We start from the raw sequence: 72,089 nt of genomic DNA, 5'->3' as shown, positions 1-72,089 counted from the left end.
GTCATTTTTCAAAATCAAACATCGTTCAGACTCAGATCATGAATGAAACGGAAATAGTGCAGGTTATTTATTCTTTCTGTGTGGCCCGGTACCAAATGACCCACGGACCAGTACCGGTCCGCGGCCCGGGGGTTGGGGGCCGCTGCTATAGAGTCACAAAGTACAACTGTGGAACCAGGAAATTCATTATAGTTTAACAGGAAGTCTGTTTTGCTGAAGTTATAAACTGTTCACTGATGGAGACTTGAGTGTAAAACTGTTCACGACACCTGCAGTCCTAAAGTTATCATGGGGATTGGAGTCCGAAACCATTGGAGCAAAACTGTTTCTATTAAGTTTCCAAATCCATCTTCTAAGTGTATCTTTAGACTGTCCATATGGGGGCCGTCCTCCACAGGAGCGATGTGATGTGAACCTCAGCCAGAAGTAGGGCATCAGGATGGATCAGGGGCTGTACATACAGATGTGTAAGGCAGGACTTTCTCAGTGAGTCTTGATCAGCATGTATTTGAAAATGAGCACAGTTTCACAAACTCCCACACAAGGGCGGGGCTGAGCGAGGTGGGCTGCCACCTCTGATTAGAGGGCGTGAGCATTCTTTTTTCTTTTTTTTGAGATATAAATTTCATGGGGGGGGCACGGTGGTGTAGTGGTTATCACTGTCGCCTCACAGCAAGAAGGTCCGGGTTCGAGCCCCGTGGCCGGCGAGGGCCTTTCTGTGTGGAGTTTGCATGTTCTCCCCGTGTCCGCGTGGGTTTCCTCCGGGTGCTCCGGTTTCCCCCACAGTCCAAAGACATGCAGGTTAGGTTAACTGGTGACTCTAAATTGAGCGTAGGTGTGAATGTGAGTGTGAATGGTTGTCTGTGTCTATTGCCGCTTTTCCACTACAAACGCGGCTGAGTCGGACTGAGCCGTGCCGTGCTGAGTCGGGCTGAGCGGGGCTGTTGGAGTTGCATTTCGACTACAACCGCGCTGAACTGTGCTGGCTGGAAGTGGGTGGACACATTGGGTGGAGTTAGCGAAAGTGGGTGGATGTTAGGTGATGTCGTTAAGCAGCGCAAACAGTGACATCAGTGATCTTTTAAGCGGTAGTCTCACGACCCGAATAGTAAACAATAAACACGGAGGACATGGAGTCGTTAGTGTTGCTGGTCTTGGTGCTGTGGCTTGTTGTCACCGACAACGCCAACAGATACTGGCAAGAGCGTATAGATGAGGCGAGGCGCATAAGGCTTCAGAAATTCTTGTAATTCGTAATTCTTCTTCTTCCGGGTTTACGGTGTTTACAGATCCCAGCGCGCTCGCGGGGCGTGTGTGGGCATGTGAGGACACTCCTCCTCACCAATCAGTGCACAGGGGAGTGTCTGCTCACGCCCCCAGCCTCACTCGGCTCGCTTTGGCTCACTTCAGCCCCACTCCAAAACCGTGCGAGTTTTAGGGGCTAAGCAGGGCTGAAGCGAGCTGAAAAAGGGTAGTGGAAAAGGGCCATATGTGTCAGCCCTGTGATGACCTGGCGACTTGTCCAGGGTGAACCCCGCCTTTCGCCCGTAGTCAGCTGGGATAGGATCCAGCTCGCCTGCGACCCTGTAGAACAGGATAAAGCGGCTACAGATAATGGATGGATGGTTCTTTTGTCAATATTAACACCAGCATTGATGCATTTCATCACAGTAGTCACACCATTTAATTTACAGCTCAAACAACACATTTTAGTCTGCAGTACCTCTTTAACACCTCTCTCTCTCTCTCTCTCTCTCTCACACACACACACACACACACACACAGATCAGTATTTAAATAATGTTTAATAATGGTGAGAATGAGGTGAGGTGCAGCTCTACATTGTTCTACTGGGATGTGACATTGGGGTGCAGTGGGTGGAGCTAAACACCTCCTCAATTCTAATTTACCCCCTTCAGCCCTCCCATATTTGCACTCTCAGAACCACACCCTTAATACGTATCTGTGTGTATGTGTGTTTGTTTGTTGCTATACACTAATTCTCTTCATCCATTCTCACATCAACAGCCTCATCTATTAATTTCACAGTTCACACACTTAATCGAGTGTCTCTAACACACACACACACACACACACACACACACACACACACACAGAGTGAACTGTGGAATTAATTGTGTACAGTCAGTGTGAGTTTTACACACTCTTATAAAGATCCATCCATCCATTATCTGTAGCCGCTTTATCCTGTTCTACAGGGTCGCAGGCGAGCTGGATCCTATCCCAGCTGACTACGGGCGAAAGGCGGGGTTCACCCTGGACAAGTCGCCAGGTCATCACAGGGCTGACACATAGACACAGACAACCATTCACACTCACATTCACACCTACGCTCAATTTAGAGTCACCAGTTAACCTAACCTGCATGTCTTTGGACTGTGGGGGAAACCGGAGCACCCGGAGGAAACCCACGCGGACACGGGGAGAACATGCAAACTCCGCACAGAAAGGCCCTCGCCGGCCACGGGGCTCAAACCCAGGACCTTCTTGCTGTGAGGCGACAGTGCTAACCACTACACCACCGTGCCACCCACTCTTATAAATAATAAAATAAAAATTAAAGTGAATCGGTGATTCCGTAGAGACACACTCCAGTGTCCAGCTGATGTAAAAAACAGAGTAACATGGCAACTTAAAATAATTTTATTCTTATTTAGAGTCAGTGTAAATGTACTTGTTTGTATTGGACATGATGTATGACTTTACAGCTGCCAGTAAAAATGCAGTGTTCAATAACACACTCAGTGATAAAGAGTGTGTTTCATGGAGCAGATCAGTTCAGTAATGAAATGTGCATCACTTTAACACAACAGTATTTTCCCTCTGGCTCCAGCCAGAAGACAATAACATTAATTATCAGCAATACACGTGTCTATGACAACAACACCAAAACATCAATTCTAATTTAAAAAAAAAAGTGTGTGTGTGTGTGAGAGAGAGAGAGAGAGAGAGAGAGAGAGAGAGAGAGAGATGAATAATGAGTGCACAGTGTTACTGAAAAATTCTTCCATTTCAAGCTTTCATAAAAAGATCCACTGCACCCTCTCATGGCAAACCCCAGCACCTGCCTGAGAATTCACATAGAACGGACATCTCGGACGCAGGAGCAGGACACTCACAGCACGGACATCAAACCGACATTCACGTCAGCTACTGCACAGAGATTCATTCATTCATTAACTTCCTTCTACTTGATTCTGACAAGACAGAAGGGCTTGTCCTCGGACCTCATGCAGCTCGGACCATAAATCAAAGCTCGCACTTCGTCCCAACCTTCACAACTCAGTATTTGTGGGAACTGAATGACTGTGGTTTCTTCACTTAGCCACAGATTAGAACTCGGTGTGTCCAAAGAAAGCACTTCTCTACTGGTGCATCATTCTGTTGTGACAGCAATCACAGTTTAAAAGAAGCAACGAAACCCTCGAAATTTCTGTGTGAAGTCTTTCTTTATTCATGGGCTGGTTTGAGTTTTTCTGTAACTGCTGATCTCCTGAGATTTGCACACACAGCGGTCCTGAGAGTTCACTCAGTATGGTGCAATGAAGAAGAAACTTCCAGTGAGCATCAATTCTGTGGACAGAAATGTGTTGTTGTTGTTGTTGTTGTTGTTGAGATAGATCAACAGAAAATGGACAGACTCATCTGAGCTGACACAAAGGTTACAGAAACTCAGATCACCACTCTGTGGAGCTGTGGTGAGCAGAAAAGCTTCTCAAACGCACAACATGTCGAACCTTGAGGTGGATGGGCTACAAGAGCAGAAGACCACATCGGGTTCCACTTCTGTCAGCCAAGAACAGAAAGCTGAGGCTGCAGTGGACACAGACTCCCCAAAACTGGAAAAACAAGGTCTGGTCTGAAGAATCTCCAGTTCTGCTGAGGAACACAGATGGAGATTCAGAATTTAGCACTGACAGCATGAATCCATGAACCAAACCTGCCTTGTGTCAACTATATTACACTTTATAGAAATATATTATACTAAAATATACTTTAAGTGAAAGTTATGTGTAATTTCTAAAGTGTACTAATTTTTAAGGTACTTATAATACAAAGTACTAATTAAGCATATATTAGTACATGTAAAGTCATATACTTAAAGTATACAAAATATACTTTAAGTTGTTCCACTTTAGCACATAAAAGTACATTAAATACACTTCAAGTTGCACTTTTCTACAATTTAATTACAATTAAAATATATTTAGTACAAAATTAGTTGTTCCAAAATAGCATGCTTCAAGTTAACTAATCATAAACACACTTGAAGTATATTGATGATTAGTGTGGCTTCAAGTACACAAAAGTATGATAAATTTTAGTACACTTAGCACATTTATTTTTCACCAGGGAGGGAAAGGAAAATCTAAGAAGAAGATGCTGCAGGATATGGATATAGTGCATTCACCAGTGGATTCGGGTGAGGAAGACGGTAAAACTCGGCTCGACTCAAGTCCATCATTTGACTGTAATTTTACCATAGCTACCGAGCCAGATACTCCTGTGAAACTCGCGAGTAAGAAAAGTAAGCGTGAGGAAACAGGGATGCTGGCTATGACTAACACTGAAAGTAATATGGACATTTTAGCTGCTATCCGTGAACTATCTGTTAAGCACTATGCAACGTTTCAAAAGATTTCCACAATTGAGAAAACGACTCATGCTATCTCGAGAGAAATAGAGAGCCTCTCTGTTACGGTGAAACAACTTGTGGTAGATGTGGGAGAAAATAAGAAAGAACTGCATGGAATGGACAAAGAGGTTCAAGCTTTGAAAATGGAAAATCGCAGCCTAAAAACTGCACTGGATGAATCCCGCCGCCGTTATGGCTGGAAATGGGTTTTGAAACTTCATGGTCTAAAGGAGTCTGACGGGGAGAACGTGAGAAGGAGAGTTACAGACATCCTTCAGCAGGTGGCACCCGACGTGTGTGACCATTTGCAAGCAGGAGTCGACATTGTCCACCGTTTCGGACCCAAGCAAGAAGGGAAGAATCGATCCATAATCATCCTCTTCGCAGTCTGACGAGTTCGAGACGCAGTCTGGAATGCTGCGAGGAAATCCAAGTGTCTTCAATCTAAACAGCTCTCTATCACGGAGCCCCTTTCTGCAGAGGACAGAGCAGCGAGGGAGAAACTTTGGCCCTTAGTTAAGAAGGCTCGTGAAGAGGGCAAGAAAGCATCTTTCAAGAGCTCATATGCCCTCATCGATGGGAAGAAGTACAACTTCTCAGATGTCTAATAAGAAAAACTAAAGCTGTTTTTACTTGGAAATCTGGGTCTTGTTTCTTTCTATGCAGCCCAGCTGTGATTTTTTTTTCCCTCTCTCATAAAAAATCAGTAGGCTCCTAAGCTGGCTCATAAAAATCTATAGCCTATATTTTTTTTCCCTTTTTCAGATTTATATATATATATATATATATTCTCATTTAACTACACTGACTGGCTGAATAAAAGAGATTTAAAGGGGAATACTCATATTCAACTCTGACAATATCATCACTGGACACTTTATTGAACTCTTTTTTTTGTGGATAAATCTCTTCACTCAAACTCAATGGGTCGCTCAGCTCACATTTGACCCTTTTGAAAACCTTTTTCATATGTCTTTTTCCATTGAACTCTAAAGGAAATTTTATAAGTAGGCTACACAGCAAGTGTTTAAAGACAAGAGAATTTTCATTTGGCTTTTTATTTAATTTTATAAGGGTAACTTGGGTGGCACGGTGGTGTAGTGGTTAGCGCTGTTGCCTCACAGCAAGAAGGTCCGGGTTCGAGCCCCGGGGCCGGCGAGGGCCTTTCTGTGCGGAGTTTGCATGTTCTCCCCGTGTCCGCGTGGGTTTCCTCCGGGTGCTCCGGTTTCCCCCACAGTCCAAAGACATGCAGGTTAGGTTAACTGGTGACTCTAAATTGAGCGTAGGTGTGAATGTGAGTGTGAATGGTTGTCTGTGTCTATGTGTCAGCCCTGTGATGACCTGGCGACTTGTCCAGGGTGAACCCCGCCTTTCGCCCGTAGTCAGCTGGGATAGGCTCCAGCTCGCCTGCGACCCTGTAGAACAGGATAAAGCAGCTACAGATAATGAGATGAATGAGATATATGGCTATAATTCACATTCATCCACCAAAACGCTATTCAATCAAATATTGTGAAATTGGAAAATATGTTGACTCTTATATTATCTTTGGAGGTGACTTTAATGAATGTGTTGACCCTAGTGTAGATAGATTCCCCCCAAAATCGAGTCAAGTTCTTCTTGTAAATAATTTGATTTTATCTTTATGTTCTGGTCTCTCCTTAGTAGACACTTGGCGATTCTTTAATCCTGATTTATTGGACTTCACCTGGTCAAACAAAAACTCAACACTTTAAATCAAGAATTGATCTTTTTTTAGTTTCCCAATCAGCCATAAACTTTGTTAAGAACATCTCACATTCTTTTGCACCATTGTCTGATCATAAATTGATAACAATTAAACTAGGAGGCCAACGGGATAATACACAATTACGAGGCTATTGGAAAATAAATAATAACTTCTTAAAAGATTAAACATTTAACAATAGTATTAAAGACCTAATATCTGATATATTCTCTGACCTGAGTGAGGGGTGTAAACAAAAATGGGATTTTTTTAAGTACAAGGCAAGGCACATTGCTATCAAGAGATCTAAAATGATCAAAGCCTCTAAACATCAATTTGAGGCAGACTTACTCAATAGGATAGATGAACTGTCTATAGAAAATATTACAGAAGAAGAAAAGATAGAAAAGGAAAAACTTGGCTTGCAACTTGACAATATATAGATTTGGCGAAGGGGGCCTTTATCAGGTCAAGGGCCAAATGGCTTGAGGAGGGCGAGAAGAACTCTAGTTATTTTTTTCTCTAGAGAAAAGAAATGGACAAAGAAAAGCCTTAACCTCTCTTAATATAAATGGTGCCATATCTAATGATCCTTCTTCAATCTCAAACTTTGTTGAAACTTTTTATAAAGATCTGTATTCTTTCACATTTAACTGTAGCAGATTCATTGAAAAAATAAGAAACAATATCCCAACTATCAATAATGCTTACAAAGCAGTTTGTGAAGCAAATATAACTGTTGCTGAAGTAAGTAAAGCCCTCAATTCTATGAAAAAAGGAAAGTCTCCTGATATTGATGGGCTTTCAACTGAATTCTTTCAGCATTTTTGGGAATATATTCAGGGTCCTTTGCTTTGTATGTAAAATGAATGTCTGGAACAAAGAGAGATGACAACTACTATGAAACAAGGAATAATTTCACTTATCCCTAAACCGGGCAAAGATTTGCTACATATTGACAATTGGCATCCAATCTCATCATTAATGGTTGACTATAAAATACTAGCTTTACTTTACACAAACAAACTTAAAACAGGTCTCTATGATATCATATCAGAAACACAATCTGGTTTTATGAAAAACCGACATATAGCAAATAATGTAAGACTGGTGCTTGATCTGCTAGACTACGCCGATGCAGTGCCATCACAAGCTCTTGTCCTTGCATTTCTTTTGGAAACTCTCAGGTTATTTGGTTTTATTAATATTATTGAGATGCTTCATAGAGATATAAATAGCTCCATAATAGTTAACCAAAATACAACTAATAGGTTTGAGATCAAACGTGGAATTAGGCAGGGATGCCCAATTTCTCCCTTCTTATTTCTGTTGGTCATGGAACTATTGTCATTGAGTGAAGTTAGTGATCTTGACTTAAAAGGAATAAATATTTTTGAGAGAGAAATAAAAATTTCACAACTGGCAGATGACACTATATTGTTTTTACAGAATAAAAATCAGCTGTCTGGTGCCTTAACATTGGTTGAGCAGTTTTCCAAGGCCTCAGGTCTCAAGTTGAATGTTTCTAAATGTGAAATCTTACCTTTATATATGTGTGATGATATAGTCATAAACAATATCCCAGTGAAACACACTGTTAAATACAACCCCAATTTCAAAAAAGTTGGGACAAAGTACAAATTGTAAATAAAAACGGAATGCAATAATTTACAAATCTCAAAAACTGATATTGTATTCACAATAGAACATAGACAACATATCAAATGTCGAAAGTGAGACATTTTGAAATTTCATGCCAAATATTGGCTCATTTGAAATTTCATGACAGCAACACATCTCAAAAAAGTTGGGACAGGGGCAATAAGAGGCTGGAAAAGTTAAAGGTACAAAAAAGGAACAGCTGGAGGACCAAATTGCAACTCATTAGGTCAATTGGCAATAGGTCATTAACATGACTGGGTATAAAAATACTGGGTGCCCGTGATCTTCGGGCCCTTAGACGGCACTGCATCACATACAGGCATGCTTCTGTATTGGAAATCACAAAATGGGCTCAGGAATATTTCCAGAGAACATTATCTGTGAACACAATTCACCGTGCCATCCACCGTTGCCAGCTAAAACTCTATAGTTCAAAGAAGAAGCCGTATCTAAACATGATCCAGAAGCGCAGACGTCTTCTCTGGGCCAAGGCTCATTTAAAATGGACTGTGGCAAAGTGGAAAACTGTTCTGTGGTCAGACGAATCAAAATTTGAAGTTCTTTATGGAAATCAGGGACGCCGTGTCATTCGGACTAAAGAGGAGAAGGACGACCCGAGTTGTTATCAGCGCTCAGTTCAGAAGCCTGCATTTCTGATGGTATGGGGTTGCATTAGTGCATGTGGCATGGGCAGCTTACACATCTGGAAAGACACCATCAATGCTGAAAGGTATATCCAGGTTCTAGAGCAACATATGCTCCCATCCAGACGACATCTCTTTCAGGGAAGACCTTGCATTTTCCAACATGACAATGCCAAACCACATACTGCATCAATTACAGCATCATGGCTGCGTAGAAGAAGGGTCCGGGTACTGAACTGGCCAGCCTGCAGTCCAGATCTTTCACCCATAGAAAACATTTGGCGCATCATAAAACGGAAGATACGACAAAAAAGACCTAAGACAGTTGAGCAACTAGAATCCTACATTAGACAAGAATGGGTTAACATTCCTCTCCCTAAACTTGAGCAACTTGTCTCCTCAGTCCCCAGACGTTTACAGACTGTTGTAAAGAGAAAAGGGGATGTCTCACAGTGGGAAACATGGCCTTGTCCCAACTTTTTTGAGATGTGTTGTTGTCATGAAATTTAAAATCACCTAATTTTTCTCTTTAAATGATACATTTTCTCAGTTTAAACATTTGATGCCATCTATGTTCTATTCTGGGCGGCACGGTGGTGTAGTGGTTAGCGCTGTCGCCTCACAGCAAGAAGGTCCGGGTTCGAGCCCCGGGGCCGGCGAGGGCCTTTCTGTGCGGAGTTTGCATGTTCTCCCCGTGTCCGCGTGGGTTTCCTCTGGGTGCTCCGGTTTCCCCCACAGTCCAAAGACATGCAGGTTAGGTTAACTGGTGACTCTAAATTGAGCGTAGGTGTGAATGTGAGTGTGAATGGTTGTCTGTGTCTATGTGTCAGCCCTGTGATGACCTGGCGACTTGTCCAGGGTGAACCCCGCCTTTCGCCCGTAGTCAGCTGGGATAGGATCCAGCTTGCCTGCGACCCTGTAGAACAGGATAAAGCGGCTACAGATAATGAGATGAGATGTTCTATTCTGAATAAAATATGGAATTTTGAAAGTCCACATCATTGCATTCCATTTTTATTTACAATTTGTACTTTGTCCCAACTTTTTTGGAATCGGGGTTGTACTTAGGAATTCATATAACTAAGAATATAATAGATAGGCAACAATTAAACTTTACATCTAAAATGGTCAAATCAAAAAGTATCTTTAACTCTTGGTTACAGAGAGACCTGAGTATATTTGGCAGAATTCTCTTAACTAAGGCAGATGGACTGTCACATTTTGTGTATCCTGCCCTCTCATTATTTATTAATGATAAAACTGAAAGAAATTAATAAGATTTTTTCTTGACTTTATCTGGAAAAATAAACCTCATAAACTTAAGAAAGAGGTACTGTGAGATTGCAAAGCCCAGGGAGGTTTAGATTTTTTGGATTTCACAGATACTGTTAATTCATTTAGAGTTGGTTGGATCAGGAGATGTCTCTTAAACTCCAACTCTTTATGCTTTTTTATTCCAAGTTATATATTTAACCAAATTGGTGGTCTTTCTTTTGCTTTAAAGTGTAATTCTCTTCCCTCCAAACTATCCATCAAGCTGTCTAAATTTCACCAGCAATGTCTTTTGGCCTGGAAACTGTGTTACATCCGCAACTTTTCACCTCATAATTAAAAATAAATCTATATTTTTCTCTAGATGGTATGATCATGGTATCTGCAATGTTATCTCTTTATTTGACGGATCTGGTGCAGTATTGACTTATGGACAATTTCTGTCACGTCATAACCTCCCAGTCCCGTTTAGGGAATTTAACTCACTTACTAAAGCTATCCCAAAAGGATTAATCCAACTGATAAAAAGTCATCTATCTTTTGGAGAAGATAATATAATACAACATAAGCTAATTTTAAATGGGATTGATATAATAGACAGAAAGTTTAGTAATAAGCAGACGAAAACACAGACCCTCTATCACCATTAAGGGCGGATCTCCAGAGAAAAGAAAGGACAACTGGCTAACCCACTTCCGTAATCTTCTAGGGCATCCTGTAAACATTCCTGACACTCAAAATCTCCCGCGAATACAAGTTGCTGATAACTTGGACATCTCAACTGAGCCTTTCACGATGGCTGAGCTGCTTGCCGTGGTTGAGACGACTAAAATGAACAAGTCCCCTGGCCTTGATAATATCCCAGCAGTATTATGGAAGGACCCAGTATTCCACAGCTTACGCCTGGATATCTGTAATAACACCTTCACAGATCTGACGCCACCCTCAAAATGGTTAGAATCCGGCATTATTCCTGTTCCAAAGAAGCGAGGTCTCACAAACCCGTTCTTCTATAGAGGCATCTCGCTAATACCAACAGCAGCAAAAATGTACAACAAACTCATTCCGAACCGACTTATACCACCGGTGGACTCGCTCCTTCGCGTGAATCAGAATGGCTTCAGAAGAGGAAGATCTACCATCACCCAGATTCTGACACTCAGAAGAATAATTGAGGAGATGAACAGGTACAACATGGATGTCATCTTCTGTTTTGTAGATTTCAAGAAAGCTTTCGACTCCATCTGCAGAGAGACCATGTTTGAAATACGTACTTCCCCTCTATGGAATACCTGACCACATCGTGAAGGCGATCCGGGCACTCTACACCAACACCAAAGCCGCTGTTATTACACCTGATGGAGTGACTGAATTCTTTGATATCCATGCTGGAGTGCTACAAGGTGATACACTGGCTCCGTTCCTCTTCATTATTGTGCTTGATTATATCCTCCGGATATCCTTAGACATGCACCCTGAGAAAGGCCTTCAGCTACAAACAAGAAAAAGCCGCAGACACCCTGCCGAATACCTTACTGATCTCGACTATGCAGATGACCTCGCCATTATTTCGGAACATGTTAGAGATGCAGAGTCCCTTCTCCAAGCCCTTGAGACTTCAGCCTCCCTAGTAGGTCTCTATTGTAACGAAGCCAAGACGGAATACATCTCTACTACCGCAGGTACCACAAGCATTTCCTGTCTCTCTGGTAAAGAACTAAAGTGCGTGGATGATTTTAAGTACCTTGGCTCCCACATAATGGACTCATATAAGGATTTCAAGACCTGGAAGGCACTTGCCTGGAAGGCGTGCAACTCCTTTGACAAGATTTGGCGCTTGAAACTGGATAACAACCTGAAACTATGCCTCTTTAAATCTGTTGTGGAGCCCATTCTACTCTACGGAGCTGAGACCTGGACCCTAACAGTGCAACAACAGCAGCGTTTGGATGGCAATTATACCAACCTACTATGCCGTATCCAGAATATACACTGGTCATCGCATTCCACACTACAGGAGATCTACAAGGTTAGGAAAAGGAGACTCTAGTTTGTTGGGCACTGTTTCCGCGCCAAGGAAGAGGCGATTTCCCGCCTGCTGCTATGGAGCCCAAGTCGGCTTCCTGTGAGGTTGTGCAAGCTGACCTACCCTGCAACCATCTCTAGGGACACTGGAATCCCACTCCAGGATCTTCCATCGGCAATGGGCAACCGGGAAGTGTGACGGACTGTCGTACAAGGCATCTCAGCCAAGGCTGCAGGATGATGAGGATGATGATGAGTAATAAGCATGTTTGCAAGGTCCTTCAGGTTAAAAATAGAATTACACCAAGGGGGAAATTCTATTGGCAATCTGTGGTTCAGGGCATTAACTGGCAAAAAGCTTGGCTTTTACCTAGTAAATACTGTATCACAAATAAAATTAAGGCAGTTCACTTCAGAATTCGTCATAAGGTATATCCAGTAAATGCCAGCATAGCTAAATATACAGATATAAGCGCTATTTGTTAATTTTGTGGTGATGAGGATGAAACACTGCAACACCTCTTTTTTGACTGTCAGGAGAGCACATTATTTATCAATAACTTAAACAGACACCTCTTTGACTCTTCTTACTCCCTTAGTATAAAAGATTTTTTGTTTTATTATGAAAACCCCGATAATAGCTCATTGGAATGTGATGTAAACTTTTTCATTCTGCATTCAAAATTTTTTCTCCATAAACAAAAATGGCAAAAAGTACGACCTTCCTTCTGTGCCTTCAAGTCAGAAATAGACTTGCTCCTCAGTTCTCTTCGCTTGGTTAAAAATAATCAAAAAATGACAGACTTTTATGTCTCCTTCACACAGTACTGAAAGTATGATTGATCCCTTCCTCTCCTTGTACTATGTAATATTATATATATATATATATTTTTTTTTTAACAAGTATTGTAAAAATGGAAGACTGTATTTAATTTTTTCCCTGTCTTTTTCTTTACACTACCGTTCAAAAGTTTGGGGTCACCCAGACAATTTTGTGTTTTCCATGAAAAGTCACACTTTTATTTCCCACCATAAGTTGTAAAATGAATAGAAAATATAGTCGAGACATTTTTCTGGCCATTTTGAGCATTTAATCGACCCCACAAATGCGATGCTCCAGAAACTCAATCTGCTCAAAGGAAGGTCAGTTTTATAGCTTCTCTAAAGAGCTCAACTGTTTTCAGCTGTGCTAACATGATTGTACAAGGGTTTTCTAATCATCCATTAGCCTTCTGAGGCAATGAGCAAACACATTGTACCATTAGAACACTGGAGTGAGAGTTGCTGGAAATGGGCCTCTATACACCTATGGAGATATTGCACCAAAAACCAGACATTTGCAGCTAGAATAGTCATTTACCACATTAGCAATGTATAGAGTGGATTTCTGATTAGTTTAAAGTGATCTTCATTTAAAAGAACAGTGCTTTTCTTTCAAAAATAAGGACATTTCAAAGTGACCCCAAACTTTTGAACGGTAGTGTGTGTTGATGTCAGTGTATGGAATCAATTTTGTGCCAAAATGTTCATACAATACTTCTGAAATATCAAATGAAAACGACAAATCAAAATACAAAAAAGCAAAAAAAAATCAATTTTTTTAGCCTGGCAAACAAATTATTCGTGTAATCGTGCAAAATATCAGTCTATTCCTCTTCAGAAACCTTTTATTTTTGTTCCGCGTCTCTCTCGGTTGTGTTTGCTGTAATTTATTCGGGTTGCGATTCCAGCTTTCCCGTTTGCGCTCCCGGACTTTCTGCTGCAGGTTTGGCACCCGTGTGGGCGGGCTGTCCAGGAGTGCATTCCCATTGGCTAACTTGTGTTTGACTGACAGCTCGCTCAGCCATTCCCTACTCGGATTCTGGCGGACTGTTTGCCGAGTGATACTGAAATCCTAGTCGCCGCTGAAGTCCACTCGGTCCTTGTTTACCGTCAGTGGATCGCTCACTCGCCAAACAGTCCGCCACAATCCGAGTAGGGAATGGCTGAGCGAGCTGTCAGTCAAACACAAGTTAGCCAATGGGAATGCACTCCTGGACAGCCCGCCCACACGGGTGCCAAACCTGCAGCAGAAAGTCCGGGAGCGCAAACGGGAAAGCTGGAATCACAACCCGAATAAATTACAGCAAACACAACCGAGAGAGACGCGGAACAAAAATAAAAGGTTTCTGTTTGCCAGTCTAAGCAAAATTGATTTTTTTTTTTTGCTTTTTTGTATTTTGATTTATCGTTTTTATTTTATATTTCAAAAGTATTGTATGAACATTTTGGCACAAAATTGCTTCCATACCTGTGCTGTTTCTGCTCTACAGCATCAAATTAAAAAAAAGAGAGTCCCAAGTAGTCACGTGGTCGTTGAGCAGTCAGAGTCACGTGATTGAGTCAGGGCCAATGAGGTTGCAGTGCGGATGTCCAGCGGTGTGCGCTGTGTTTTTGACCCCCACACGGCTTCCGCTTCAGCATCGGCTCCGCACCGCGCTGTCACCCCGCACACAGTGAGTAACCGCCCGCACACAGCCCGCACAGCCCCGCGGTGGGGATTAAAGCTGCACTCTGTGTGTTATTATCCTCTTACAGTAATGTTTCCATAACACCCTGACAGTTTAAAGCTAATGCTAACGCTAGCAGTGAGTGTAAACAGAGGAAAGTTTATCGGTAAAGGAATAAAATAATACAATAAAAGAATAAAGGAGTAAAGTGTAAAGGAGAAAATATTTTAGATTTAATTCTGTGGATTAATCACATTCCAGTTACTGCTGCTGAATCTAAAGCGGTTGTGTTTGCTGCTGCTGTACAGTTAGCACTGAAGCTAAACTAGCTTTGTACACGTTATTAGTGCGCGCGCACACACAGAGTTATATAAATATAATTAGTGAATAAGCGCTCAGTGACACCTGACTGGAGGACTCAGGGCTTCTTTTGTTTGTTTACTATCTCGCTATGCTAATGCTAATGCGCCCAAAGCTAACAGTGACATGAACTGCCTTTAGCTCATTAAAGCCCTGAGAGACTTTTTCATCAAGCTGCTGTTGAGCTGAGCACTCCGGGTCCACCCGGACACTCCGGGTCCACCCGAACACTCCGGGTCCACCCGGACACTCCGGGTCCACCCGGACACTCCGGGTCCACCCGAGCACTCCGGACCCACCCGGACACTCCGGGTCCACCCGGACACTCCGGGTCCACCCGAGCACTCCGGATCCACCCGGACACTCCGGGTCCACCCGGACACTCCGGGTCCACCCGGACACTCCGGGTCCACCCGAGCACTCCGGGTCCACCCGGACACTCCGGGTCCACCCGGACACTCCGGGTCCACCCGAGCACTCCGGATCCACCCGAACACTCCGGGTCCACCTAGACACTCCGGGTCCACCCGAACACTCCGGATCCACCCGGACACTCCGGGTCCACCCGAGCACTCCGGATCCACCCGGACACTCCGGGTCCACCCGAGCACTCCGGATCCACCCAGACACTCCGGATCCACCCGAGCACTCCGGGTCCACCCGAACACTCCGGATCCACCCAGACACTCCGGATCCACCCGGACACTCCGGGTCCACCCAGACACTCCGGGTCCACCCGAGCACTCCGGATCCACCCGGACACTCCGGGTCCACCCAGACACTCCGGGTCCACCCGAGCACTCCGGATCCACCCGGACACTCCGGGTCCACCCGGACACTCCGGGTCCACCCGAGCACTCCGGATCCACCCGGACACTCCGGGTCCACCCAGACACTCCGGGTCCACCCGAGCACTCCGGGTCCACCCGGACACTCCGGGTCCACCCGGACACTCCGGGTCCACCCAGACACTCCGGGTCCACCCGAGCACTCCGGGTCCACCCGAGCACTCCGGGTCCACCCGAGCACTCCGGATCCACCCGGACACTCCGGGTCCACCCAGACACTCCGGGTCCACCCGAGCACTCCGGATCCACCCGGACACTCCGGGTCCACCCGGACACTCCGGGTCCACCCGAGCACTCCGGATCCACCCGGACACTCCGGGTCCACCCGGACACTCCGGGTCCACCCGGACACTCCGGGTCCACCCGAGCACTCCGGGTCCACCCGAGCACTCCGGGTCCACCCAGACACTCCGGGTCCACCCGAGCACTCCGGATCCACCCGGACACTCCGGGTCCACCCGGACACTCCGGGTCCACCCGAGCACTCCGGGTCCACCCGGACACTCCGGGTCCACCCGGACACTCCGGGTCCACCCGAGCACTCCGGATCCACCCGGACACTCCGGGTCCACCTAGACACTCCGGGTCCACCCGAGCACTCCGGATCCACCCGAACACTCCGGGTCCACCTAGACACTCCGGGTCCACCCGAACACTCCGGATCCACCCGGACACTCCGGGTCCACCCGAGCACTCCGGATCCACCCGGACACTCCGGGTCCACCCGAACACTCCGGATCCACCCGGACACTCCGGGTCCACCCGAGCACTCCGGATCCACCCGGACACTCCGGGTCCACCCGAACACTCCGGGTCCACCTAGACACTCCGGGTCCACCCGAACACTCCGGATCCACCCGGACACTCCGGGTCCACCCGAGCACTCCGGATCCACCCGGACACTCCGGGTCCACCCGAGCACTCCGGATCCACCCAGACACTCCGGATCCACCCGAGCACTCCGGGTCCACCCGAACACTCCGGATCCACCCAGACACTCCGGGTCCACCCGAGCACTCCGGGTCCACCCGAACACTCCGGATCCACCCAGACACTCCAGGTCCACCCGAACACTCCGGATCCACCTGGACCTGCTGCTGAGCTTTCATTTCCCTACGCTTCAAACATTATTACTGTTTTTATCCAGTTTAATAAACCTCATAATTTCACATTTCCGGTTTACCAGACTCCTTCAGTGTTCCGTATGTTGAAGGACAGCTATCACCTGAGCAAGCTGGACGCTGCAGTCAGGTATCGAAACTGACACTGTACATCAAGGACGGGTTTGAGTCCAGACAGATCCCGGTGCAGTTTATGTCGATCGCACAGCTGCTGATGACACAGTGAACCACAGGGCACGTCTCCTTAAAGTGTCCCAAACAGTTCGGAACAGCGCCGTGGTTCGTATAATCGAGTCACTGCTTGTCACTCAGTGGTTCTCGGTGGAAATGGCTGGCAGACGAAGCAGGTGGAGAGTTCAAATCACCAGACTCCTACAGGGCTTAGGACCGGTCCCGTCGTGTTTAACATTCATACAAACGACCAGCCGCAGGCCCAGAACATCCACAGGTTCATCCACACAGGTGACCTCTGCATCAACGCACAGTCAGGCCGTTTCTTCACAAGTGAGGAAAGATTATCAAAAGCCTGAAACACTCTTTCCACATACTACAAACAGTGGTACCTGAACACTAACCCCAGCAAAACACAGGTGTGTGCTTTCCATCGTAATATCCATGTAATATACAGGACAATCCACGGCTTATAGATTGGAAAAGTGGAAGGAGAGCAACTGCTGCCTACCCAACAAGGCCCGGCCATGCCCAGGTGAAAGCCTGCCCAGGTGAAAGCATGCCCAGGTGAAAGCATGCCCAGTGGAACAACCCTCACTAGAAAATGTTGAATAACCAGAAATAGAGCAGGGGAAAACTGGAGACAGTCTCCATCAGTGGGGATTCATCAGCAGTGCTGAGTGTCCCTGTGGTGAGACACTTCACACTGTGGACCACATCCTCCATAGATGCCACTGGGACCCACGTTCTCTAACCAAGACCTGATACAAACAAACAACACCGCTCTTCCCTGGACACAGCAGTGGCCTGACAAGATATAATGATGAGTGTTCCATACACTTCGGTGTTCCATGTGTTTCAGCGTTCCGTACGTTGAAGAACAACTATCACCTGACCAGGCTGGATTCCGGCCTGGAACTCTTTCGTATGCTTCAGTGGTGTTCGTTACATATTTAACTAGCTATATACATATGGGATCATAATAAAGTAATATGTTAATTGTTGTGTTTGAATTGCATAACTCACAATATGAATTATATTTCCACCAATCCTACTCTTCAGAGGTGTGTGTGGGGGGTGAAAGGACTTCCTATGAGATCAAAACACTGTACATATAAATAGCACATGCATAGTTATTCCATACAGAGAGCTGTTTACTGCTCAGTATCAGATAAACAAAACACACACACACACAGAGGGATGTAGTGTGGTTAGTGCAGCTGCTGTGAGAGTAGATATTATTTTGTGTGTGTTGTATGTTTATACTTGACCTGTGTGTGTGTGTGTGTGTGTGTTTCTCCAGTCTGTAGGTGGGATGTGTGATGGAGTTAGTTTGGTTGCCATGGTGATGGAGTGGAGGTGTGTGTACTGGTTGCTGTGTTGCTGTGGCAGTGTGTGAGTGTGTGTGTGTGATGCTGCGCTGGACGGTGTGTCTGGACGGCGGCCCCCGCAGGGTGAATCATGCCGCCGTGGCTGTGGGACATAAAGTTTACTCGTTTGGAGGTTACTGCTCAGGGGAGGACTACGAGACGCTGCGGCAAATCGATGTGCACATCTTCAACACCGGTAACATTAACACCTCACAGGCACAATATTTATTCAGCAGTCTATCTATCTATCTATCTATCTATCTATCTATCTATCTATCTATCTATCTATCTATTAAACTCGACATACTGTATAACTACACATCTTTAGCACCTCTCTGACAATAAATATAAACACTGTACAAATTATTATGCACACATTTTTTATTCTAATAGACATTATTTTAAACACTTTGAAGTGCACATGGTACGTAATTAACCAATGTTATTTACTAAGTAGTAACAACTCTGTGTGTGTGTGTGTGTGTCAGTGTCCCTGCGGTGGACGAAGCTCCCTCCAGTGAGGACAGGAGGTAGGGAACACGCTCGTGAAGTGCCGTACATGCGTTATGGACACACAGCCGTACTGGTGGAAGATACCATCTACATCTGGGGGGGGCGGAACGACACAGAGGGGGCGTGTAACGTCCTGTACGCCTTTGATGTTGGTGAGGGCTAAAACACACACACCCCCCACTACATTGCACCCAAACATACATTACCTTGCTCTCCATGTACTCGTCAGGAACGTAGCTGAGACATGGTCAAGGACACAGAGTCCAAACCCTAACCCCAGGTCCTGCACTGCATGCTGTAAATGTCTTGCAGGATGGACAGTGCTGACCTGGTGATCAGTTCAGTAGACCTCACCACCCTCTGTAGGGCTTTGTGGTCCTCATACTGCAGTTCCTGTACAAGGTGATGATGTTCCTAGCTGAGGAGATGTTGAACTTCTTTCGAGTTCTTGACAGCTCCTTGCAGATGTGTACACTGAGGTACCTGAAGCTGCTCACTCTCTTCACTGGGGTACTGTTGATTGTGAGAGCTGTGTATGTCCTCCACTCAGAGGGGAGACCTTCTAAAGTCCACCACCAGTTCTTTCTCTTGCTGATGTTTAGGAACAGGTTGTTGGCCACAGACCAATGGGACAGCTTCTCCACTCCCTCCACATAAACCTTTTCATCGTTGTTGGTGATCAGGCCTACCACCACACTGTCTTCCACAAATCTGGGTGTTGGAGTTGAAGCTACTAAGTTTCACCATCCGCAGCTGGCCAGTTAAAATGTCCAGAACCCTGGGCTCCCGAGTGGCGTAACAGAAATAAATCTTGTCTGGAGATTGCGAGTTCGAATCCCGGTGATGCCGCAGTCATCTGAGTCTGTGAGCTCCTGCACACAGAAATGGGCAGATAACACTTTCCTCTGAGTGTGTTGCACCACACGGGCAGCGAAAAGATGTGGTCGGTTGGCGTGACGTACCTCCTGGGTTGGTCGCTGTGTTGTGAGAGGGGGGACCTGTCTGGTGGGTGGGAATTGGCCATGAGAAAATGGGAGGTGTGGGGAAAATAAGTCCAGACCCCAGTGGTGGAGTGAGGAGCAGAGTCGCAGCTCCCTGAGTTGATAATCAGCCTGAGGGGACAATGGTGTCGAAGGCTGAACTGTAATAAATGAACAGCAGTCTCATCATTCCCACTTCCCATTTCAAGGTGAGACAGTGATGGAGTCATCTGTGGATCTGTTAGATCGGTAAATGAACTGGAGTGGGTCTAGCATGTTGGGTGGAGAGGAGCAGGTGAGGTCTTTGATGAATCTCTCAGTGCACTTCATCACCACAGAAGTCAGGGCCACTGGACCTTAATCAACCAGCTGAGCTGGAGGGGAAGAGCTGGGCACAGGAACAGTGGAGCATCTCTTCAAACAGTTTGACATGGTGTTTGTGTGTGTTTTAGGCAGTCACCGGTGGTGGACACCAAAGGTCACAGGGACGGTCCCTGGGGCAAGAGATGGACACTCAGCCTGCGTCCTCAACAGAGACATGTACATATTTGGAGGATACGAACAACTGGTGGGTCATCACACAGACTGCCCCTTTAAAGGAATAGAAAATGTAAAGTAAATCCATGCGTGGGTCGGTAGCTTGTAATATTGAGAGCCCGTAAGAAAAGTTTCAGGCATGTTTGACCATTTATAAGAAAGTTGTGAGCGTTTTTGTATCGCTGCTCTGATGCCACCAGGACGCTGCCATGTTGCCTGTTGGAAGGGCGACGCGTGGCGTCATTTGGGCGCAAGGCTGAGTGTGGCTCTTCAGTACTGAAGGGGCAAAGCCAAAGGGCTACTAAGGTGACAATGTCGATTTTTTTTCACTAAACATCTGAAATAGTGTATTAATGAGCTGCAGCCCTGACTTCTGGACAGACCTGAACTCTTTACCTGTAAAACGAGGCTGAAACTGTGCGTTATTCTACTCATTAGCACCCTTAGCATGCTCTCGACTCGTTCATGAAAAACTTCAACAAGACGTCCCCAGGCTCGCCTACCGTAATTACCGTAGTAAACAGTCCAACCCCCGCGGCAACGCAGAAAGAGGGGAAACGCACACTGCTTTACTCTACAGGATTCACGTGAACATTACAGGAAGATGCACTTGTACGAAAAAAGGCGGAATTATTGCCAGAAAGCCCCGAGCTGCTGGTACGGTCTGGATTTATTTGGTAAAATTCATACATGCAAAAGATACAGTATAAATAGCACAGAGGACAACACAAAGTATAAAATACACTTATTTCCAATGTGGTCCTCTTGATAACCGCAGGAAACAATAAAATATAAGAGACAATAATAAATTGACAAAATTGTATAAACAGTGATGGAAGTCATAAACAAAAAATATACTAGCTGTAATTATCACAGAGTCCAACTAGATTACAGAAACGGCACCAAAATGATTAAAAATGAGTTACACACATCATAAAACTGGGTTTGGAATTTACTCCATAAAAATTGTTTCACCTGTTTCTTAAAACGATCACGTGTTTGACTCGGTTGCAGTGATGGAGGTCGGCTATTCCACAAACACATTCCTGTAAACCTAAAAGAACTCCGAATGGTTTCCATAAAGTGTGACATCACTTACAATACCCGGCCGTATTCGACAAAATGGACCACAGCGCCAGCGACACTTCACTGAGTTCCTCGAGTATTTTGTACAGTGACACGAATAACGATGATGATCGTGATGAGCAAGCGTTACCGAATCAATTAGTTACACACAAGTGAACAATATTTATAGAGTTGTTTAGTTCGTCATTACCGAGGCTTTTCTGTGAATCAAAGCAAGACACCCAACAAACATCAAGCTGCTTCGCTGCATCAGCAATTATTACATTTATGCCCAAAGGAACTCAAAACAACATTTCACGCTTAATAAAAACTTAGGGAAGCCATAAAAAGTGTTTTCTTACCCTTTGAATTTCTCTTTTGCGGACTACTGACCGTGTTGTCTCGTTTGTCTTGTCTGCTTTTTGGCCGAAGATTGTGGGAACCGCATCTGGACTCGGCGCTGGCGTGTACGGTATTCCTAATGCCGGGGCATCCGAGTTGTTTGAATGAAACAGTTTTCTTCAAAATGTTCCGAGCACACGAGCTGCGTAAAGCAGTGTTTGTTTCCCCTCTTTCTGCGTTGCCGCGGGGGTTGGACTGTCTACCACGGTAATTACGGTAGGCGAGCCTGGGGACGTCTTGATGAGGAAGTTTTTCATGAATGAGTCGAGAGCATGCTAAGCGTGCTAACAAGTGCTTATGCTGCCAGGAACGTGTAAAAACTCGCGCACTTGCCTCTTCAACAGATTTCGGTCAGTCAGGTTGTGTGCAGATCTGTTTGTAGGTTGTCTAGCGAGGTTACAGTCCGCAGAATGAGGCGTCACGGCAACACGATTCGTACCAGGGATAGAAATATGAAAAGTTACCTCCCTGCATTCAGTCACATATGAGTAGATCAGCTGTTCACTCTTCCCTCGCTGTTTATCAGCGACATCAGTATTATCTTTCCCCCTCCACTTTTTTGTCAGAGAAATGGAATTTCAATTTTTTTCATATAAACTTTTAATGAAATAATCTCCAGCCAGGGGCAGCTTCAAGTCTTACTCGCTATGTGGAGCTTCCATGTCTTGCGCTCAAATGGCGTCAGAGCACTGCTGGAAACGATCGGGGGGATTTTTCTGATTGGTTAAAATATTTGCAATGGCGGCCTCCGTGAAATCGTCCATCCTGCATAGAAACTGACTTTCGGAGCTGAAGATCTTAGTTGTGTGAGCTCCTTATTTTCAATTATTCACATGAATCGTTAGTTTATATCACAATCCATCTTCATTACTGTACTTTAAAAATGGGTTTTCTTTTCTTTTAATGGTATACAGTGGTTAATATATCTACATGAGGATCCTGGCATGTTATTAAGTGTGTGGGTGTGTGTATTTACAGGCCGACTGTTTCTCCAATGACATCCACAAGCTGGACTCGATCACCATGTGCTGGAGTTTAATTAAAGCTACAGTAAGTGTGTTAGTGCATTAGAGCAGTGCCACTGTGTAAGCACAGGGTTTATAAGTGCGTGTGCCTGTTCCAGGGAACCCCGGCGAGGTGGAGAGATTTCCACTCGGCAACGATTATCGGCAGGAAGATGTTTGTGTTTGGGGGCCGTGCCGATCGTTTCGGTCCATTTCACTCCAATAACGAGATTTACTGCAATAAGATCAAAGTGTTCGACACGGAAACGAACAGCTGGCTCAACACACCCACCAATCAGATTCAGCCTGAGGGACGCCGCAGCCACTCAGCATGTGAGTACACCCACCTCATTTACATACAGAGGGGCGTGTTCTCGTCATCTATTGCTATGTTCAACATGGTTTCTATGGTTACATTTAACACTACGACACTGTCACTGACATCGAGCCACACAGAGCCTCGTCATGTCAACGCTGAACTACAAAGACTTCTAAAACTGAGCTGGAGAGAGTTTACATTGTGAATGTTCACACTGAGGGACTGCAGCATTGATTCGTTCACAATTCCATCTGAACGCTGTGTTTTTATCGTGTGTGTGTTTCAGTCACGTATAATGGAGAGCTGTACATATTCGGAGGCTACAACGCTCGACTGGACCGACACTTTAATGATCTGTGGAAGTTTAACCCGGGTGAGAGAGAGAGAGAGACACACACACACCAATGCGTATGCGCGTGTACACACACACACTCGCACACCAACACACGCATACACACACTCGCACATCAACACCACACTCGCACATCATCACCACACTCGCACATCATCACCACACTCGCACATCAACACCACACTCGCACATCAACACCACACTCGCACATCATCACCACACTCGCACATCAACACCACACTCGCACATCAACACCACACTCGCACATCAACACCACACTCGCACATCAACACCACACTCGCACATCAACACCACACTCGCACATCAACACCACACTCGCACATCAACACCACACTCGCACATCAACACCACACTCGCACATCAACACCACACTCGCACATCAACACGCGCGCGCACACTTGCACATCAAGTCATATGTGTATGTGACACATATATTTACGCTATGTTTTTTATACTTTACACCATGTGTTATACTTTACCCTGCATTTTTTATACTTTATGCCGTGTTTTTTTATATTTTACGTTGTGTTTTTTAATACTTTACAACTTGTTATGCTTTATGCCATGCATTATATTTTATGCTCTGTTTTCTACTTTACGTCGTGTTTTTATACTTTACTTCACGTGTTCTACTTTACGCCGCTTGTTTTATACTTTACACAGTGTTATACTTGACGCCGTGTGTTTTATGCTTGATGCCACGTTTTTTATACTTTATGCCATGTTTACTTACTTTATGCCATGTGTTGTACTTCACGCAGCTTTTTTTATACTTTACACAAAATTTTTATACTTTAAGCGGTGTTATTTACTTTACACTGTGTTTTTATACTTTACACTCTGTGTTATACTTCATGCTGTTACTTTATGCTTTCATTTTATACTTTACACAGAGTTATTCTACTTTACACCATGTTTTTCAACTTTACTTCGTGTTTTTTATACTTTACTCTGTTTATACTTTATGCCATGTGTTAATGCCATGTGTTTATACTTTACGCTCTGTTTTTATACTTTACGCCGTGTTTTTATACTTTATGCCGTGTGTTTATACTTTACGTTCTGTTTTTATACTTTACACCGCATTTTTATACTTTACACCGCATTTTTATACTTTACACCGCATTTTTATACTTTACACCGCGTTTTTATACTTTACACCGCGTTTTTATACTTTATGCTGTGTGTTTATACTTTATGTTCTGTTTTTATACTTTATGCTGTTTTTATACTTTATGTTCTGTTTTTATACTTTACACCGTGTTTTTATACTTTATGCTGTGGGGTCATTCCATGTCAGTTCACACAAATGCCCAAAACCTCCCCAGTGACACCTCTTCAATTTGCCTTATTTTTATTTTCTTAGTGCCTTATGATGTCAAATGAAAGAACCCAAAATTTTAGCTTCCTAGCTCGAACGTTTTTTGAGTTATGGCCCTTCAAAGTTTGGGTGCCACGCCCACTTTTGGGGTCTGGGAATTGCACACTTAATTTGCAAGCATTTTTGGAGGCCCATATCTTTTTGTTCTAAGGGGGATATAGACCTGTAAATTGCTATATCTATGTATTCTGGCCCTGTCTATCAGATTCTGCACCTAAAAATATCACAGGTTTACTAACTTTAGAGATATTAACCCCTTAAAAGTGGATTTTTTTAATGACACGATTTTTTTTAATGACACAATTTTTTTTGACATTTCAGGGGTCCATATCTTGGAAAGTTTTTGTGTTGATAGGGTTTAAACTGATTTATCATCATATTTGGGAACTCTACTGTGTACTTAGAGAGTTTCAGGGCACTCAGAGGTTTGGTGGGGGTACAGGAGGGCCCCAAATATGGCTTCAGGACAAAATTACCATTTGGTACGCCCTACTTCAGGCCATTAGTTGGCCATGTGGGCACATGATGACTGGAATGAACCTTTAACCCTATCAACAGACACCTTTTATCAAACTTTTAAGCCAATAAAAACTTTGATTATCCAACTCCTTCAATATAAACTAAGCATTTGTATATGGTACTGTTTTTGCATATTTTCTGAAAAATCCTAAGTCCGGAAAGTAGGTCAACTGTTGTTTTGACTGCCTATTCCTGTTTAAGGTAGTAAAAGCACACCCATATAGTGATTTTAATCTATGGGAAGATTATTTATACCCAATACCCCATTAGTTATATTGACAATTACAAGGGATAAACCCTTTCCCGGCTGCTTCACGATGCTGTGTTTTACATTTGACACCTTTCCCTGTATCCAACCAATCTCTGACCACTATACACTTAATAGTTCAATGCATCTTTCAGACAGGAAAGGGAAAGATGCAAACAAGGGGATGATCCCAAGAAAAACATCCTGGTTGCTTTACTATATTTGTTCTGACATCCGATCTGGAAGTTAAACCTAGACCCATCAGGGTTTTTTTTTTTTTTCAAGAAAAGGGGAAGGGGCCCCTCGCCACTCATGTGGGGAAAATTAGCATATCAATTAGTAAAAAGGGGAAATTATATATAAGATTATTTTATTGTCATCATTATAAACATGAAGGGGCAAGGGTATTCATGAGGAACTCTATATATTTTTGATACATACCTTTCTTCTATACAATTGTTTTTAAAGTATTGATCATAAAGACATCTAAATGTTAACAGTTTTATGCATTGTGTTCATTACTTACAATAATTGGTTGTTTCAAGATCAAAGTCTTGAGCAAATGGCTCAAACCCACTGGTATTTTCATGAACAGTTAGCATTAAAAAATCAAAGAGATATCTGTAAACAAATGTTTCACTTTTGTAACAATTATTTTGTATACAAAGTAAAATTAATTAACTGTCAGTGTCAGCGAGCCTGGTTATGGTTTTATATTGAATTGAATCGTTTTGTATTGTGCCTACGTGTATTTTACAGCAGTAAATGGCATCCATGCCTCATTAAAATTGTCTGATCTGATCACATGACTAATTTATTCTTAAGTAAGTGTAGTTTAAGTTATGTGTGTGTGTACAGTGTGCAAAGGGTTAATAAATGTAAACTGTCAGTTTATATATTCAAATATGTGTTCAGTGATATTATCCTTGTTTTAATCTTACTATTTTATAATTTGAATGTGTTTTAGTACCTTTTGATTTGAATTGGCAGTTAAAACAACAGTTGACCTACTTTCCAGACTTTTCGGATTTTTCAGAAAATATGCAAAAACAGTACCATATACAAATGCTTAGTTTATATTGAAGGAGTTGGATAATCAGAGTTTTTATTGGCTTAAAAGTTTGATAAAAGGTGTCTGTTGATAGGGTTAAAGGCTCATTCCAGTCATCATGTGCCCACATGGCCAACTAATGGCCTGAAGTAGGGTGTACCAAACGGTAATTTTGTCCTGAAGCCATATTTGGGGCCCTCCTGTACCCCCACCAAACCTCTGAGTGCCCTGAAACTCTCTAAGTACACAGTAGAGTTCCCAAATATGATGATAAATCAGTTTAAACCCTATCAACACAAAAACTTTCCAAGATATGGACCCCTGAAATGTCAAAAAAAAAATTTGTGTCATTAAAAAATCCACTTTTAAGGGGTTAATATCTCTAAAGTTAGTAAACCTGTGCTATTTTTAGGTGCAGAATCTGATAGACAGGGCCAGAATGCATAGATATAGCAATTTACAGGTCTATATTCCCCTTAGAACAAAAAGATATGGGCCTCCAAAAATGCTTGCAAATTAAGTGTACAATTCCCGGACCCCAAAAGTGGGCGTGGCACCCAAACTTTGAAGGGCCAAAATTCAAAAACCATTCCAGCTAGGAAGCTAAAATTTTGGATTCTTTCTTTTGACATCATAAGGCACTAATAAAATAAATATCAGGCAAATTGAAGAGGTGTCACTGGGGAGGGTGTGTGAATTGACATGGAATGACCCTGTGTTTTTATACTTTACGCTCTGTATTTATACTTTGTGCCGTGTTTTTATACTTTATGCCGTGTATTTATACTTTACGCTCTTTTTTAGATTTGTAGATGAGGTCATTGTGAATGTATTAGAGCAGATTTGTACCTCTGGTGCAATTCTTCAAAGCAGAGGAGAGTGTTGTTATCAAAGATGTGATGGAGATGGGAAATTCCTTTTTGGTTCCAAATTTGAGATTTTATTGGTGTTTTATTGACCAAGAAGTCTGGATTTGACTAAATTGGGGTGTGTTTGCAAGGTGTTGTATGAAAGTTTGTTATTGTATTTATCTTCCTCCAGGCTGTCAGGGTCGTTGAGATGACCAGGTTTTTGTAACAGACATGTTTTTAATGGTTTTGCTTAAGAAGGGTAGGTTTGGATATCAATTGATTGGCTAAATTGTATTGTTGAAAATTTGGTGCCTCTAAACCTCCGTGGAATTTATTTTTTGTATGGTGATCAGTTTTATCCAGGGTGGTTTGTTTTTCCAGTAAAATTTTGATATTATTTTGTCAAGGGTGGAAAACCAGTTTAGGCCGCGTATTATACTTTATGCCGCGTGTCATACTTTACACCGTGTTATACTTTACGCCGCGTGTTACGCTTTGCACCGTGTTATACTTTAAGCCTCGTGTTATACTTTATGCTGCGTCTTATACTTTACGTTGCATGTTATACTTTACATCGTTTTTTAAATCTTTAAGACGTGTGTTATACTTTACGCCGCGTGTTATACTTTACACTACATGTTAAACTTTATTCCGTGTTTTATACTTTGTGCTGCATGTTATGAGTTACATTGTGTTATACTTTACGCCACGTTTTTATTCTTTACACCGCATGTTATGCTTTACACCATGTGTTATTTTTTACGCCATATGTTATACTTTACGCCGCGTGTTTATACTTTACACTACATGTTAAACTTTATGCCATGTTTTATACTTTGTGCTCCGTGTTATGATTTACATTGTGTGTTATACTTTACGCCACGTTTTTATTCTTTATGCCACGTGTGTAGTGGTTAGCACTGTCGCCTCACAGCAAGAAGGTCCGGGTTCGAGCCCCGTGGCCGGCGAGGGCCTTTCTGTGCGGAGTTTGCATGTTCTCCCCGTGTCCGCGTGGGTTTCCTCCGGGTGCTCCGGTTTCCCCCACAGTCCAAAGACATGCAGGTTAGGTTAACTGGTGACTCTAAATTGAGCGTAGGTGTGAATGTGAGTGTGAATGGTTGTCTGTGTCTATGTGTCAGCCCTGTGATGACCTGGCGACTTGTCCAGGGTGAACCCCGCCTTTCACCCGTAGTCAGCTGGGATAGGATCCAGCTCGCCTGCGACCCTGTAGAACAGGATAAAGCGGCTACAGATAATGAGATGAGATGCCACGTTTTATTCTTTACACCGCATGTTATGAGGGAGTTTTTCCTTGCCACCGTCGCCACAGGCGTGCTCAGTGGGGATAGATTAGGGATAAAATTAGCTCATGTTTTAAGTTGTTCAAATTCTGTAAAGCTGCTTTGCGACAATGTTTATTGTTAAAAGCGCTATACAAATAAACTTGACTTGTTATGCTTTACACCATGTTATTTTACGCCATTTTATACTTTTATGCCACATTATACTTTATACTGAGTGTTATACTTTACGCCGCATGTTATACTTTATGCTGTGGCTTATACTTTATACCACATGTTATACTTTACACTGTTTTATACTTTATGCTGCATCTTATACTTAATGCTGCATGTTATACGCAATTTTTTTATTCTTTACGATGCACATTATACTTTACGCTGCGTTTTAAACTTTACACATTATATTTTATACTGAGTGTTATACTTTACGCCGTATGTTATACTTTACGCCACGTGTTATACTTTATGCTGCGTCTTATACTTTGTCATTTTAAAATTATTTACAATGCATGTTATACTTTACGTTGCATTTTAAACTTTACACCATGTTATACTTTACCCCATGCATTATACTTTATGCTGCGTCTTATACTTTACGCTGCATGTTATACTTTACATCCTTTTTTAATCTTTACGATGTATGTTATACTTTACGGCACATTTTTAAACTTTACGCCACGTGTTATACTTTACACCATGTGTTATATTTTACGCCAAGTTTTTATTCTTTAGACCACCTGTTGTAGTTTATGGCACGTTTTTATACTTTATGCCATCTTATACTTTAAGCCGCGTGTTATACTTTTATGCCACATGTTATACTTTATACTGAGTGTTATACTTTAAGCTGCGTGTTATACTTTACGCCATGTTTTTATTCCTTACACCATGTGTTATACTTTATGGCATTTTTTATTCTTTACGCTGCGTTTTTATTCTTCATGCCGTGTGTTATACTTTAAGCCAAGTTTTTATACTTTATGCCATGTGTTATACTTTATGCTGCATGTTATACTTAATGCCACGTTTTTATTCTTTACACTGCGTGTTGTACTTTGCGGCGCGTTTTTATTCTTTATGCCATGTGTTATACATTATGATTCTCCTCCTGAATTTTCCTCTGCGCTGTGCAGAGCCTGGTGTTCTGTCATTATAATAAACCTGTAAACTCTGTTAGTGATGGATCAGTAATAACGGTGTGTGTGTGTGTGTGTGTGTATAGAGGCATTCAGTTGGAAGAAGGTGGAGCCGAAGGGGAAGTTCCCATGTCCCCGCAGACGGCAGTGCTGTTGCATTGTGGGAGATCGAATCATCCTATTTGGAGGAACGAGGTACACACACTTTATTATTTACACTGTCTTTGCTTCCTCATTCATCTTCATCTTCACTCATCGCACTCCTCAGTCAAACCTCAGACTAAACCCCAGCGTGAGAATCTGTGGATGAGTTGTGAATCTCCAAAAGTTTGTGACTGTTGGAGAAAGTTGCGTTGATGAATGAGAGAAAAATCTAAAATCAAAATGTACAAATCTCCAAGAGACAAATCTCACATCTGTAACTGCTGCAAAAGGGGAGACTCCCAATGAGGGGGTGAATACTTATTCATTAAGCAATGTTTAGATTTTTTTTTTTTAAATTTAAATAATTCGGAGGCCATCTAAAAAATGTATTTTATTTCTGAAGAATCACTTCAAAATTCCCAAGATGGTGGTGCCCTGTTCAGCTGCGGCTGCATGGGCTCGCGACAGTTACGGTTTTCTCAATCAAAATACGCCGCCTAGTTAGTCAGTAATACCTCTCAGTAAGTTTATATATAGTCGCCAGCACTTGCTGGAATTACGATCATCCAGTGATTTCTGCTTCGTAGACGCGACTACTCGGGAGCGTTTATGTAGCCTCAGGGTGCTGCGCCAGCAAGACCCAGGGACCTACGGTGCAGCGGACTCCCCTAAGCAGCACAAGCCAACGGAGGAGTAAGCGGAGGTGGTGTGACCGAAGGCGGAAGTGCGGTTGTTGGGGGGGCTAACAGCTAAGCTAAAAGCTAACCCTTATAAAACGCCGCTTCCATCCATCTTCCTCGCTAACGTTCGCTCCCTGGAGAACAAAATGGATCATCTGCAGCTGGAATTAACATCAAAACGAGAGTTGAGGAACTGCTGCGCTATAATTCTGACAGAGACATGGCTTAACTCTTCAGTCCCGGACAATGTTGTTAGCATCGAGGGGCTAGCGACGTTTCGTGCCGACAGGAGCTGCACACTAAGTGGTAAATCATCAATAAGTGTTCAATACCATCATTCCACAGCATCTGGTGAACAAACTGGGTCCCCTGGGCTTCAGCACCCCCCTGTGCAACTGGCTGCTGGACTTCCTCACTGAAAGACCACAGTCAGTGCAGGTCAGACAGAACACCTCCAGTGTCCTCACCCTCAGCACAGGCTTCCCTCAGGGCCGTGTCCTGAGCCCTCTGCTGTTCACTCTGATGACACACAACTGTGTCCCCAGGGCTACCAGCAACCACACTGTGAAGTTTGCAGATGACACAACAGTGGTGGGCCTCATCAGGGACGATAATGACCTGGCCTACAGAGAGGTGGAGCAGCTGGTGGGCTGGTGCAGAGAAAACAACCTGATCCTGAACATGGACAAAACTAAAGAGATCATTGTTGACTTCAGGAAAAAACCAACCCAGCCACGCTCCACTTCTCATCAACAACACGGCCGTGGAGGTGGTCAATAGCACCACATTCCTGGGGGTGCACATCACAGACAACTTCACCTGGTCTGTGAACACCGTGTCACTGGTCAAGAAGGCACAGCAACATCTGCACTTCCTGTGTAGGATGAGAAGAGCCCACCTGCCCCTGCCCATCCTCACTACATTCTACAGAAGCACCACAGAGAGCGTTCTAACCAGCTGCATCTCTGTGTGGTGTGGAGGCTGCAGTGCCTCTGACTGGAAGACTGTGAGGAGAGTGCTGAGGACGGTGGAGAAAATCATTGGGACTTCTCTTCCCTCCATTCAGGACATTGTACCAAGGTGCTGCATGTCTCGAGCCAGAAACATCATCAGTGACCCCTCACACCCTCACTATAGACTGTTCTCCCCTCTGGCCTCTGGAAAGAGGTTCCGCAGCATTAGGTGCAGGACCACCAGGTTCTGTAACAGCTTTTTCCCCCAGGTCACCAGACTGCTGAACTCCAAACCCAAACTGTTCTATAACCCCGATTCCAAAAAAGTTGGGACAAAGTACAAATTGTAAATAAAAACGGAATGCAATAATTTACAAATCTCAAAAACTGATATTGTATTCACAATAGAACATAGACAACATATCAAATGTCGAAAGTGAGACATTTTGAAATTTCATGCCAAATATTGGCTCATTTGAAATTTCATGACAGCAACACATCTCAAAAAAGTTGGGACAGGGGCAATAAGAGGCTGGAAAAGTTAAAGGGACAAAAAAGGAACAGCTGGAGGACCAAACTGCAACTCATTAGGTCAATTGGCAATAGGCCATTAACATGACTGGGTATAAAAAGAGCATCTTGGAGTGGCAGCGGCTCTCAGAAGTAAAGATGGGAAGAGGATCACCAATCCCCCTAATTCTGCGCCGACAAATAGTGGAGCAATATCAGAAAGGAGTTCGACAGTGTAAAATTGCAAAGAGTTTGAACATATCATCATCTACAGTGCATAATATCATCAAAAGATTCAGAGAATCTGGAAGAATCTCTGTGCGTAAGGGTCAAGGCCGGAAAACCATACTGGGTGCCCGTGATCTTCGGGCCCTTAGACGGCACTGCATCACATACAGGCATGCTTCTGTATTGGAAATCACAAAATGGGCTCAGGAATATTTCCAGAGAACATTATCTGTGAACACAATTCACCGTGCCATCCGCCGTTGCCAGCTAAAACTCTATAGTTCAAAGAAGAAGCCGTATCTAAACACGATCCAGAAGCGCAGACGTCTTCTCTGGGCCAAGGCTCATTTAAAATGGACTGTGGCGAAGTGGAAAACTGTTCTGTGGTCAGACGAATCAAAATTTGAAGTTCTTTATGGAAATCAGGGACGCCGTGTCATTCGGACTAAAGAGGAGAAGGACGACCCGAGTTGTTATCAGCGCTCAGTTCAGAAGCCTGCATCTCTGATGGTATGGGGTTGCATTAGTGCGTGTGGCATGGGCAGCTTACACATCTGGAAAGACACCATCAATGCTGAAAGGTATATCCAGGTTCTAGAGCAACATATGCTCCCATCCAGACGACGTCTCTTTCAGGGAAGACCTTGCATTTTCCAACATGACAATGCCAAACCACATACTGCATCAATTACAGCATCATGGCTGCGTAGAAGAAGGGTCCGGGTACTGAACTGGCCAGCCTGCAGTCCAGATCTTTCACCCATAGAAAACATTTGGCGCATCATAAAACGGAAGATACGACAAAAAAGACCTAAGACAGTTGAGCAACTCGAATCCTACATTAGACAAGAATGGGTTAACATTCCTATCCCTAAACTTGAGCAACTTGTCTCCTCAGTCCCCAGACGTTTACAGACTGTTGTAAAGAGAAAAGGGGATGTCTCACAGTGGGAAACATGGCCTTGTCCCAACTTTTTTGAGATGTGTTGTTGTCATGAAATTTAAAATCACCTCATTTTTCTCTTTAAATGATACATTTTCTCAGTTTAAACATTTGATGTGTCATCTATGTTCTATTCTGAATAAAATATGGAATTTTGAAACTTCCACATCATTGCATTCCGTTTTTATTTACAGTTTATACTTTGTCCCAACTTTTTTGGAATTGGGGTTGTATTTATAACTTGAACATTCCTAATTCCACAGGTCACTTTATACTATTGCACTTTATAATATTTTTGCTGTTGCATAATTTGATTTAATACACTTCATATTTATTTCTGTGCTGAGCCAAATTGCAACAAAATTTTGTTCAGTGTACACTTGTTGCAGACTGAATGACAATAAAGGTTGTCTGAGTCTAAAAGGAGCACAAATAAAATCATTGTCTAATAAATTTAAACTGTTTCTATACAGCAATAATCAGTGTGTGTGTGTGTGTGTGTGTGTGTGTGTGTGAAGGGGGGAGAGAGAGAGAGATCAGGATTAAGGACAGAACAGGGCGTGAAACACTGTTAGTGGTGGCTTTAATGGTTTTTCCCCTGTGTGGATCAGAACAGGAAATCCTCCCTCAGCCATCACTTCCTGTGTACACACATATATATATATGTACACACACACAGAGTGCAGTATTTTGGAGAATTCCTCAGTAAAGTGATTTAGTGGTCACTCTGTGTTGAGTTTAACACCATGTTCACTACAGCGGAACAAACACCACACTGTCACATCATTAAACACCACTGTGCTGCCGTTTACTGCTGTAGTGTTTGTTAACTGTACTGTGTGTGTGTGTGTGTGTGTGTGTGTGTGTGTGTGTGTGTGTGTGTGTGTGTGTGTGTGTGTGTGTGTAAAACAACAGTGGTATAGTTTATGCACACTAAGTCTTTCATGTCTCTAACATACCTGAACAGTTTGAGTTACAGAGAAACTGAGTTCTCTTCAAAGTGGATCTTGCTTTAATTTGTCTTTATACACACACACACACACACACACACACACACACACACACACTGCTGCTGAGTTCTGGACTCTGATTGGTCATCAGGTGTTGATTAATTCTCTGGACTAGCAGCTCTGGCAGTAGTGCAGCTGCACATCGCAGGTTTATATTAAAGGTGCCCTTCCCCCGAAAGCGTTTAATACTGGCTCTTTTTGAAATACCATAGTTCACTCCGAGTTGCTTCTGCATGCTGCATGTGAAAATGTAATTCTACCCCCATTCCCTGTATGAGCTTATGAAAGAAAATAGTCGGAAAAACGAGCCGATCAGAAAAAGCCATATGATCTTACGTCACTTTGTAAATTAGTATTCATGGCCTCGCCCACCTTGGCTTGCGACCACCCACGGGAAGGAAGTTCGGATTTAAGCGCGAGGAGAGATAGCAGAGCCAGTGTTGCCAGATTGGGCGGTTTTAAGTGCATTTTGGCGGATTTTAACATATTTTGGGCTGGAAAACGTCAGCAGTATCTGGCAACACTGAGCAGAGCCCATCTCGTCAGTAGCTAACGAAGAGGACCGAACAGCAAGCTGAAAGCATGTCTGAACAAGTTCGTGTTTGTGTTATTTGTGGCAGTAACACATCAACGTTGCATTTCTTGCCCAAGATAGAAGAGGTGAAGAAGAAATGGTTGGAGTTTATCTTTGGAACACCACCAGCGCAGTGTAATGCAGCGTTAGTGCTGTGTTCTGATCATTTCAACCACAGTGGCTTTTCAAACTTCGGTGCCTTCAGTCGTGGTTTTGCTTCGAGGTTGTTTTTAATCCCTGGATCTGTACCATCAAGACGATCGACCACCAGCTCACAAGCTGTCAGTAAAACATGAACTTTTTGTTCAAAGGTTTTTTTTTACAAAACAGCATGTTCATATTCTCCACATTAGCGTGCATGACATGGCCACAAGCTCGGCAGGGATGAGAGTTTCCCGCTTTTTCTGAGTAAAAAACGACCTTTTTATATTATGCCAAATCCGTTGAGAATTTATTTTATTAATTTCGGGGGGTTGGGGTGTGTTCCTTCATGCTGTTCAAACTTTATTAACTCCAACGATGTTTACACATTATTTGTAAGTCGCCATCTTTAGTCTCGTTTAATCTCGTTGAACGTGATGTAAAATTCGTGCTATTTACATTGTTATTGGTCAAAACATCGACGTCGAGACCATAATCGCCAATCAAAGCAGTTTTTACAAAGACACCCACATTCTTTTTTTTTAAGTCACTCGTTCATTTTATTCGTTTGTTTGTTCAGTAAAAACCCAAACATTTGTTGAATTTTTCTTATTTCCTCGCGTCTCACCTCAATGACGTCAGCGCGCGGTATTTTTCCCTTCGCGGTTTGTTCCTTCTCTCTCGCCGTAGTAAGACACCCACATCTGCTTGTTTGACCCACTGGAGGTAGCGTCACAGTGCTGTTAGCCAATCAGAGGTAACACGTTTACTGATTGCTGTTAGCCAATCAGAGGTAACACGTTTACATGTCATGAATATTAATGAGTAAGAGCTGAAATCCTGTTGTTCTCCCGCCACCCGCTCCTCCAGCAAACTAGAACAGCCTGAAACAGGAGAACCACAGCATGTTTTTCACCAAAACCAGCTCACAGGGCATTCATTCATACTAGAGACCATTGCACAGTTAATGAAAAAACGATGCAAGGGGACCTTTAATGCACTCGGTCTAATACGCTGTGGTTACCATAGTAACGGTCTGTTGACAGGGATGTGTCCAGCAGATGCTCCACATCAACGCATTAAGCCAGAGTTGTTGACGCTGTGAAGTTTCCTGTAATTTATTGTTATGTTTATGGGCGGAGTCTCCAGTGTCTGCATTTTGTAACAGTCGGAGGTAAAGCTGGAACTTTAGGTTCTTTCAGGACAGATGAGATCTTCACACTCCTTTGTGCTTCCTGTGTTTTTGCCTGATGAACTTTGAGAGATAAAAACAGAGGCTGGTGAGGGAGCGAGTGTTTATCACTGCTGTGAGCTGTAACTAGAAAAGGGTAAAAAGTCCAGTGTATTGTTCTTTAATAAATAACGATAATCGTTGGTAAATTTCTGTGTTGTAAGAAGAATAAACCACGTGCAGTAACTTCATCACACCAACACTCAGTATTTTATTCTCTCACACACACACACACACACACACACACACACAGTGTTATGAATGTGTTGTGGTGATAATGAGGTGGGGGGGCACAAGCTTGGGCTTTGTAATGTTTAATTTTGTTTTTGTGAGAAAGTGCAGTGTGATGCTGAACAGACACACACTTCCGTGCATGTTTATGATATTTACCTAAAGCAGTAATCTGTGGGTGATAATGGATGGGCTTAGTGACACACCATAAAGCTGTGTGTGTGTGTGTGTTTGAACATTATCATCTTTAGTTCAGGATGCTCTACAGGTCCATAAAGTCTCGTTTACGCTCTGAGGAAGTGTTAACTGTTGGGCTGTGTGTGTGTGAGAGAGAGAGAGAGCGAGAGACTCGCCTCTTTTTAACCAACAGGGAACATGTTCTTGAGCCGGTTCTGTTCAGGATTCTTTGAACCTTGGTGCCAGGTAGCGACCTGGCCCACATTTTCACCAGTTTTGATCAGAACCATTGTAATCAAGGATGTGTGATGAACAGATGGTGTGGCACAAGGGTGATCTAATCACAAGATGGTGGATCGTATTGATTACCTGCGGGTTTTTGTTCTGTTCTTGCCCATATTTGTTTTGGTCCATTTTTTCTGAACATGTTTCCTTTTCTGTTGCGTTCTCCATCACTGTACTCTGCTTCCTCTCCAAACTAATGTCACGCCCACTGATGTCACAGTTCACGCTGGAAAAACCGCCTACAGTGGTGCTTGAAAGTTTGTGGACCCTTTAGAATTTTCTGTATTTCTGCATAAATATGACCTAAAACATCATCAGATTTTCACACAAGTCCTAAAAGTAGATAAAGAGAACCCAGTTAAACAAATGAGACAAAAATATTATACTTGGCCATTTATTTATTGAGGAAAATGATCCAATATTACATATCTGTGAGTGGCAAAAGTATGTGACCCTTTGCTTTCAGTATCTGGTGTGACCCCCTTGTGCAGCAATAACTGCAACTAAACGTTTGCGGTAACTGTTGATCAGTCCTGCACACCGGCTTGGAGGAATTTTAGCCCGTTCCTCCGTACAGAACAGCTTCAACTCTGGGATGTTGGTGGGTTTCCTCACATGAACTGCTCGCTTCAGGTCCTTCCACAACATTTCCATTGGATTAAGGTCAGGACTTTGACTTGGCCATTCCAAAACATTAACTTTATTCTTCTTTAACCATTCTTTGGTAGAACGACTTGTGTGCTTAGGGTCGTTGTCTTGCTGCATGACCCACCTTCTCTTGAGGTTCAGTTCATGGACAGATGTCCTGACGTTTTCCTTTAGAATTCGCTGGTATAATTCAGAATTCATTGTTCCATCAATGATGGCAAGCCATCCTGGCCCAGATGCAGCAAAACAGGCCCAAACCATGATACTACCACCACCATGTTTCACAGATGGGATAAGGTTCTTATGCTGGAATGCAGTGTTTTCCTTTCTCCAAATATAACGGTTCTCATTTAAACCAAAAAGTTCTATTTTTGTCTCATCCGTCCACAAAACATTTTTCCAATAGCCTTCTGGCTTTTCCACGTGATCTTTAGCAAACTGCAGACAAGCAGCAATGTTCTTTTTGGAGAGCAGTGGCTTTCTCCTTGCAACCCTGCCATGCACACCATTGTTGTTCAGTGTTCTCCTGATGGTGGACTCATCAGAAATCAGAAACACTTTTATTGCCAGGTATGTGGACACACACGAGGAATTTGACTCCGGTTTCACTTAGCTCTCATAGTACAAAAACAGATAAAAAGCATATACACAAAACAAACAAACAAAAAAAAGTTGTAATAGGTGCATTGTGCAAACTAATCCAGGTAAGTCAAGATATGAAATAGATAAATATAAAGTATACAGTGAGCACAGAATGACGGTATGAGTGTGCAGATATTTTACAAGTGATATTACTGATATATGAATCCGGATTTTAGCTGTTCATCACAGAGACAGCCTGAGGGAAGAAACTATTCTTGTGTCGGGTTGTTTTTGCATACAGTGATCTATATCGCCTCCCAGAGGGGAGAAGTTTAAACAGTTTGTGACCAGGGTGTGATGGGTCTGCAGAGATGTTACCTGCCCGTTTCCTGACTCTGGACAGGTACAGGTCTTGGATGGAGGGCAGGCTGACACCAATAATTTTCTCTGCAGACCTTATTGTCCGTTGCAGTCTGTTCTTGTCCTGTTTGGTGACCGATCCAAACCAAACAGTGATGGAAGGGCAGAGAACAGACTGAATGATGGCAGAGTGGAATTGTGTCAGCAGCTCCTTAGACAGGTTGAGCTTCCTGAGCTGGTGCAGAAAGTACAACCTCTGCTGGGCCTTTTTGATGATGGTGACTGTGTTGGTCTCCCACTTCAGGTCCCGGGAGATTGTGGAACCCAGAAACCTGAAGATTTCAACAGCAGTCACAATGTTGTTGGTGATGGTGATGGGCAGCAGGGTGGAGGGGGCTCCTCCTAAAGTCCACTGTCATCTCCACAGTTTTGAGCGTGTTCAGCTCCAGATTGTTCTGACTGCACCAACAGACCAGCCGTTCAACCTCCTGTCTGTATGCAGACTCGTCACTGTCTCAGATGAGGCCGATAACCGTTGTATCGTCCACAAATTTCAGGAGTTTAACAGATGGGTCTCTTGAGGTGCAGTTGTTGGTATAAAGGGAGAAGAGCAGTGGGGAGAGAACACCCCCTTGGAGGGGGGTGCCAGTGTTGATAGTCCGGGTGCTGGATGTGATGCTCCCCATCCTCACCTGCTGCTTCCTGTCAGTCAGGAAGTTTGTAATCCACTGACAGGTGGAGGAGGGCACAGTGAGCTTGGTGTGGAGGATGTCTGGAACAATGGTGTTGAATGCCGAACTGAAGTCCACGAACAGGATCCTGGCGTATGTCCCTGCAGTGTCAAGGTGTTGCAGGATGTAGTGTAGACCCATATTTATTGCATCATCCACTGACCTGTTTGCCCGGTAGGCAAACTGCAGGCGGTCCAGCAGGGGGGTCTGTGATGTCCTTCAGGTATGACAACACCAGTCTCTCGAGCATTCATGAACATTAGCCAATGTGAGAGAGGCCTTCAGTTGTTTAGAAGTTACCCTGGGGTCCTTTGTGACCTCGCTGACTATTACACGCCTTGCTCTTGGTGTGATCTTTGTTGGTCAACCACTCCTGGGGAGGGTAACAATGGTCTTGAATTTCCTCCACTTGTACACAATCTGTCTGACTGTGGATTGGTGGAGTCCAAACTCTTTAGAGATGGTTTTGTAACCTTTTCCAGCCTGATGAGCATCAACAACGCTTTTTCTGAGGTCCTCAGAAATCTCTTTTGTTCGTGCCATGATACACTTCCACAAACATGTGTTGTGAAGATCAGACTTTGATAGATCCCTGTTCTTTAAATAAAACAGGGTGCCCACTCACACCTGATTGTCATCCCATTGATTGAAAACACCTGGCTCTAATTTCACCTTCAAATTAACTGCTAATCCTAGAGGTTCACATACTTTTGCCACTCACAGATATGTAATATTGGATCATTTTCCTCAATAAATAAATGACCAAGTATAATATTTTTGTCTCATTTGTTTAACTGGGTTCTCTTTATCTACTTTTAGGACTTGTGTGAAAATCTGATGATGTTTTAGGTCATATTTATGCAGAAATATAGAAAATTCTAAAGGGTTCACAAACTTTCAAGCACCACTGTATATTTGGGTTCCAGCTGGGAAACAACTTTTCAGGATCCGAACCAATTTATTTTTGGCCAGAATGCTCTGAACAGTTCAAAACTTGGTCCACGAGTCAAAACAGAACCCGTTCCTTGTTGGAGGAAAAGTGTACCAGAGAGGAGACCTGTGATGGGTAAACTCTTAAGTGTGTGTTTACACACATTCAGTGTCACTGCACTACACACACACATGTAAGTTTATTATCGCAGTAAAATCTATTGTTATTGTATTATATTCTTCACACCTGTTTTTGAGAGAAATTACAGATTATAACATCACTGTAAGTTAATGATGCGCACACACACACACACACACACACACACACACTTTGTGTGCTGTAGAGTGAGTCTCTGGGATACCGGTGTGTGTGTGTGTGTGTGTGTGTAAACAGACTTGCTGAGCTGTAAAGAGGCGTGAAATTCTCCTTGATTTATGAGCACATCAGCACATCACCCACACCGAGAAACACGACACTCTGAGCACGTCACACACATAATGAAGGCTGTTGGGTTTTACTGCAGAAACAGAAGAACTTCAGCAGAGTCTCCAACATGCTCTCTCAAGACCCTTTACAAACCAAACCTGTGACTGTATCAGGTAAAAACACCCTGTTATGGAGAACTCGTCTCCATTCCCACTCAGTCTTCCATCAGACTAAAGTAATGTGTGTGGTGTTCTCCCACCTGACTGGATCTAACAGGATCTACAGAGCGTGAACCTCTGTGAGATGTTTAAAGCATGTGAGACCGGATATGATGTACAATTCATTCCAATTTCCAGTTGTATCTGTTGATGTTTTCTGCCCTTGTCGTTTTAAGTTTGTGGCCGGAGGTTTTACAGTGAGGCAGTTTGAGTCTTCACACTGTGGAGGTGTCAGTAGTTTCACTACAGTATCACCGGATCATCATTTACATCACCACGTCACAACACGGTCATCCAGTGGTTCTCATTCCCGCTGGAGCCGTAACAGATTAGCGTTAATGTTCCTGAGTCACCAGGAGAGAGATGAACATTTCCACTGCACTGTTTTACTCCTGTTCACACACCACACTGTAACAGCATAATAACCATCAGTGCACCGTTTCATTGTGAATCAGTAAAACTTACTGCGACACTCCTTATTAAGCCCGCACAGCGTCCCTGAAACTCTCATCAAATATGACCTTTATTACTGATCTCAGGAGAAGATTTTCTCTGTAGAAATAATTTCATTATTTCTTTAATATTTCATTTCATTGCTTTCCAGCTTTTCTTTACAGCGTGGATAAGACTTTCACACAGCACTGTACAGTTAAGATGCGTGGGCAGTGAGACGCGTGGGCACTGTGTGTGTACTGAGTGTGTGTTAGACACTGTAGTTATAATGAACTGACACGTTTTACACACACACACACACACACACACACACACACACACACACACACACACACACACACACACGTACAGTGTCCTGCTTTCACACTAGAGGTTTTCCAAATATTCTGTGTGTAATTCAGGAGAAAGTCAGATTGCTGTTGTTTTTATCCTCCATCACAGTGCATCAGAAAATTTCACTTTTCAGAAAAACACAGTGAGGTGACGCACGTTTATGTATTTGTCTGATCAGTCAGGTTGCAGATTGGGGGTAAAGCAGGAGAAGCAATTTTGAGTACAGAGTGTTGGGGTGTGAGTGTTAAAGTGAGGGACACTGAGAGAGCAGAGCATCAACTCGGTCATTAGTGTGTGTGTGTGTGTGTGTGTGTGTGTGTGTGTGTGTGTGTGGGTATGAGTTGTGGAGGAAAAGCAGGAAGTGAGCAGTGAGGTGTGACCACAGAGGAAAACGTCCTGATCTACAAATATAAATAAAATCCTGTGGAGAAAAACCAACACTGTGAATTATTACACAATGAACATCTCACTTCCTCAGCTTTAATGATTTTAGTTTTATTTATATAAATGATTTTAGATGCATGTTAAGATAAATGATATTAAACTCTCAACAAAACATTACACATTGACATAATAAATAAAATATGAAAGTCCAGTGAGAAATCAGGATAAATTTAAAAATTTGTATGCGTAAGATCTTTATTTTTCTGTAAAGCTGCATAGTGACATTGTCCACTGGTAAAAGCACGATGCAAATAAAATTGAACTGAAATACAAATATTAATTAATCTACACCAATCACTCTAGCGCACGCACACACACACACACACACACACACACACACACACACACACACACAAAATCATGTTTTATTTCCTCTCAAAATGTTTGCATCTCGGGATAAAATAATTTCCAGGGATCCTCTAGTGATCATAACACGGCAAATCTAATCACCAGTAGAGCTGTGTCACCAGCCCAGGTACCCGTGTGTGTGTGTGTGTGTGTGTGTGTGTGTGTGTGTGTGTGTGTGTGTGTGTGAGATGTCCATCTGGACAGAGATGATAAGCTCTTCCTCAGGAAGTTATTCTGCACAATGATGATTTCCTGTAAGGAAGAGGAAGAGCTTCACACACTAATTATCACTCACACACACACACACACACACACACACTCTGAGGATTGTCTGCTTTACAAAGAGGAGTGAAGGTCACCGCATGCTGCATTTGTTCTTAATTGTAAACAGAACAGCTGTAACTCGTTCATACAGAAACCTCACTGAACTCACCATCTTCTGAAGTTCTGTGTAATTTCTACTGTAGTTACTCAGTGTGTGTCAATCTATTAATGTTTACTTTCTCCTCCAGATGCCGGGTGGAAATGATTGAGTTTCAGTGGTTCTCAAACTTTTTACACTGTGTACCATTCTGACTGACGTTAAAATACAGTAGCGTTGGCCAACCCTGTTCAGCTACACACTTCACACGGGGCAGGTTTATTCCCAATCAGAGGATTATTTATTGTTGATGGCTGATTGTCAGCCTCAGTCTCACTCAGTGCGTTTACATGCACATAGAGAGAATCGAATTTCTGCCGTTGCTCGACTGAAATCGAAGTTCAAAATGCCATGTATACACCTTAATTCGGCTGAAATTGAACCGAACATGATTTCTTGGAATCAAGCTACACGACCTAGTTTATGCGATTTCTGCCGAGCTACTTGGTGCATGTAAACCCTATTGAGCTACGTATTCGAGCCGCTTACTTCAGCGCTGCCCCTTCCGGAAGTGACGAGTGACGAGACCACAAGCGGGAAACACAACAGCCTCGGTCGGCATGACAGCGAATCATGACAACGGCATGAATCTTTTCTTTTTGTGGCATTGTTTGCACTGTTAAAATTTAGCTCACTTACTGTATCACCAAATACATCTGTACAGCTGTTGCATAGCTGTGAATTGTGTACATAAACAAGTCATTGTATTTGTGTGTGTGTATGTGTATATATATATATATATATATATATATAATGTGTATATGTCCAACATCTGAAGAATGTCAATAAAAACAAAACAATTGAACTTTTTGTGTGTTTATTAAGACATAAGTTAAATTGTAAGCAAAAAATGGACTTTAGAAAAATATACAATTGTGCAAAATAAGTTGTCTTACAAAACAGTGGTCTGCGCAGGACAGTTTGTAGCCATACAGTCTGTTAGAGCAAGCCGAACAGCTTGAGCACGGAACTTGTGAACACGGAACTGCCAGTGTTGCCAGATTGGGCGGTTTTAAGTGCATTTTGGCAGATTTGAACATGTTTTGGGCTGGAAAACATCAGCAGTATCTGGCAACACTGCTGATAACTTTGTTTATACTCTTGAATAGCTCTTCTTCATGACGACAACCGGAAGTGTACCAACACGATGGGGCGTGTAGCGCCACCTGTGGCTCGGGTGCACAATGTACCTCACACAATAGCTCTATTTCCTTGTGTGCATGTAGGATTGGATTTCTCTGGCACCCCTGCTGGGACCCTTAGCTCAATTACCGACAGTAGCTCGATTTGGATGTGCATGTAAATGCACTGACTGTACAAAGGGGAAGCTTGAGAACTGGCACTTAAACTCTCATACAACACAATGGGCAGCCCCCCCCCCAGCACATGAGAACATTAACAACTGTATACCAACAACCTGTCTGAAAATGTTTACACTAAACACAATATTAAAAGTTTGTCAACATGTTGGTGACTATTGACTGTTTTACTGCCTAATGAAAAACGCTTGCCTGCCTCTGCGAACACAGTCCTGCGATGTCTGTCTGGGTCAATCGAGGTGAGCTTCAGTTTGGTTCAGCGTCCATCCTGCTTCTATATTTCAGTTTCATAATGGAAGGTGAAGAGAAGCTTTTCTCACACAGACATGTGGCCACAGAAGGAAGGAGAAAATGCACTGCCTTGTCTGAAAGTGCAGGGTATTCACTGTGTTACTGTTTCCAAAAGTCCAACAGTGACTGACTTCTGAAAGCAGACTTCCATATTTCATCACAAGACAATGCTCTTAAACTTTCCTGCTCACCAACAGTGAAGTTCTTGGGCATTTCAGAGAGTTTGATGTTGAATGGTTCATGGTTTCTCATCCAGTTGTTTGCCTCAACCATCACTGGGAAATATTCCTGAAACTGCAAGACAAGGTGCACAGCACTGTTGTTCCTGACTCCATCATCAAGGGTCAGGTCTTTTGTCAGACAGAAAACTCTCCAAAGCCTAGAAAGCTGAAACATTACCTGCCTTGATTTTGAACAGCTCCATCTTTTTCAGCCAGACAGTTTGTTAGCTATTTTATTCGAAACGGCAAAAGCAACTCCTGCATTTTTTCTTCTGTCCGTATTCCCACTCCAGAAGGTGGCGTATTTGCTCTCTTGTCCTTGGCCTTCAAGTCTTGTCTCTTGGAGTGCAGCAATGTCAATGCTGGCGTGATCTAGTTTCTTCATGATCAGAGCTGTTCTGTACTCAGGTCTCTTATCATTGTCCAACATGGTGTGGACGTTCCAAGTCCCAATTTTCAAGTTCATATTCTTCATCTTTCTACCACTATTATGGAGACCTGCTGGCCATGCTGAGCTAGTCAGGTAAGAACTGGGTAAGCTTTCTTTACCCCGCCTTTTGTAGGGGCTTCCCTTTCCAGGACAGGCAATGCTGTCCATAAATAGGGCTGCCTGGACACCTGCAGTGCTGCCTCAGCCCGCTGTTACCCAGAGCTTCAGTGAGGCTGCAACCATCAAATGTGAACCGCCTGTGTGTAAAGTTCCTGCAAGCAACTTCCAGCTTTTCAGACCTGCTGCCGTTGCATTTACTCCATCGCGACAGGGCTTTCCTATTCTCCTCTCCTAATGAAGCGCCTTGCACAGTAAGCTAAGACAAATGATGTCGTGCCCCCATTGTGTTGTCTCTCTGGATCTCCAGACCTAATGCCAAGTGGTGCACAAAAAGTGCCACAGACCTGATGGGTATGGAAGTTGCCCCACAGTGACAACTGACTTGCTGAGTGATGCCATCTGTTGGCCATTTGAATGGCTCTTCTGCATGCCATCTGGTGGTGTGCCATTGACCCTGTTGAGTTCATCTGCCACATTGCACTGAAAAGTGCTTTATTGGTGTTTTTTGCATTACATAAGCATCTATGCATGTTGGGAGGGTTAGTACAGAGTTTGCCTTCCAATCGAGTCCTGATGTAGACTCATTTATCTACGTTAATGCTCAGGTGAGGGTTGGTACAGCACCTCATCAATATTGACGACAATCTTTTTCAGCATTGTGTTGATTTTGTTCTGCTCATCAAAAACATTGATGGAGAGTCCCTGTAGTCCCAAATTCAGTTTATTTAAGTGGAAAAAAAATTCTGACAAATATACCAGTCGACTGAACTCCTAGCAGTATCTTTGAAAACATCTGATAAGGGGAAGCTTTTGTCCTACAAGAACATTTGGACCTCTCTGTTCAATTTGAAAAGCCTTGAAGGCATCTTCCCTCTAGATAGCCACCTTAATTCTGTATGAAGCAAGATTTGTACATGCTTGCTGCCCATCTCATCGCACAGCACATGGAATAGGTGAGAATGCATTGGTGGGGCCTTAATGAAGTTCACAACTTTTCACAGCCATGTCCAGCACAGACTTCAGTTCTCCAGGCATCTTCATCATCATCAAGACCTCATGATGGATGCAGAAAGTCCATCGTATCTCAGGTGCCAACTCACAGATTTGAGCTGCTGCTCCACTGTGGAACCTGTCATAGTCGTGGTTCCGTCCATGCAGACTCCAACACACTTTTTCCAATTGAGACTAATTATCTTGGACAAATGGGTTCAGGAGCTGGAATATGTGCTTGGCTGTATGTGTTCTGGTCTGCAGTGATTGACAAAAGGGTCATTCCATGCCAAATCAACAAGAGGTTATGCTCGACCATCTCAGATTTCAATGACATTTGGAGGGCTCAGAGATACTATTAAAAGAAGTTAATCCCCAAAACTTGAGCTTCCTATCACCAATAGTTTCAGAGATACAGGCATTTGAATTTTTCGATTTTTTTGTTTTTTGCTCAAAACATACATATTTCAAAGTGTAATATAATCTTTATTATGCAAGATAGAAACCTAAAATTTTGCACAGAGAGACTCAATGTCTTGTACTACAAGCTTCAACTTAGAATTTCAATGGTCATTGTATATTAGATGGTGATTTTAACAAGGAAATTAAAAAGACAAATTTGCATTTTTAACTCATTCTGGAAGCTTGCCTGTGGCAGTAATGCTTAAACTAAGAATGTTATTCAAATCTACACAGAAATATCTACCAATTTCAGTTTTACCAACCCTCCACTATTCCTAGTTTGTCTGTAATAGGGTTTTGAAATTCGCCGGTTTCTAAAACATGCCATTTTCAGTAGCAAGAAATCCAATGTGGGATAGCAGTTAGGAACTTTTGTAAATTTTTTTCAGTAATCCCCAAGACCCATATTTTATATTTCCAAATTTTTGTTCTGTGTCTCTAAAGTATTTTTAAACTACAGGGGTTTAAAAAAATCCATTTTCACCAAATTCGAATTTTTGATATATTTTCATATAACTGATATTTGAGGGTTAATAAATGCTTCAATAAGGCTCAAGTAGGTTAGGAGACATGTTTCTTCCTCAGTTTTAAATAAAATTTCAATTAATGCTCAGTATTAATTATTTGTAAATTGAAATTTGCTCCAAACTATACTGAGAGAGTGTATTTAACTTACAATTTCTGTTGTATGTTAGTTTATGGCAGTCAGAATCTTTCTTTAGTCCAATTCCTATAGAACAGGGAGGAAGTTCAGCCATTTCTAGATGTCTAAGAACAAACTCATTTATACTGATCTCAAATTGAAAGCAACTACAATTAAATTCCCTAGTCAACTATTCAAAATATCCAATCCTTGCAAAGAAACACATTCAGTTAATAACATTGGTAAATGTTCTCAGTGCTCTGTATTACAATGTATTTAATATAATCCAAGCAATATAATGTTATTTGAACAAGTATGCAGTTTACAGACTCTAAAACTATAAGATATGAGCCACCTGTTCTGGTATCAAAGGTCACCTATTGTGCTGTGTTGATATTGATAAGGCTGGCTGTTGACTGGTACACAATAGCTGGTCATTGATTGCTAATGTTACACAGTCTTAGATTAAAGTCAATTTACAAATAATTAATACTGAGCATTAATTGAAATTTTATTTAAAACTGAGGAAGAAACATGTCTCCTAACCTACTTGAGCCTTATTGAAGCATTTATTAACCCTCAAATATCAGTTATATGAAAATGTATCAAAAATTCGAATTTGGTGAAAATGGATTTTTTAAACCCCTGTAGTTTAAAAATACTTGAGAGACACAGAACAAAAATTTGGAAATATAAAATATGGGTCTTGGGGATTACTGAAAAAAATTTACAAAGTTCCTAACTGCTATCCCACATTGGATTTCTTGCTACTGAAAATGGCATGTTTTAGAAATCGGCGAATTTCAAAACCCTATTACAGACAAACTAGGAATAGTGGAGACTTGGTAAAACTGAAATTGGTAGATATTTCTGTGTAGATTTGAATAACATTCTTAGTTTAAGCATTACTGCCAGAGGCAAGCTTCCAGAATGAGTTAAAAATGCAAAAAATGCAAATTTGTCTTTTTAATTTCCTTGTTAAAATCACCATCTAATATACAATGACCATTTAAATTCTAAGTTGAAGCTTGTAGTACAAGACATTGAGTCTCTCTGTGCAAAATTTTAGGTTTCTATCTTGCATAATAAAGATTATATTACACTTTGAAATATGTATGTTTTGAGCAAAAAACAAAAAAATCGAAAAATTCAAATGCCTGTATCTCTGAAACTATTGGTGATAGGAAGCTCAAGTTTTGGGGATTAACTTCTTTTAATAGTATCTCTGAGCCCTCCAAATTTCATTGAAATCTGAGATGTTCGAGCATAAATTTGTCAGATATTTGTTGATTTGGCATGGAATGACCCAAAAGAAAGTCCTCCTGAACTGCACCCTCATATTCATATCTGATGTAAACAAGCAAATTGGCCAAATGTGCAACTTCAGTCATCTTGTGTAGCTGGACGGAATAATATTGATGACTTTTAATGCAGTCAGTGTTTTTAATGTCCTTTGCCATGGTTCCTCTTCTCAATGATATGGTGTCACTGGAAGTGGCGACAAGTTTAACTGTTTCGCAGCCTTCTTCCCACACTTGATGTGTGTCATCTCTTTGGCTAATGGTAGACACAGTTGTTAGCCAGTTGGTCTGGCTTTCGGTATGCAGAGGCTGGCACAGTGTGGAGCTTCCTGTACTTTGGCTGTAGGAGTAACATAGGATTGAGTCAAGAACTTGAACTGAAGCAATCCTTAAAAAAAATCAGCTGGTTTGTTTTTCAGCGTTGCATGTATGGTTGTCAGATGCCATTTGAGATATGAGGATTTCAGGGATTCGTTGCTAAAAACATCACCACCTAATACACACTGTGGTCCGGGTTCTTCCTCCATCCTCTTCCAGCTGAATCCAAATTTGATGTCACTGAGGTTATATTTCCCTACTGATTTGTGCCGTTTGCTGCTAGAAGGTGCTCTGGAGACTTCACTGGCACTGAAGAAAATAGAGGTTTAGTAGAGGTACAGTGAGAAGATGTGTAACTATTTTAACACTTTTACACGATGTGTCATCAGGATTCATGGTGTGTTTTTGTTTATTTTTGATGTTCTAACAGCTGTTTTGTTTGACGTCAAATTAGTCTGAAAATAATATTAAGTACTTAATAAATATTAAATTGTTGTGTTTTTGTTTTCTCTTCACTCTCACACTAATAGACAGATGGTAAACTGGATTCAGGAATGTGTTGTGCATGACAGGAGACGAATTTAATTTCCTCTCGGACTCTCATTAGCTGTTCCTCAGTACTGTTCATTCTGCATGTTGTAGAGGCGCTCACTTTACTCCGTTAAAAATATCAGAGCCTCTGTCACTTCATTGGAGCGTACGCGCTGTGCAACAGGAGCGTACGAGGCTTTAGGACACATCCATATAAACAGAGATCCCCCGACACACCATAAACTGTGTGTGTGTTGGGGGTTAAACCTCTCACTGATACAGCATGGGTCGTGTAACACAGACGACTCGCTGCCCAGTGGGAGACTCATAACCCCACAAACCCCCACTACACTCACGACCCCATGCCCCATTTCACATCTAACGGTCTCTTTTACAGCTCTGAGCGTGTGTGTGTGTGTGTGTGTGTGTGTGTGTGAGTGAGATCAGCTGGTAACTCTGCGCTACTGGTGCTGATAGTGTTATCACTCTAATCCACATTGATCTGCTTATCTACGCTCAGATTGTGTGTGTGTGTGTGTGTGTGTGTGTGTGTGTGTGTGTGTCGGTCTGCGCTGTGACATTTTTATATTGTGATATCTGCCTTCTATACAACAGAGCAATTGAATGCTCGAATCTGATTGGTCAGAAGGTGTAACAGCACTGCTCAGAAGTAGCTTCAGTTGTGATGTAAGCAGTAGGTTTATATTAATGAGCTTGTTCTCTAATCTGTCACCGTTTTTATAGTAGCAGCTCATTCGCAGGGATGTGTACAGTAGACACTGCACATAACCTAAAAGAAATAATAAACAGAATAAAAAGTGTGTTGTTTAACAAAGTAAAACAGATAACTGTTAATGTGATATTTTTTGTTAAGAGACATTTATTTAGCATTTATAGAAGGAGTCTCCAGAATCAGGACATTAACAGTCAGAGTTTCCCAGCTCATGAGTCTCTTCAGGACCAAGTGTCACGGTGCAGGCACTTACGGACGTATGCGCAGAAGAAGAGTGTAGAGCAAACAATGAACAAGCCAAAACATGAGACGTGAATCAGGGTTGAAAAACTAGCAATGAACGGGCGAACGGCAAACAAGAGAGGAGAAGCTAAAGTCGAGAAAACGTGTGTCAGTCAGAAATAAACAAGGCTCAGTATGTACTGGGAAAGGCAGAACAATACTTCGCAGTGAAGTGGTGTGAGAGTGGGGTTTAAATAGGCAGAGGGATAATAGGGTGATGAGTGACACCTGTGGTTAATAGTCAGGAGACAGAGGGCGCTGTGAGTTCTGGGAAGTGTAGTTCATAGAGTCCATATTTGTAGTTTGGTTGAAATCGGCAGGTTTACTGACAGAGCCCCCCCCCCCCCCCCCGAGAAGCTACCACCAGGAGCTATAGATTTTCTAGAGCAACCCCTACCTCTGGGTGCAGGCTTGTCGGGATGTGTGGCATGGAATTCTTGCTTGAGAAGTGGATCAAGGACGTGCTTGGCGGCAACCCAGCTCTGTTCCTCGGGTCCGTAACCCTCCCAATCTACCAGGTACTTGATCTTCCCTCTTCATCATCTAGAGTTGATGATCTTGTTGACCTGGTAGATGGGTTCGTCCTCCAGGTTGAGGGTTGGGTGTTCTTGGCTGGGTGTGTTTTCAGTGAGAGGGCCTGGGATAGCAGGTTTCAAACAGGATATGTGAAACGTGGGTGATATTCTGCTGTGAGAGGGGAGCTCTAGCCAATACGACACTTCGTTGATGTGTTCTGTGACTTTGAATGGCCCGATATATCTTGGTTGTAATTTCTTGCAGGAATTGGATTCTCAGAAATTTTTGGTTGCAATCCACACTCTGTCCCCTGGGTTGTATACGGGTGTTTCTGCTCTGTGTTTGTCTGCATACTCTTTGTACTTGGCATTGACTGTTTCAATACATTGGTGTACTTCTTCCCGAACTGTTTGGCTGCGTGAGACCCAGTCCTCTATGGCTTGAACCTGGTTGGGCGAGTCGTCCCAAGGGAACAGGCATGGCTGGTAGCTGAGTATGCACTGAAATGGTGTTAATAGGGTTGCTGAGTGCTTGAGAGAGTTCTGTGCATACTCAGCCCATGGAGGGAAGCATGCCAGTCCCCCTGGTTGCACATACAGAATATTCTTAAGAAACAGCCGATCTCCTGATTAGCCCTTTCGACTTGGCCGTTGGATTGAGGATGGTATCCAGATGTGAGACTGACCGACACTCCTAATCTCTCCATGAAGTTCTTCCAGAAGCGTGAACTGTGTGCCCCTGTCACTGACAGTGTCTTCCAGGAGACCATAATAATGGGACACTTGCTGGAACAACACTTCTGCAGTTTGGGATGCTGTGGGGATGCCAGATAACAGAATGAGTCTGAGGGCTTTGGAAAAATGGTCGATGGTTACCATGATGGTTGTGTTACCTAGTGAAGGGGGGAGGTCGGTGATGAAATCGATGGTGATGTGGGACCAGGGTCTCTGAGGAACCGGGAGGGGACAAAGTTTGCCAGCTGGAGGTGCTCTGGGAACTTTGGCTTGGGCGCAGGTGGAACATGAGGAGATTAACTGGTTGATTTCTGTGAGCATGTTTTTCCACCAGTACTTATTCCTGATCATCTGATGGGTGCGTTGTCTGCCAGGATGTCCAGTGGCTGGTGAGGCGTGGGCCCACATAATCAGTTTGCTCCTAAGATGCTTGGGTACATATAGGAGACCAGGCGGAAGATCGTTGTGAAGTGTTTAGGGTTGAGAGTCTTTGATTTATTTATCTATGTCCCAGGTAATTGACTAGATGAAGCACTGGGGAGGAAGTAGGGGATGGGTACCAGGGTCTTGGAGCATGGGAGCAAAGTTTCATGACAGGGCATCAGCCTTAGTATTCTTGGAGTTTCTGTTTTTCTCCAAAACGTTGCAATAGCACAGCTCCAACTCTCATGTCAGATGCGTCAACTTCTAAAACGAAGGGTTTGGTTGGATCTGGATGTTGCAAGATGGGAGCTGAGGTGAAGGCTTGTTTGAAGCGACCGAAAGCTTCTTCCGCCGTGGGGCTCCAGTGAAGACGCTTGGGCCCCTTCTTAAGTAGTGGGATGGTGATGGAGCTGAAACCCTGAATAAAACGGCAGTAGAAGTTGGCGAAACCTAGGAAATGTTGGAGTTACTTAACTGACGTGGGAGTGGGCCAAGACATGACCGCAGAGACCTTGGATGCGTCCATGCTAACACCTTCGGAGCTAATGATGTAGCCCAGGAATGATATACAGTGCTGATGGAACCCGCACTTCTCTGTTTTGATGTAGAGGTGGTTATGGAGTAGACATTTGAGGACCGTTCTAACGTGTTCGATGTGACTCTCTTCATCCAGGTAATATATTAAGATGTCGTCGATATAGGCGATTGCATATCTGCCTAGCATGTCCCATAACACATCATTAATGAGACACTGGAACAAGCTAGGTGCCAAAGAGAGGCCATATGGCATTACCCGGTATTCAGAATGGCCAGAGGTTGTACTAAACACTGTCTTCCACTCGTTACCTTTCTTTATTCAGATGAGGTTGTATGCACTACATAAGTCAAGCTTGGGGAAGATCTTAGCTGACTTGAGTTGTTCTAAGGCTGCTGAGACCAGAGGAAGCGGATAAGGGTATTTGACTGACATGTGATTCAATCCTCTGTGGTCGATGCAAGGACAAAGACCACCACCACATTTCTCCACAAAGAAGAAGCCTGCTGAAGCGGGAGATTTCGATGGACAGATGTATCCCTGATTGAGGGCCTCTCGGATGTATTCCTCCATAGCAGCTTGCTCCTTCTGAGAGAGAGGGTAGATGTGCCCTTTAGGTGGTGATGCACCCGGTAGAAGGTCGATAGCGCAGTTGTAAGGCCTATGAGGAGGTGGTAACCTGCAAGCTTTACCCTTACTAAAACCCTCCTTGAGGTCCAGATAACACTCAGGAACGTTGTCCATGGAGTCAGGCTGGGGGTTCTCCACAGAAGTGGAAGCGAGTGTGATCTTGGGACAAGAGATGCAGCCTTGACATGTGGGTGACCACTGCAGAATCTCCTTGTTCTGCCAAGAAATCAAAGGGTTGTGGAGGTGCAGCCAAGGATAACACAGAATGATGTCATGTCAGTCGGTGGTGGTGATATTGAATGAAATGAGCTCCAAATGAAGAACGCCTACTTGGACACGGATGGGAGTGGTGCGCTGAGAGATTCAACCGTCCCCTATGGGTCCTTCATTGATTGTGCTAATGTTGAGTGGACTTTGAAGTGGGGTTGTGGACAAGTTGAACTTCTGGACAACCGCACTGCTGATAAAGTTCCCCTCTGCTCCTGAGTCTATGAGAGCAAAGAGGATGTGGGTAGAATAAGTCAACTTCAACAACATAGCAACTTGGAATGACTTGGAAGTAAACCTGCAAGTGTGACTTACGTGGCATGGAGGATATTCTGCAGAAGATGAGTGAGGAGGATGAATGGGGCAGCGGTTGAACTGATGTTCCAAACTCCCACAGTAGAAACGTAGTCCCTCCCTTCTCCTCCTAATGTGTTCAGAGCGTGTTAACTGGGTGCGGGAGATTTCCATAGCGGAGCTCTCTTCCGGGGTATGAGCAGTCTTACCAGCCTCTTGTAGAGAGGGACGGTGAGTCAGAAGATTGCACAAATGAATCACAAGGTCAATGAGAGAATCCAGTGTCAACTGTTTATCCCGGCAGGCGAGCTCACTCAGTATTTCCGGGTGTAGCCCCTTGCGAAAGACCACTTTAAGTGCAGGCTCATTCCATCCACTAGCGGCCGCTAGTGTTCTGAATTCCAGCGCATACTCCGCCACACTTCTGGAACCTTGTGACATGGTGAGTAAACTTTCACCGACTTCAATGCCTTCGGGTTCGTGGTTTAGACAGCGTTTAGTACAACCTCTGGCCATTCTGAATACCGGATAATGCCATATGGCCTCTCTTTGGCACCTACTGTAGCTTGTTCCAGTGTCTCATTAATGATGTGTTATGGGACATGCTAGGCAGATATGCAATCGCCTATATCGACATCTTAATATATTACCTGGATGAAGAGAGTCACATCGAACACGTTAGGACGGCATGGTGGTGTAGTGGTTAGCACAGTTGCCTCACAGCAAGAAGGTTCCAGATTCGAACCCAGCGGCCGGCGAGGGCCTTTCTGTGTAGAGTTTGCATGTTCTCCCCGTGTCTGCGTGGGTTTCCTCCGGGTGCTCCGGTTTCCCCCACAATCCAAAGACATGCAGTTAGGTTGACGTGGGGCGGCCTTGGGCTGAGGTGCCCTTGAGCAAGGTACCTGATCCCTGGCTACTCCCCGGGCGCTCTGGTGTGGCTGCCCACTGCTCTGAGTGTGTGTACCAGGGCTTTACATTAACTTTTTTGCTCACCGGCCACTGTGGCTAGTGGTTTTCCTGAGTCACTAGCCATTCAGCCTTTTCACTAGCCACAATTTTGTTGCCAGGAAATCGCAGTTTTTTATTCACCATGATACGTTAAAGTTCAGAAGATCTAGATTTAATTATGAATGGCAGCGTATAATGTATCTCTACAGTAGCGTTCAAGTATTCAGTGCTGTTAAGGTCGCTCCCTATATGAAAACATGCAACCAATTCAGACAAAAATATAAACAGAGTATTCTGTTTATTGAACTCAAATTCAAGCCCCTTACAATATGAAATATCGTATAATATGAAAAATAACATTCAGTACAACTGAACTGATTCTAATATTAAAAGTCCAATTCAAAACATTTATCATTGAAAAACATTTGATGTTTTGATATGCAAGTATTATGTGTATTATCAAGTATTATTATGTATATTATATATTATCTATTAATAGTGTGTGTGTGTGTGTGTGTGTGAGAACATGTGTAGAGAGAGACATTAAATGTCCTCATTACATTCATCATCAGATGAGTCTGAATGGTCCATGAAAAATGGTCTTCGTGACCTGAGGCTTCCAGCAGGCCATAAGTTGATAGCTGGGGCGGATCAAGTTCTTTCCAATCGCGTGAACGTTTCTAAACAGCAGCTCCATCCTCTCCAGCTCAGCCGACTTCATGACAGCCAGGGACTGAAAGCAATGCTGTCCTGTAGTGACCAGCTGTCTTCGCCTGTTTTGATGTTATAGTACCTATGTGTGCATTTGACTTTTCGTGGTCCTTTATAGTTTCGAGTTTAAAATGACTGGTGCCTGTCTTTGCCAGACTTTCTACAGTCTTCGCAGTACATGGTATTTTTGGTTTTGCTATGAACTAGCCAATCTCACCTGAACTTCCATTTGCCATTGAACTGTCTTATCTTCCTATTAGCGTCTTGTTCATCTCCATGGCCGTAGCCAGCTCTGAGGCCCCCGCGGTCCGGACCTCGGTCATTTTTAAGAGCTGAAAATACAATTGTATGCTAAATATTCAACTGGATAAAAAAATAAAGAATAACATTAAAACGTCTCCGTAAAAAGTGCATTGTTAATGATGTTAAATGTTGATTCTGTCTCTGTTTGGTGCGCGCGGCTCTGAGACCAAGAACACAAAAGCGAATGAGCGCACGCGCAACTCGGGGGAGGAATGCAGTGCAGGAGACATGGGGTTTCCATGGTAACCATCAGCACACTTTTTCATGAAGCTGTTAAATTTACATTTTTGAACTTCGTAGTCAGCTGGGATAGGCTCCAGCTTGCCTGCGACCCTGTAGAACAGGATAAAGCGGCTACAGATAATGAGATGAGATAAGATGAAAAAATAAATGTTATTTCCCAGCTTAAGGTCGATTCCGTATCGTGAAATACCGTGACCTCGGCCCAGAGGCCTCGGTCAGTATTTTCAAGACCTCGGTCACGGTATTTCACAATACGGACCCCCCCCAGCTGGTAAATAATACACACACACACGATGGTGTTGTTCCATCCCGGGTTATGAGAGATGCGTTACACTGATTCTGACAACATGATGACATCGTGGCTACAGCCTACAAAAAAAAAAAAACTTACGAATGAGTAGGTACGCCTTTTCAACCAACAGGGAACAGGTTCTTGAACTAATTCCATTCAGGATTCTTTGAACAAGAACAGAATCCGTTCTCTGTGGGTCGAAAAGGGATAACGTCCCAGTTTGGTTATACTAAACATAGGCACGAACGGAACGCTGCTCAGCCAATCAAATTAGTGAGTCTGTATATTACTGAACTGTTGTATAATTAGGTAATCAGCTGATTATAGCAGAACCAGGGGAAAATGGTGCATTCCAGGGCCACATTCAGGAACCTGTGGTGTAATGTGAACGTGGCCATGTTTTGCCTCTAGTGGCTTTCCATATAGGATGCGCCATCAAAACCCTATATTCAATATCTTGAAAGAGGCCAAAGAGGAGCTCAAGAGGAGCTCATATGACTCTCTGAGCAGATCGGGTTTACTTTTCAGGTTTACTCCGGACTACATGTGCAGCAGTGCAGTTGTAGCCTGCCTTGTTTGTGATTTTAAAAATAAATCATTCACTAAGCCAAAGCAATAGAGTGGAAAGTTTCAACTTGTGTTTGCCTTGGATAACTTTGCCTAAAACATGGTGGTGTATACTGATTTTTTTCCCAGAATGTTTTTGTGCATCGGTGTAACGGATGCCAGATTGTTAATGTATCTCAGTTCCATACGCTACATGGTTAGAGGATCTTTTATCCTCATTGCTTGGGCCAGATCAAACCATTAAACAAGCTTAAACTATTCTTACTCTTGCCACATACAGGATTTTTTTTTTTTTTCAAAAGTGATGATATTCAGTTCAAACACCATTAAAAGTAATTTCAGGAATAGATCTCTTGTGTGATGTGTAATTCACCCTCTCATTTAAATATGGCGGAAATGTTTGGGCGCGCGCTTTGCGCATCACGGACCTCGGTGATTTTAAAATGCTGCTCCGGCCCTAATCATCTCTGCCCCTTTTTCCCTCAGCAGCAGGGTTTGAATCTCCAGCTATGCGCCGCCACATAGTGCGCTTGTCAGTCGTCAGCATCTTTGTCGCTTCGTTCATTAACCGCAGGTTACCGCATCACTGATTTTATCTGAGACGTTAACGAGCATTCTAAACAATTCTAACATGTCAGAATGTTTATGCAGGGGCTCATGGGAGTTGTAGGCGCGTAATATTACACTGCAATGCGTTTATTATATCAGATGCCTTCAGAGAAAACTACAATTAAAATATATTGTCATACCACAGAATAAACCACCCGCCAAAGTGGCTAGTGGGACTAAAGTCATTACCCGCCAAAGCCCAATTTTACCCGCATTTGGCGGGTGGGCGGGTGCTAATGTAAAGCCCTGGTGTGTGTGTGTGTGTGTGTGTTCACTGCTTCAGATGGGTTAAATGCAGAGGATGAATTTCACTGTGCTTGAAGTGTGCATGTGACCAAATAAATAAATATCTTATCTTAAAAATTGGGCAAGAAACTGTTCATAGGCTTTCATGGGTCCGTTGCTATTGTTCCAGATGGCTCTGGCCTATCGAAGGGCTTTACCCATGAGAAAGGAGAGAAATTTAGCTATGTTGTGCTCATCAGACAGGTTAGGCATGGTAGTGAAGTACATTGAGCACTGGAGGAGGAAACCCTTGCATGCGAGCGGATCTCCGGCGAATTTCTCCTGGGCAGAGAGTTGTAGCACTGGGCTCGGAGCTGGTTCGGAACGCGGTAGGAGGGCCTGCAGCATCACAGTTGCTAGTTGTGACATCCTGGTGTTGAGGTCAGCTAGCATCTGCTGATACTCTCCTAGCAAGCGTCCCTGAGCGTTGAGAGCTGTCTGCTTCGCCTCTTCTGCTACATCCATGATGGTGAAGTATCCTGTCACAGTGCAGGCACTTACAGATGTATGCACAGAAGAGGAGTGTAGAGCAAACAGTGAACAAGCCAAAATGTGAGATGTGAATCAGGGTCAAAGAACTAGCAGTGGTCAGGCAAATGGCAAACAGGGCAAACGAGGACAGGCAAGAGAGCAAACAAGAAAGGAGAAGCTAAAGTCGAGAAAACGTGCGTCAGTCAGAAATAAACAAGGCTCGGTATGTACTGGGAAAGGCAGAACGATACTTCACAGTGAAGTGGTGTGAGAGTGGGGTTTAAATAGGCAGAGGGACTAACAGGGTGATGAGTGACCACTGTGGTTAATAGTCGGGAGACAGAGGGCGCTGTGAGTTCTGGGAAGTGTAGTTCATAGAGTCCATGTTTGTAGTTTGGTCAAAATCGGCAGGTTTACTGACACCGAGTTCTTCATACTTTCTGGTTTCTTGCTAAAATGACAGGCTGTGGGGTTATTGGGTTTTTTCAAGAGAAAGGGAAAGAAAAGGAGTCACTGGTGAAGAGTGACTGTTTATCGCAGCTGTGATGTCAGTGAGAACAGGAAATAACTTGTCTTTTGGATGTTACACAACATTAAATATTCACCGTAAACTGTTAAAATGTCCAACATTTCATTCGTTAATAAAATAAATCTTGTAATTGTTGGTAACTCACTGTGGTTCTACAGTCCACTTCAGGGTGATGACACTGTGTCTTTGTGTGCCACATCACACCACCACGCAGTCTGGAGTGTGTGTTACTCTTTACATGTTGTATTGACCTTTTTAACACTTATTTCTCCTCTCAGTTTCTTCCTCTGGTCTTTAACCTGATGTGGCTCATTACTGGTTTCAGAATGGAAGTAAACTGTTACTGAGTTGTTGAGATGGTGCTGGTTCTGTGTAGAACAGTTTCTGTACAACTGAGCCATCGGTTCCTGTAGAACTGGGCATCGGCTCCTTGGTTCTTCCTCTTTTGGGCCTTTTTGGTAATACAGTCAGTGCTGATTTTCCTCTTCAGCTCCTGAGAAACAGCGATTCCTGAAAGCGTGAAGGTTTCCACAGCCGTCACATTCTTGTGCAGTGAAGGGTGGTGAGGGTCGTGGTGTGTGGAGAATGTTGGTGTTCTTCAGAAGTCCACCATCAGCTCCATAGTTTTGACTATGTTGAGCACCAAAGGTTCAGTTCAACTTCCTGTCTGTATACATACTCCTCTCCGTCTCAGGTGACTTCATACTTCAGGGGTTGAACAGAAGAGTGTTTGGAGATGGAGATGGTTATTGTAGAGGAAAAAGAGCAGTGGGGAGAACACATCCATGCAGAGCACCAGAGTTCCACATGTGACTTTCTCTTGCCTCACCTGGCAGGTACACTGAGGTGGGACAGTTAGGTGTGAAGTAGTGTAGGAATAATTTTATTAAACACCAGAGTCCACTGCAGTATGTGTTCTCTCTGTGTTTGTTTATCCTTCCTCACCTTTAACATTTTAACACACAGTGTCTCTCCATCTCAGTGCTGATGTTTTTCTAAAGCCTTTTAACCTCTGTGTGTGTGTGTGTGTGTGTGTGTGTGTGTGTGTGTGTGTGTGTGTGTGTGTGTGTGTAATGAGTTCACCAGCTGTCCCTTGGGGAAACTCACACTCGTGCTCTTGGACGCTCTTAACCTCTTTACACACTCGCATGTTTATTTAGGAAAGATTAGGAACGTAAAAGCATTATAACCAGACAGACAGATGGATGCAGAGATTCTGTGTGTGTGTGAGAGAGAGAGGGAGAACAGGGTTCTAACTAGGCCTTTTCAGCGTATCGGGCCAATACGTAGTGTTTCCTTCCCACTATGCCCACAATATTGCAAATGCCTGTAAAGGTTGCCGCTACACTAATAAAAATACCTGTCAGTCTTGAAAATGTGGTCTTTTGTTTAATTTTTCTCTTGTTATCCCCACGCGGCGGTGATGGCGCGCCACCATGCGAATGTTCTACACTCGGACATGCTCCACTCCCCGTCCATGTAAGTGCCCAGTGTATAGCTGCCCGAGTAGCTCCATGTGGAGATCATCACTGATCATGCTAGTCCAGTTTACCTCCTTCCTTATGCTGTGTTTGCGGTAAAGTGCCATCCGTGTGCAGAGGCGCTGATGCCCCATGCACGTAACTCACACCAGTCCCCAAGTTAGGTCTGGATCGTCATGTCCTGTAATTGAATGGCTGAAGTTGAAAATAAAGCTGACACTTGGTGAACCTCAACTGGTTGTTTTATTCTTATTCCATAAATATGTCACTAATATAGTTGAATATTAATTATAATAAGTCTTCAGTCAAAAACAATCACAGCAACTTTGGGCAAAAAAAAAAGATCTCATTAATGTTACCAAAAAAGAGTGAGTTTCAGGGAAGCCTGCAAGTGCCAGGAAATGCACTAGAATGCATCTCCGAGCATGCAGAACCCGTGAGCTTTCGCCTTCGGCCCCCAAACCCCTGGCCGTTATGACTGGTGTTACTACACTGATATTTTAGTCTAGTTAGAACCCTGATAGAATGACAGGAAATGTCCAGATTGCTCTCTCTCCACTTCCTGTGTGATTGTCTGTGGGAAGTGTCCTCACCTCACATCACTAACCTGACCTGCTCATGCCAGTTTCTGCTTCACCCGTCGGGAAGATCAGGACGATGTTTCTGTCCACACAGGCCACTCAGGTGCTCGTTCAGTCCTGTGTCATCTTGGGATTGGACGACTGCAACTCGACAGATCTGCCTCTGAGTTCCATTCGGCCTCTGTAGCTGATCTGCAATAAAGCCACATGTCTTGTATTTAACCTTCTGAAGTTCTCTTACACCCACCCCATTGTTTCACTCCCTTCACTGACTTCCTGTAGCTTCTGCATCATTATTAAAACACTGATGTCCGAGACCAAAATTGGAGCAGCACCCACTTACCATAAAATGGTTCTCACACCTAGGAGATGGAATGAACTTCCCTTGGCTGGACAACAGCTGGATCACTGACTGTCTTCAAACAAAGATTAAAGACCTTCATTAAGAACCTAAAGCTGTACGGCCTTCCGATTTCATAAAATCAGTGAAATTTAGTTCCGTCTGAAATATGGTCATTGTGATATATGTTTATTTCTGTAATGTCTCACAAAATATCAGGCCATTCTGTGGCTGGGAAGTTATTTAATTTGAGGGGATTAAAGCAAATAATGTGCATGCCCATATGGAAAAGATGTAGATAAATCTTATAAAATTTGTATGTCGTTTGTCTGAAACTTGTATGTAAAGCATACAACAGTGAAACCAGATCTAAGATCCTTAGTAAATTTGAACAAAATGAAACTTGTATGATTTGCGTATTTATCAGAACAATATATGACAGTCATGCAAAAGTGGCCACTTTCAGGAGTAAATCATATTCCTTATACGATGCACAATACATGAAACATAAACTGAAGGTGATGGAAAGTTATATCTTTTTTTATAAGTTTCTTCTATTTATTTTCCATATGGGTGAAATCGCTCGCTTGGTGCAGTCAAGCAGACAGAGGAAGTCCGTGTGCGCATGCGCAGGTTTACCTTCTTCTTTTGGATTTTACGGCAGCTGGCATCCACAGTGTTGCATTACTGCCATCTACAGGTTTCCCTTTGAGCGTGCACTGACAGTTCCATCATTCTGTCGCTAAACGAACAGCTGATCACACCGAGGTGCTCGCTGAGCGCCCATATTTATTAGTTTGGTTCTGCGTTTCCTTTCCTTCGTATATAACATAACGTCTTTTCTTCTCGCTTTCCGTTACTGTAGTCGCTCTTTCACGTTTCATTTGCACACTCACGTCCTCCATTTTTCTCTCCTGTTTCAAATTTGTATCCCTCAATGCCTTGCGCGAACGGGGAAAGCCCTCCACGAGATGCATGACGTAGTATCCTGAATTGGGTCATGGTGAAGCAGGAAAAAATAGTGGAGAGTTTAGAGCCACATGGCTTTAAATTCATTAATTGTTCTATTTAAAAAAAAACTAATAAAATTGGAAGTCTGTGATTCGAATTCAGTAGCTTTCAGTCACTAAACAAAAATAATTGAGTGTTGGGGAAAATTATTTTTATGACCTACACTTGAAAACTCTGAAAGGCAGTACAGCTTTAAACTAGCACTTTTTCACACTGTACTCACCTCCTCAGTGGGGTTTTTAGACTGACGGTGCTCTTATGCTGTATTTGAGGGGAAGCTGTAACTCGTAATTCCCAACCTGAAACTGGTAAAAGCCACAGAAAACAACAAGAACTTTACATTTTAACTTGTTGACTTGAAATATTCTTCTAAACTACCAGTTCCTTTCCTGTTTACAATGACATCACATCAGCGTGGCTGCTCACACTGTGAACCGTGTAAAGGTTCCTCTTTACTTTTAAATGAGTTTATAGCAGTACTGACTTTAGATCAGTTCTTATACAGACGCAGCACTCGGTTAAATGTATGACACTCTAATAATCACTGTTCTGAGAATATATCAAACATTAGTGTCATCACTAACATTAGCCAAGTAGCTTGTTCCAAATGCCACCTGCTGTTGTCTTGATTGTTGCTAACGCTACGCGCTGTGGTCTGTTGATGCTGTGCTGTAAAGTTCAGTCCAGAATGTTGTATAAATGTTTGAAGGTCCTGCAGTAGAATACAACCGAAAGACACTCAGGACTGTAAATGTGAACATGCAGATTAATGAAGCTCTATATGAGCGTTACATGCTCTGACATTCTCCCTGGGTCACCACCTTGTCGTGGTGGAGAGCCTTATGTGTTCCAATGAACCTGAGAGCAAAGCCATCTGGAGCCTTTGCTCCTGGTAGGGTCACCCATGGCGGTAAGGTCGAAGGGGAGGTTCCAGACGAAGAGCGACCCAAACAAGTCCTTCAATGGCAGAGTGGGTGGAGGTAGGTGGCAGAAGTGCACCACAACGGTCACAAAGGCGGAAGAAGGCTGCAGCAAAGAGAGGCCACCGATTGTCTTGATCTTCATGCCATTGGAGTCTGGCTCTCTCTCTGCCAAGAACAGTGTGGTGGCTGCCAGTGCACCAGTCTCCCCACTCTAAACGATTCCACGCACAGGCGTTCTCCTGACACCCCCCACACACGCACACCCAACCCCTCTTCAAGTCCTATGGCGATCAGGAAATGGTAATGGGAGCAGGACAGTGAAGTCTGGGAGCTCCTAGTCATGCACTGGCACATAGGCGGTGGGTGTCTGATTCAGTTGTTTTGCTCTCGGACTGAGGCAGAGAGCGCATCTCGGTAGCAGCACTCACATCTGAGCAGTCCTATTGAGGATCCTCTCTGCTCACCCCACAATGGGGAAGGGGCTAGAAAAGGTGCCCTAAAAATAGCCTGCCTCTCAAACCTGGCTGGAATACCGCACCCACTGGGTTCACCTCATAGCGGTCGAAAACAAAAAACAATAAACATTGGAGCCTGGAATGTGAGGACTCTTATGGACAGGGCCCCCAATGATCGCCCCGAAAGAAGATCTACAATAATTGCTAGGGAGCTGAAAAGGTTTAACATCGACATTGCTGCCCTGTCTGAAACCCGCCTGGCCGATGAGGGGCAACTGAAGGAGGAGAAAGGTGGATACACCTCCTTCTGGAAGGGAAAGCCAGCAGATGAAACCAGAATCCATGGAGTGGGATTCGCCATCAAGAACTGCCTTATCTCCCAACTCTCTGAATCTCCAGTAGGCATCAATGAACGTCTCATGACACTGCGCCTGAGGCTCTCAAACAACCAGATGGCCACTGCTGTGAGTGCCTACACACCAACCCTGGACTCACAGGACGAAGACAAGGAGGCCTTCTATGCATTGCTTGACCAGGTCCTATCGAACATCCTGAAGGAAGACAAGATCCTCCTACTTGGGGATTTCAATGCCAGGGTTGGCAAGGATCATAAGCTCTGGAAAGGCACCCTAGGCAAAGAGGGTGTTGGAAATATCAACTCCAATGGAACCCTCCTACTGTCAAAGTGTGCTGAACATGAGCTGGTCATAACAAACACCCTTTTCCGCCAGAGAAACAGGTTCAAAACCTCCTGGATGCACCCTCGATCAAAGTGCTGGCATCTCATTGACCTATGTGATTGTCAGGGCTAGAGATCGTAAGGATGTTAACATCACCAGGGCCATGACCTGTGCAGATGATTGTTGGACAGACCATCGCCTAATCCGCTCCACAATGAACATCCAGGTACATCAGAAAAGGAGGCCCCAAAGGAAGCAAACACGTCCTAAATTCAACATCGACAGCTTGGGGGATACAGAAAGAGTGCAACAACTTCAGAAGACCCTACTTGAACGACTCCCTGAAGAATATCCTGAGGACGTGGAAGAACACTGGAAGACCCTTAAGACCATCTTACTCGAGACCTGCATGGACACCCTTGGCTACAAGACCAGGAAACATCAAGACTGGTTTGACGACAATGACACCGAAATAGAACAGCTAATCGATGCCAAAAGGAAAGCCTTTTGTTCTTGGCAGAATGACATCAATTGTAAGGCTAAAAGACAGGCCCACTCCAAGACAAAGGCACTTGTCCAGCGCAGGGTGCGAGAGTTAAAGAACCAGTGGTGGACAGAGAAGGCCTTGGAGATCCAGAGGCTTCTTCAATGCCACCAAAGCTGTGTATGGCCCAAGTTATCGAGGCCTCAATCCCCTCCGCTCCAAAGATGGGCAAACCCTGCTGAAGGACGAGGAAGGGATCAGCTCCAGATGGGAAGAACACTTCTGGGAGCTCCTGAACCAAAACACCACAGTTGACTCAGAAACCATCAACCAAATTCCTCAGCGGCCCATCATGGAGCATTTGGATGACCCTCCCACTGAAAGTGAGGTCTTGGGTGCCATCAGGAGATTGAGTAACAACAAGGCCCCTGGACCAGATGGGATTCCAGCAGAAATCCTCAAGCAAGGCGGGCCCAAACTCCTCAGTCACATCCACAGCCTCCTTTCTAAGATCTGGGAGGAGGAGAAAATCCCTGCCGAACTCAGGGACGCCCTGATTGTCACCGTATTCAAGAAGGGAGATAAAGCGGACTGTGGCAACTACAGGGGCATCTCCCTCCTATCCACCACAGGCAAAGTACTGGCCCGTATTTTGGCCAACCGACTATTGCCACTGTCAGAAGTGATCCTCCCAGAGTCACAGTGTGGCTTCTGCCCCGCCAGAGGAACCTCCGACATGATTTTCACAGCTCGCCAGCTGCAGGAGAAATGTCGAGAGCAACACCTACCCCTGTACATGGCATTCATCGATCTTACAAAGGCCTTTGATTCCGTGAACAGACCTGCCATCTGGTGCGCTTTATCCAAGATCGGATGCCCAGACAAGTGTCTGAAGATCTTGCGCCTACTACATGATGACATGACCGCAACCGTAGTTGGAAATGGTGGCTGTGAAACAGCCCCTTTCAAAGTGCACACCGGTGTCAAGCAGGGCTGCATCATTGCACCAACCCTCTTCTCCATCTTCATTGCCACCATCCTCCACCTCACCAGCCAAAACCTACCTGAGGGTCTCAAGTTCATATACAGGACAGACAGCGGGCTCTTCAACATCAATAGGTTTAGGGCAAAAAGCAAGGTGCTCACATCCTCCATCATGGAGCTCCAATATGCTGACGATAACGCCCTAGTGGCTCTTTCTGAAGCGGACCTCCAAAGCATCATGGACGCCTTTGCCAGAGCCTACCAACTCCTGGGACTTGATATTAACATCAGGAAAACTCAGATACTGTACCAACCAGCCCCTGACACACCCTCCAAGGCCCCAGCAATCCATGTGGACAACAACACCCTGGAAAATGTGGACCGATTCATGTATCTTGGCAGTCTTCTATCCACAAGAGCTGACATTGATGCAGAAATCCACCACCGTATAGGGTTTGCCAGCGCAGCTTTTGCTAGGCTGAGAGACAGGGTCTTTGACAACCGCGAAATCCTGACCAAAACCAAACTCCTGGTCTATCAAGCCATCATTCTTCCCACCCTGCTCTATGGAGCTGATAGCTGGACTACCTACAGTAGACATCTGAAAGCCCTGGAGCAGTATCACCAGCAATGCCTATGCAAGATTCTCAGGATCAGCTGGGAAGATAGACGGACTAATATCAGTGTCTTAAAGGAAGCCAACATCGCCAGCATCACCTCAACTATCGCTAGGCACCAGCTACGATGGGCAGGTCATGTAGTACGCATGCCCAACTACCGCCTTCCAAAACAGATTCTGTATGGCCAACTAAAGGAAGGAAAGCATACCCAAGGAGAGCAGAAGAAGCGGTACAAAGACATGATCAAAGTACACCTCAGAAAGTGTCACTTCAATCTCAATAACTGGGAGGAGGCTGCCCTCAAAAGAGATGAGTGGAGAAGGATGGTCCAGGGTACAGCACACCTAGAAGAGGACCTCCACCGTGCCGCAGAAACTAAAAGGCAACTGAGGAAGGAGAGAACCACCACCAAAACGGCTCCTCAAACCCAAACCACCACCTCCAGGACAACAATCTACATATGCCCCCACTGCAATAGAGACTGTGGATTGAGGATTGGCCTCAACCGCCACCTGACGACCCACAAGTGACCAGACTCACCGTCAGGAGGACAATCATACTCGTTACGAGTGATCACTGATGATGATGACATGTTCTGACAGTAAAAAACACTTTCATGGAGGGGTCCATGATTTTTCCCCTTCCTACGTCAGACATTCCGAGATGGGAAAAGACATCATAACAACTTACACACTCCCACCAACGCAGCGGTCGTCCCTCACCATGAACCAGCACGATGATTTCTTTACTGGTAGAGCCTGTGAGCACTTCTGTATGTTGCTCAGGATAACTCTGTGTGTGTGTGTGTGTGTGTGTGTGTGTGTGTGTGTGTGTGTTATAGTTCATTTGTATGTATTTATTGTGCTTGTTTGTGTCTGTATTTATTTTCAGCCCGTGTGTGGAGCAGGGAATGGGTGATGAGTTTAACCTGATGGATCACTCTGATCTCTACATTCTTGACTTCTGTAAGTGCGCACTACAAACAAGTGCACAATTTTGTACACTCTGATTACTCAAACTGCCTCTCTCTCTCTCTCTCTCTCTCTCTCTCTCTCTCTCTCTCTCTTTATGTCTGTCTTTATGTTGCAGTTCTTCATATCTGCTGAGTATCACCATGTAAAATCATTTCCATTTCACACACACACACACACACACACACACACACACCCCACCCGTATGGAGGTATGAGTTATACTGAGACTGAAAGGAAGGCTTACCTATAGGTTGTATTCAGTCACATGACTTTTGTTTGCGAGTTTAGTTCCGGTGAATGAAGTGGTGGTCAGGGAAACCGATGTAGCTGCCGTAGTGTAAAGAGCGAGTGAGACCGTCTCTGATTATTTTTGCAGTTTAGAGGCCAATGCACAGTGAAGATCCCTTCAGAAAGTTGCTCTTTGCGATGCGATTAGATCCTTACACGCTACTAAAGAATAATTTTTCCTCCGAGTTGGAAGACGATCCATCCGCCGAGTTCCCCGACATCTCAGACTCCCTGGTGCTGCAGACATCGTTCTACACGGGGACACAGACGGAAACCTGGAAGAGCCTGGAGGAGAACAACTTTTCATATGCGTCTGGGTTAAAGATCTGGGGATCAGGACACTACAGGATAAACCCTGTATCGTTTATGCCGGGTAAGGAGGAGTTTCTGGGCTTTTGTACGCGTCTTTGCGTTGGTTGCTAGGACGCTACAGGTTTTAGTCGATTCCCAATCCTCCTGTTCTTCTCTTCCAGCTAAATCATCACGAAGATCCACAGAAACCCCTTTAAAGTCCTGGGCTTTACACGCATTACTACACGTTAGTTTACAACATGGCGATCAAACAGTAAACAAAAACACATCTGAGGACTGAAGCGTCTCCTGAACTTCAGAACGTCACGAAATAACGGAAAATGGAGAGAAAAGTGATTTGCGAATCCAAACGAAATAAATCAGAGGAATTTACAAACCTTTCCCAAAGTGATCACTGCAAACTCGAGCGTTCTTTGACTCCGCCCCCTTCCATCACAGGGAACAGTTCAACAGCCGCCTTTCTCGTCGTCTTTTGGTCAAATCCTTTGCTCCTTCACCCTTTATCACTTCACCGGGAGCCCAGAAGAAACTTTTACCAGTTTCACAGTTTGATCAATTTAAACAGCACAAAACAATGTAAGTGTGGGGCAATTTAATGGCTAGCAAGGCACCGCAGTGACAGTAACGCTTTGTGAACAGTGAGTTCAGCTGACCACCACTTCCTGTCTCTCATATCTAATGAGGCGGATGTGACATTCAGTGCCACCCACCTATTTCATGCATTTTAACTTCTACTGTGTGTGTGTGTGTGTGTGTGTGTGAGTGAACACATTCTGTATCAAGTATAAAGTCATTAAATTAATTCACTTTCTATTTTATTTTCTTGCTGGATTTAAACTCAGTTTTTGAGTCTAATTTTATAATTTTTGATTTTAGGTCCAAATCTGAAGACTTTATGCAAATTAGCTGTAATTCAGTACAGTTTGGAACAATCAGGACTGCCACATGACATCAGGTGAGACGCACGCATGCTTGCACTCACTCACTCACTCACTCACTCACTCACTCACTCACTCACTCTCCTCCTTTTGGTGTGTTAGGGATCTCCTTGACTCCTGTTATTCCCCAGAGCACCTCGTACCATCACACACTTACTCCCTCTGTGTGTGTGTGTGTGTGTGTGTGTGTGTGTGTGTGTGTGTGTGTGTGTGTAATTAGAGCTAGAGATAACAATCTGAACCTCAACCCTTGACCTTTCATCTGGTCAGAGTCAGAGATCAGATAACACAATTGTGTACGCGCGCACACACACACACACACACACACACACACACACACACACACACACACACACACACAGAGTCCAGAACTCAAATACAGAAACGCGTCGGTGAGGGTGGGAATGACAACAGTGATTGTTGATGGTGATGCTGATGTGGTGATGGTGGTGATGGTGGTAGTAATGATGGTGATTATGTGGATGGTGATGATTATGGTGGAGAGGGAGAGTGAAAGAGAGACAGACAGCACCAGAGAGAGAGAGAGAGACAGAGAGAGAGAGACCGACAGACAGAGGCAGAGAAAGAGAGTTAGAGACAGACAGTGAGAGAGAGACAGAGAGAGCAAGAGACAGACAGAGCCAGAGAGAGAGTTACAAACAGAGAGAGACAGACAGACAGAGCCAGAGATAGACACAGAGAGACAGACAGAGAGAGACAGACAGAGGCAGAGAGAGAGTTAGAGACAGAGAGCGAGAGACAGACAGTGCCAGAGAGAGACAGACAGTGCCAGAGAGAGAGAGACAGACAGTGCCAGAGAGAGAGAGACAGACAGTGCCAGAGAGAGAGACAGACAGTGCCAGAGAGAGACAGACAGACAGAGAGAGAGAGAGAGAGAGAGACAGACAGAGGCAGAGAGAGAGTTAGAGACAGAGAGCGAGAGACAGACAGTGCCAGAGAGAGACAGACAGTGCCAGAGAGAGAGAGACAGACAGTGCCAGAGAGAGAGAGAGACAGACAGTGCCAGAGAGAGAGACAGACAGTGCCAGAGAGAGAGAGACAGACAGTGCCAGAGAGAGAGACAGACAGTGCCAGAGAGAGAGAGAGACAGACAGAGCCAGAAAAAGAGAGAGTTACAGAGACAGACAGACAGACAGTGCCAGAGAGAGACAGACAGACAGACAGAGCCAGAGAGAGACAGACAGACAGACAGAGAGAGACAGACAGACAGACAGACAGAGAGAGTCAGACGGCAAGAGCTGCTCAATTTATTCAATTTGTTTTTGCCTCCCCAGACAAAAACAAAAAATAAATTATGCAGGCTCACAGACTAAAAAAGTCTCTCTGAGACACACACACACACACACACACGTGCACACACACACACACACAGAGTCCTAAATCCCATCCCAAGTTATAATTGCCATAATAAACATTAACCCTTTCCTCTCTAAGTGTTGCACTCCAGTGTTTTTGCACGGCTCTTCCTGATTGGCAGCTCTGCTAATGTAATATAATCAACACTACATGTCACTGCAGTGCAGTATTGTGTGTAATACTGTGTGAAATATTTGTATAATATCAATGATTATATCGTACATCACACAAGCCGAATAATCAGTGTAACTCGGAGAGAAGTGTGCGCTTCACTCACTGTAAACTGTGTGTTTCCTGTAGGTGGGAACTGGCTGCCATGACAACCAACAGCACCATCAGCCGGCCCATCTTCTCATCTCATGGATAAAAGCACACACACACACACACACACACACACACACAGGACAAACTAGAGTTTATTGACACTGAACATTAAACCACTTTATTCACGTTGTGTTAATCTGTTGATTTACTGTGCTAATGAGGGTCGTAATCTGTGAGTGTCTTTTACTCTGTATGTTATTGAGTGTATTAATGTGTGTGTGTGTGTGAGAGAGAGAATGAGCATGGTGTTAGTGTGTGTGTTTACATGGTGTAGAAATTAGATGGTAGTGTCCCTAGGTAGGCAGCATGTTTAGGCAGCACTAGTGCACTTCTGAAGGAAACCTTTGAGGACCCTCCTCATTTTGCCCTAATTTGAAGGCATCATATGACCTTCTCACCGTAAGCGATCCCATAATAAGTGAATCACTTAAGGAGTCATTTACAAATGTCAGTGAATCACTCAAAGCTCACAGTGTTATTTGTGTTAATAGACTTTTGGAAGTTGTTGTTGTTGTTGTAGTTATAATTAATTTAACTTCTTTTATACAGCCTCCTGTAATGTGCTGATTAGGTTTGGTTAGCTCGTCTGCAGTGTGACTGAGTGAACAGTGCAGTTTGTGTTGATTAGCCATAAAATCATGTCGTTATTTACTGAGCCATGTTTAGGTGAAGCGAAAAACTGGTGAATGACGATGAATAAGTAAACGATGTGTGACACTGAAGACCCAATCACGATGCTGCTGAGGTTCATTTCCACCTAAACTGCTGACCAGTGAGAGACCGAGGATAAAAGAATGAGGCACTCGTGAGTCAGTTAGTGAGTAATGAATAAACGTGAAGCTAAACTCTCAAAATAAAATATTTTAAATTGTGACCATCAGTTTTAATATGAAGCAGTGATGTAATATTTAGATTAAGATCCTAGTAATGAATATTAATCAGGTAGAATAAATTAATGTCTCCTGAGTGTCTCACATCCAGAGATCTGGATTATGGGATTATATTCTCTGAGAGTGACACACCGATGTCCAGACATCGGATCCATAGTAAACAAGTAGAGACAAACTTCATCTCTGCCTCAGCATGCTGCCTTTGTAGGGACCCTACAGGCCACGGTGTGTACGGGCCATGGTGTTGTACGGGCCATGGTGTGTACGGGCCACGGTGTTGTACGGGCCATGGTGTGTACGGGCCATGGTGTGTACGGGCCATGGTGTTGTACGGGCCATGGTGTTGTACGGGCCATGGTGTTGTACGGGCCATGGTGTTGTACGGGCCATGGTGTTGTACGGGC

General features: G+C 43.7%; 1 protein-coding gene across 2 annotated transcripts; it reads left to right on the top strand.

The window, feature by feature from the left end:
- Positions 1–14,373: 14,373 nt before the first annotated feature.
- klhdc3 (kelch domain containing 3) lies at positions 14,374–70,920 on the top strand. Of its 2 annotated transcripts, XM_060925053.1 has the most exons (11): positions 14,374–14,481; positions 18,279–18,541; positions 18,834–19,010; positions 20,291–20,406; positions 22,821–22,892; positions 22,966–23,179; positions 23,452–23,538; positions 30,111–30,219; positions 67,475–67,548; positions 69,033–69,111; positions 70,772–70,920. In XM_060925053.1, exons 2-11 carry the CDS (start codon positions 18,388–18,390, stop codon positions 70,836–70,838), a joined length of 1,149 nt encoding a protein of 382 aa, XP_060781036.1. In that variant the 5' UTR covers positions 14,374–14,481; positions 18,279–18,387; the 3' UTR covers positions 70,839–70,920. The 2 variants fall into 2 exon arrangements, with proteins under 2 accessions (XP_060781036.1, XP_060781038.1); XM_060925055.1 differs by lacking the exon at positions 18,834–19,010.
- Positions 70,921–72,089: the final 1,169 nt, after the last annotated feature.

The sequence above is a fragment of the Neoarius graeffei genome, chromosome 7 (genome assembly GCF_027579695.1).
Source record: "Neoarius graeffei isolate fNeoGra1 chromosome 7, fNeoGra1.pri, whole genome shotgun sequence".
In the NCBI taxonomy this organism is placed as follows: Eukaryota; Metazoa; Chordata; class Actinopteri; order Siluriformes; family Ariidae; genus Neoarius; species Neoarius graeffei.
This window is presented reverse-complemented; position numbering and strand designations above follow the sequence as displayed.

What these genes read in the sequence shown, in the direction of transcription:
- klhdc3 (XM_060925053.1), top strand. Translation starts at nt 18,388, where the DNA reads ATGCTGCGCTGGACGGTGTGTCTGGACGGCGGCCCCCGCAGGGTGAAT. An exon ending in CCTGTACGCCTTTGATGTTG is followed by an intron (nt 19,011 to 20,290) that starts GTGAGGGCTAAA and finishes TGTGTGTTTTAG; the next exon opens with GCAGTCACCGGTGGTGGACA. An exon ending in ACGCCGCAGCCACTCAGCAT is followed by an intron (nt 23,180 to 23,451) that starts GTGAGTACACCC and finishes TGTGTGTTTCAG; the next exon opens with TCACGTATAATGGAGAGCTG.